Raw genomic sequence first — 72,089 nt, forward strand, 5'->3', positions numbered from 1 at the left:
CAAAGGCAGGAGGCACAAGCCAATCAAGCCACACCCCCGAGGGATGTAGAGGAAGAGGAACCTGCCTCAACATCCGGTAAAGTAACATCTACCACATTTTCTGTGAATATAGATATAGGCATACAATCTTTTAACACATGTTTTGGTTCCACATTTCAGGAGGAAATCGGGCTGGTCAGGGACTGGACACGTATAGTGCCCAGCTCCTCATCGGCGAGGTTCTCACCTGCAGGGCCCAAGTCGAGGACATACGTCTGGCCTGCCGTGAAATACGCCACAAAGCAAAGACGCTGGAACGGCAGCTTAAAAATTTTATTAACCTGCCTGGCGGTCTTCCCGTGTCTGACACGGGGTTAGATTTTCCTGCTGCGAGCGGTAACCCCGTGTCAGCCACGGGCTTGCCTCGCTAGATCCACAGGCACAAGTTACTTACCTTGTCCCTGGATCCAGCGATGCCACCGCGCTGTGTGAGCGAGCGGGACCTCGCTCGATTCACACAGTGCCTCCGTGTGACGCCGATCTCCGTTCCCTGCGACGTTACGACGCACGGGGACGGAGAACGGCGCCAAATTCAAAAAGGTAAACAAACACCTTACATACAGTATACTGTAATCTTATAGATTACAGTACTGTATGTAAAAAAAACACACCCCCCCTGTCCCTAGTGGTCTGTCCTGTGTCATGCATGTCATTTTATATAATAAAAACGTTTCTTTCTCCCTGCAAACTGTAGATTGTCCATAGCAACCAAAAGTGTCCCTTTATGTCAAAAATAGTTTTAGATCAGCTAAAAAACAGCGATAATAAATTATATTCACTTGCAGAATTGTGCGATAGCGATTTGCGGGGAAATTCGTCATAAAAAAAAAAAAATAATGACAGCAACAATTCTGCAACTGAGCAAATTTCAGTGATTTTGATTTGATTACATTATTGAATAATTTTTATTATAATTATATTATTATTTGTTATAATTATTTATAATTATTTATTATATTATAATTTATAATTTTGTTTTTAAAAAAATGTCATACCCGGGATGCCTATTAGAAGCTTGTTTGGTCAGATTTAAGTGAGTTATTTCTAAAAATTACAGACCTACAATATAAAACGCCAAATTTCCTTGCAAATAATGGTACCGCTTTTAGCATGTTTTTTCTGACAGAATCATACCGCCAGGGAGGTTAATGTTTTGGGGAGGGTTTAATTGTTTGTGTATTTTCTTTTTTCCTTGAATTTGAAAAAAAAAAAAAAAAAAATATAAAAATTGGTGTACTAATCAAAAAAGACCAAAAAAATCCAAAAAAATGATATTTTGTAATAATCAAAAAAGACCAAAAAAATCTAAAAAAATGATATTTTGTAATAATCAAAAAAGACCAAAAAAATCTAAAAAAATGATATTTTGTACTAATCAAAAAAGACCAAAAAAATCTAAAAAAATTATATTTTGTACTAATCAAAAAAGACCAAAAAAATATAAAAAAATGATATTTTGTACTAATCAAAAAAGACCAAAAAAATATAAAAAAATGATATTTTGTACTAATCAAAAAAGACCAAAAAAATATAAAAAAAATTTTTTGTTGTACTAATCAAAAAGAAAAAAGTAAGAAATAAATAACATTTTGGTCTCCAAACAATTTGTGTGTAGTTATTGGTATCAATGCAGACTCATTCAATTACTCAGGCATATTTGTAGAGTTATTAAGATTTAACACTCATGGGAATTTATGACATACCAAACACATGGCTGGATGAGAACCTAGGAAAAAGAAACATTACCCCCCAAAACTTACAAATAACTAAAATCAAAAAAAAAAACACTGTTTCATCAAACAAAAAGTAAATTTTAATCTTTAATCAAGATCAGGCATTTCAATGGCCCCCCTCCCCATAAAATAGTCCACATATGATTGACGCACTGCACGTGCGGTTTGGGGGGCCAAGCCTCTATGGCTAGCCTGATGTCCCGGCTCCGGAGCCACAAGATCAGCCTCATCAGGCAATACCGTCAGGTAAGTTTGTGAATTTCGTTTCAAGAAATTGTGCAAAATGCAACAAGATAGGATGATGTAATTCCACTTGTATTCCGCCATGTTTATTGCTGTTAAAAACAATCTGAATCGGCTGGCCATGATTCCAAAGGCATTCTCTACCACACGTCTTGCTCTGGCCAGCCGATAATTAAAAACCCTCCTCTCATGGCTGAGGGTGCGTACGGGAAATGGCCTCATGAGGTGGGGACCCAAACCAAAAGCCTCATCTGCTACAAACACGAAGGGCAGACCCTCTTCGTTCTCCTCCGCAGGTGGCAATCCTAGGTCCTCCAACCGAAGCCGTTGGGCGAACTCCGTCTCCGCAAAGACACCGCCGTCCGACATCCGGCCATTTTTCCCAACATCCACGTACAAGAACTCGTAATTTGCAGAGACCACCGCCATCAAAACAACGCTGTGGAACCCCTTGTAATTGAAGAAATGGGATCCACTATGGGGTGGGGGCACAATGCGGATGTGCTTGCCATCAATGGCTCCTCCGCAGTTCGGAAAGTTCCAACGCTGGGAGAAGTCCGCTGCCACAGTCTGCCATTCCTGTGGCGTGGTGGGGAACTGGATAGAAAGAAAATAAAAAATACATTAAAACAAAGATTTTGAACAGAATATAGCTAAAATTACAAGGGATCCCACCAACAATTCCACAAAAAAGGTTAGTATTAAAAAATAACATGTGAACACTTAAGCATATTAATCACCCCCCTCTGATGTTGAAAAAAAATATTTAGGGGGAGTGGGGCTCAAGATGAGTTTCTCACATGAGAAACAACCCCCCAAAAAATTTCAAACTCAGAAAAATAATTATTAGTATGTAGTTGAAAAATCGAGGGGGGGGGTTTGGACAATGGAGGCCACAAATAAACGGGGATATAGGGACACACAAAATGCAGCACTACAATGGAGGCCACAAATAAACGGGGATATAGGGACTATGCTAGGTGGGTTTGGCCACAACATAGAATGATGGACAGGTTGGCTAAATTAAATAAACATGTAGGGCTTTACAAATTGTGTAGAACAGCATACATAGAGACAAAGTGAGCATTCTGAGCATATTAGAAACATTTTTTTATTACTTTTTTTGGGACATAGTTTGACCATTGAAAGAACACCACTTACCTTAACATAGTCCTCCTGAAGGACCTGAATGATGGCCGAACAGGTCTCCGGGATTATGAGGCCCAGAGCCTGGGGGGAGATGCCCGTCGAGAACTTCAAGTCCTGCAGACTTCTCCCTGTTGCAAGGTAGCGCAACGTAGCAACTAGCCTCTGCTCAGCAGTGATGGCTTCCCGCATAACGGTGTCCTGCCTGGTGATATATGGCGACACCAAAGCCAAAAGCTGCTGAAATACGGGGTCAGACATCCTAAGAAAATTCCTGAAATCATCAGGGTTATTTTCTCGGATCTCCCGCAGCAGAGGCATATGAGAGAACTGGTCCCTGCGTAGCAACCAGTTCTTGGTCCACAACCTCCTCCTCACCCTGTTCATGGACCGTCGCTGGGATGCAGCACACATCCTAACAACAAGCACAGCACGATCTCGGCGACGAGTTCGTACCCGCAACATGGCTTGAAAACGGTCGTCAAATCAGATCAGACTAAAAATTACGCCCTGAAGTAAAGAATGGCCTTTGAAGAACGACCTGCTAAACAGCACCGTGCACACAAAACGTAATGCCTAAACAAATACGTCCTTAGTACAAGCACTGTATCACAGATCCGACAACAAATAGACAAACTGTACGACAGAAAACGAAATTTAAAGCACAGTCACTGAAAATCACGAATCGTATCTCACCAAACTTTTACTAACACGCAGCAACACGATATCAGCAAAAGAGGCCGTCTTCCGCATGGAAACGACCCTTTATAGTGACGTCGTGCGTGATTGACGGAACTGCGCTGTGCTAGAGCGTTGTGAAAATGCGATGGTGTGAATGCTACGTCGTTGTTCAAATTGAAGTTTGAAAAATGACGTTTTTTTAAAGCACATAAAGCGTCGCTTTTTTCCATCGCAGAAAGCGATGGTGTGTACGCGGCATTAGGCAGTTGTTTTGACGTGATTCTGAGCATGCGCACTGGGATGCGGCCACGGGTCACGATTCATTTAAATGGATCACGCCCACTTCCACCTACTTTGATTTAGGAAGACTTACGTCTACCAATTTACGTTACGCTGGCACAACATTGGGAGCAAGTGCTTTGTGAATACTGTGCTCGCCGCTCTGCGCTACATCGGCGTAGCGTATTTTCGATACGCTACGCCGGTATAACTATGCACCAAGGTATGTGAATCCAAGCCTATAAGACAGCTGGCTGCAAGTAGTATCTATCCTAGGAGGGTGTGGACTTGGCGTGATGGATCTGTTATATACAGTACAGACCAAAAGTTTGGACACACCTTTTCAATCAAAGAGTTTTCTTTATTTTCATGACTATGAAAATTGTAGATTCACACTGAAGGCATGAAAACTATGAAGTAACACATGTGGAATTATACAGAACAAAAAAATGGGAAACAACTGAAAATATATTTCATATTCTAGGTTCTTCCACCTTTTGCAGCAGACACATCTCTAGAACTGGTAAGAGGAGACTGTGTGAATCAGGCCTTCATGGTAGAATATCTGCTAGGAAACCACTGCTAAAGAAAGGCAACAAGCAGAAGAGACTTGTTTGGGATAAAGAACACAAGGGATGGACATTAGACCAGTGGAAATCTGTGCTTTGGTCTGATGAGTCCAAACTTGAGATCTTTGGTTCCAACCCCCGTGTCTTTGTGCGACGCAGAAAAGGTGAACGGATGGACTCTACATGCCTGGTTCCCACTGTGAAGCATGGAGGAGGAGGTGTGATGGTGTGGGGGGCTTTGCTGGTGACACTGTTGGGGATTTATTCAAAATTGAAGGCATACTGAACCAGCATGGCTACCACAACATCTTGCAGCGGCATGCTATTCCATCCGGTTTGCGTTTAGTTGGACCATCATTTATTTTTCATCAGGACAATGACCCCAAACACACCTCCAGGCGGGGGAAGGGCTATTTGACCAAGAAGGAGAGTGATGGGGTGCTGCACCAGGTGACTACCTCTTGAAGCTCATCAAGAGAATGCCAAGAGTGTGCCAAGCAGTAATCAAAGCAAAAGGTGGCGACTTTGAAGAACCTAGAATATGAAATATATTTTCAGTTGTTTCACACTTTTTTGTTCTGTATAATTCCACATGTGTTACTTCATAGTTTTGATGCCTTCAGTGTGACTCTACAATTTTCAGAGTCATGAAAATAAAGAAAACTCTTTGAATGAGAAGGTGTGTCCAAACTTTTGGTCTGTACTGTATATATATAATTTTTTATGTAATCTTTATGAATGTTAAACATTTCTACAGACAAAAGAGAAAAAACAAAACACCATTACAAATCCTCAAAATGACCAACTGTTCATTGAGACAAAGAGAAGGAACAGCAAAAAAAAACGAGAGAAAAAACGGGGTGCGCGGTGGGGGGGGGGGGGGCTTGGTTGGTGGTTCATAATTCTCTAGTACTACAAGGTAAAGTAAATATTCCCAAATACACAATGAGCAAAAGTTGGAAATTCTCTCCTCTTCATGCAGTAGGAGACTAATAACTCCTATTCGCTATGCTATGATAGATCCATGGTTCCCATTTGGTGTAGAACTCTTCATGTCTATTACTATAGGTACAGACCCGTTTCTCATCTTTCATCTTAGCATATTCCGTTTCTGTAGATCTGTAAAATGGCCGTTCAACTCTGTTTCCCACTCCCCAAAAAAATCTAAGGCCTGTAGATACATTACCTCTTATAAACTGATGAATAAACGCAGATAGCAAGCCTCTGTCCGTAAGCTGTTTATACCAAAGAGATTCAAAGTCGGTGAGAGAGTCGGCCATTTTACTACCCCGTAGGTGAGCAGTGCAGAAGTGTTGTATTTCTTGGTATCTCCAGGCATCCATTGTAAACTCACCATATACCTCTCTATGGTCCCTCAACGGGCGCAATCTCCCATTCCACATTAACTTAAGGCAGCTGGTGTCTCTGTCAATCACCCAAGATTTAAAAAAAGACAGCGACTGACCCGGAGGAAACCAACAGAAACCACCCAACGTTAGTAGAGGGGAAGTTAATCGAGAGATAGCTCCTTATTAATTAAGTCCCAAAGCTTTAAAGTGTGGGTAATGAGACAAGAAACAGATTTGGAGAGCCCCCATAATTAACACACAGGGCTTGAGCTAAATCACGACCCCCCCCCCCCCCCCCCGGTGTCCCCTCTAGTTTCACCCAGGCCTTTTTGAGTAGTGTGATGTCTTCAAATGAGGATTCTAGTTAAGGAATTACTATGGGGCAATTGCCTTAAGTCGGGGAGACCCAGTCCCCCATCCAGTTTAGACCTTGTAAGACTATATGCGCAGTCATGTAATACTGGTGCACAGTCATGTTGGAACAGGAAGGGGCCATCCTAAAAACTGTTCCCACAAAGTTGGGAACATGAAATTATCCAAAATGTCTTGGTATGCTGATGCCTTAAAAGTTCCCTTCACTGGAACTAAGGGGTCAAGCCCAACTCCTGAAAGACAACCCCCACACCATAATTCCCCCTCCACCAAATGATTTGGATCAGTGCACAAAGCAAGGTCCATAAAGACACGGATGAGCGAGTTTGGGGTGGAGGAACTTGACTGGCCTGGACAGAGTCCTGACCTCAACCCAATAGCATGAATTAGAGCAGAGACTGCAAGCCCGGCCTTATCTTCTGCAAGAATGGTCAAACAATTCCCATAGACACCCTCCTAAACCTTGTGGACGGCCTTCCCAGAAGAGTTGAAACTGTTATAGCTGCAAAGGGTGGGGCCAACTCAATATTGAACCCTACGGACTAAGACTCGAATGCCATTGAAGTTCATGTGTGTGTAAAGGCAGGTGTCCCGATACTTTCTAGCGCTTCTCTTGCGCTTGGCATTTTCGAGGGTATCTTACCCTTCATTCCCTTACTTAATTTAATGCCCGTAATGACTGGTTAGTCTTCTCTCTTCTTTGCTTGTGCCTATACCCCTTTGCCTCTAAACTACTATTACAACAGATGTGTGCTTCATATAACCTGTTACCAGCACTATTCTTCCCTTTCTTATCTATAACACTCCAATGGACAGTAGACAGTAACATATAACCTCCAATCTATACAGTTTGATTAAGAGGAGTAAAATAGGTACCCTTTGTCCCAAAAATGCCTTACCGATCAAGGAAGTCTCATAACTCAAATGTAAGCAACTTACCTCAGCCGACTGATTTTCAGAAATTCCCAGAACATCTCAAGCTCCTCGTTTTGGATTCTCAGGGTCCCCTGTAAATTCCCTCCTAGGCAAAGCTCGCCAACTGTTCCAGGAAATGTTATAGATAGGCAACTCCTATCCACATATTGATTAGTGGTTCCAAATGAATAACTACAGCAGTAGGGAACCGACACAAAAGATATGCTCAGCATCTTTCTAAATAACTGTTCTGCTTTATTATGACGCAAATTACGTTTTTTATACACATGATTACGTAGGCATCACATTAATATTACAATTGTACATCTATGGTAACAAGGGGCGTAACATAGGCAGGCCAATTCTAATCAGGACTCGAAAGAATGCAAACAGTATTAGTGCCGTGTGCACAATGAGTGCCGTGTGCAATGCATAGGCAAAGCTTACAAAATAGAATACAATTGTATACAGAATTTCCAATTTCCTTAACAATTGTTACAACATTCATACAAACATTGTTAAAAACATAAAATATATGCAATACATAAAGGACCTCTCTTAAATGCCTCCCATAGAGTAGATGACGCCAACCCAAAACCACATGCTGAATACTAAATTCAATTCCTAAATCCTATTGATAGGTAGGTGTTCTCTGTGGGCAGGCAATTCCTCAACATGTTTCATGGGAGTGACCTGCTTCTTCAGGAGGTGAGGGGGCTACAAAGATGAAATCATTTAACAATTCAAAGTACAAAGTAATTACTACACTTATTATACTTACAGTATGTAAAACACACAACAACATATCGCTCATCAAGTCAAGGAAGTCCAACACCAAAAAAAAGGAAGGCACAATAGTCTGGTCCAGTGTTTCTCAATCTTTCTTTATGCACCCTTTTAACCACTTAAGCCCCGAGCCTGTTTTTCAGACTCGGTGTTTACAAGTTTAAAACATTTTGTTTTGCTAGAAAATTACTTAGAACCTCCAAACATTATATATATTTTTTTTCTAACACCCTAGAGAATAAAATGGCGGTCATTGCAATACTTTTTGTCACATCGCATTTGCACAGCGGTCTTACAAGCGCCCATTTTTTGGAAAAATTACACTTTTTTTTTTTTTTAAATAAGACAACCGTAAAGTTAGCCCAATTTTTTTTTAAATTGTGAAAGATAATGTTACGCCGAGTAAAATGATACCCAACATGTCACGCTTCAAAATTGCGCCCTCCCGTGGAATGGCGTCAAACTTTTACCCTTAAAAAAAGGCGACGTTTAAATAAAATTCTACAGGTTGCATGTTTTGAGTTACAGAGGAGGTCTAGGGCTAGAATTATTGCTCTCGCTCTAACGATTGCGGTGATACTTCACTTTTGAACACAGTTTTCATATGCGGGCGCTATTCACGTATGCGCTCGCTTCTGCGCACAAGCTCGTGGGGAAGGGGCGCTTTAAAAAAAAAAAAGTTGTTTTCTTATTTATTTTAATTGATTTTATACATTTTTACAGTTTAAAAAAAAAAAAAATGGGTCACTTTTATTCCTATTACAAGGAGTGTAAACATCCCTTGTAATAGAAAAAAGCATGACAGGTCCTCTTATATATGAGATCCGGGGTCAAAGAGACGTCACATCTCATATTTACACTAAAATGCAAGAAAAAAATTGTCATTTGAAAAAATGACAACAGGAAAATGTGCCTTTAACTGCTTTCCGACCAGCCGCCGTCATTTTACGGCGGCAGGGCGGCTGCCCTGTGCGAGAGCATGTAGCTATACGTCGGCTCTCGCGCAGGCCACTAGGGGCCCCCGCTCGCCCCCGACTCCCGTGCGCGTGCCCGGCGGGCACAATCGCCGCCGGGCACCTGCGATCGCTCGTTACAGAGCGCGTACCGGGAGCTGTGGGTGTAAACACGCAGCTCCCGGTCCTGTCAGGGGGGGAAATGCCTGACCGTCTGTTCATACAATGTATGAACAGAAGAGCAGTCATTTCCCCAAGTCAGTCCCACCCCCCTACAGTTAGAACACGCCCAGGGACATACTTAGCCCCTTCCCCGCCCCCTAGTGTTAACCCCTTCCCTGCCAGTGGCATTTTTATAGTAATCCAATGCATTTTTATAGCACTGATCGCTATAAAAATGCCAATGGTTCCAAAAATGTGTCAAAAATGCCATGAAAATACCCCCTATTTTGTAAATGCTATAACTTTTGCGCAAACCAATCAATAAACGCTTATTGCGATTTTTTTTACGAAAAATATGTAGAAGAATACGTATCGACCTAAACTGAGGAAAAAAAAAGTTTTTTTATATCTTTTTGGGGGATATTTATTACAGCAAAAAGTAAAATATATTCATTTGTTTTCAAAATTGTCGCTCTATTTTTGTTTATAGTGCAAAAACTAAAATCTGCAGAGGTGAGCAAATACCACCAAAAGAAAGCTCTATTTGTGGGAAAAAAAGGACGCCAATTTTGTTTGGGAGCCACGTCGCACGGCCGCGCAATTGTCAGTTAAAGCGACGCAGTGCCATATAGCAAAAAGGGGCAAGGTCCTTAACCTGCATAATGGTCCGGGTCTTAAGTGGTTAATGGGGTTAACGCCATATTTCCGCGCATGCGCAGGGACCTGCTGGTCCTGCACGCATGCACGGGAGTGACGTCATTGCGCTCCCGCCAATCACAGCGCCGGAGCGTGCGATAACAGGAAGAAAAGATGAGGGGACTTGGCGGCGGCGGTGGACGGAACTGAGGAGGACTTCGGGGGCTTCGATTGCAGGGAAGTGACACATAATGAGCTAGTATGCTGTGCATACTAGCTCATTATGACTTACTCTTGCAGGGTCTTTTTTTTAAGTGAAGGGTTTACTTCTTCTTTAAGGTTAAAGTGGAGTTCCACCCATAAATATAACATTATATCAGTAGTTTTAAAAAAAATTCATTAGTCCTTTACGAAAAAAATATATATTTTTTAGATGCCTTCAAAGTGTTGTTGCTAGGCAGAATAGTTAATCTTCCCACTTCCTGCACCTAGGTGCTTAATGCTTCCTAACCTACACCGCACAGACTCCTGGGAATGTAGTGGGTGTAACTTTCCAGGAGTCTGTGCATTCCCCAGTCTCAAAGAATCATGTGACTTGGACAGTACAGGTGCTGAAACCTGATCTGACACTGCTTGTGCAGCACTGAGCATGTGCAAGGCTGAAATCCAGGAAGTCATACAGTCTGGCTTCATGATGCCCACACTTAAGATGGCCCCAGTCAATTTCTATTTTTATAAAGTGTCTAAATGCTGTAACAACCTAACAAAACGGACCTTAGTTTACAGACTAACTTTACTAGAATACATTAAGCTTGTGTATTACAGGGGTATTTATATTTAAAAAGTGAAATTGTGGCCGGAACTCCGCTTTAAGGTTTAACAGTTATTTAGAAGGCGCAGCGCTGACAGCTTTGACCACTGGACTAGATGGTGAGAAGGTGACAATGACACAAAACCAACTTTCTCTCCTCCCCCACATCCTGCAAGATATCAGCCACCATGACAGCGGCTTTTATTACCATTTTATTAATTCCGATCACAAATCGATCAAACCATCGTCTGTTATATCTCTGTTTAGAAGAACGGAGGAAACCCAAATTAACTTTAAATCAAAGCTAGAGATCTGCAACCTGCAAAGCTCCCATTCCCTGCTGATTGGAGAATTCTAGTTCTGATCCCTCTCAGCTATTTAGCTTCTTCCGATTATTCTCAATGTGGAGGGACAATTTAGTCTGTATAATGGCAATGAGGGGCCTTGGGCATAGTTTGGGGGTTCCAGTTACAGGTTACCCACGGCACTGCCTATAAAATGTGGTGTACAGGACTCAGGGCCGTCTTAAAAGCATCATGGGCCCCTGGGCAAAGTAATGCACTTGGGCCCCTACCAGCTTGCCCCAATTTATGCACCTACTTTTTAAGAAATAAAGTATAAATAGTTGATAGAATTAAACATATTATTCATTAGTACTTTCAATAAAATCTTTTTACAAAAGATAAACATTCCATAAATCAAAGACTAGTCAACACAAAGGGCACAGTACAGGGGGGTCAGGAGGGCACAATACTGGGATCAGGAGGACACAGTATAGGGAGGTCAGGAGGGCACAATACTGGGATCAGGAGGGCACAGTACAGGGGGGTCAGGAGGGCACAATACTGGGATCAGGAGGGCACAGAATAGGGGGGTCAGGAGGGCACAGTACAGGGGGGTCAGGAGGGCACAATACTGGGATCAGGAGGGCACAGAATAGGGGGGTCAGGAGGGCACAGTACAGGGGGGTCAGGAGGGCACAGTATAGGGGGGTCAAGAGGGCACAATCCTAGGATCAGGAGGGCACAGTGTAGGTTCTGGGATGCTTCCTGAGACACGACCATATCGGAACAGTTTAGTAAAAAGCCTGATTGTCCCAGCAAACCTGGGACAGTTGGCAAGTATGATGTAATGCAAGATTATTGTGGGGCCCCCAATGTACCTGGGGGGTCCTTGCATTAAGATGGCCCTGACAGGACTCAGGAGTCATCGTAGAATTGGAATTCAAATTCTGATTCCTCCCCAGAAATATGAAAATGTCTCTTCTGAACTCAGCAAAGCTGAGCCCCCTGACAACCTTTTGAACCTTTTGAAGAGTGAGGGTCACTTAGGCCACTTGGTCAGTGGCGGCGCATCTATAAGGGAGCACAGGTGCCACCCCCTCTAAGACCAATGTATGGATTCATGAATCTGTCAATTGGCCACCACTGCCACTCCCTATTCAGGCTCCCGGACCCTTTTCGGCGGTGTGGGGGGGGGGTTTGAACCACCTGATTAGAGCTATAGGCTTTAATAGGCTTCAAAATAGGTGAACTGCGAGAGCCATGCTTGGTGCTTGCAGTTCATCCAGGTGTGTTAGAACAGTGAATGAATATTCGCTTTCCTAGCACTGAACCGCCTCCACGCCAATCAGGTGCTCAGGTCTGTTACCCGTCACCTGATTGGCTGAAATGACAAGCGCTGTGATTGGACGCCTATCAGGAGGAGAGGACAAGAGGAGAGGACGGGAGGAGACGCATGGAGGACATCGCTTGCCGCCGTCACCCATTGCCCCATCGAGACAGGGTAGGTGGTGGGCAGACGGCAAGCGGGTGGGGGGTCACAGTGGTGACATCCGATGGGGCACAATGGTGGCATTTAATGGGCACAGTGGCTGCCTTTGATGGGCACAGTGGCAGCATTTAATGGGCAAAGTGGCTGCATTAGATGGCACAGTGGCTGCATTTGATGGGCACATTGGCTGCATTTGATGGCACAGTGGCTGCATTTGATGGGCACATTGGCTGCATTTGATGGCACAGTGGCTGCATTTGATGGGCACAGTGGCAGGATTTGATGGCACAGTGGTTGCAATTGATGGGTGCAGTGGCTGCAATTAATGGGCACAGTGAGGCTTCAATATATGTTTTTTCTTTCAGAATTTTTCAGTTTGTTTGCGCCCCCCCCCCTAAAAATTTGAGCACCGGCTACCACTGGACTTGTTAACCAGTCGTGGGCCACAATGAGCGAAATGGGTGGATGACAGGTCTGTGTCCACTCTGCATATTAACCACTTCCAGACCTTAGGTGTTTTTCAGATTCGGCATTTACAAGACTAAAACAGTTTTTTTTGCTAGAAATTTACTTAAAACCCCCAAAAATTATATATTTTTTTCTAACACCCTAGAGAATAAAATGGCGGTCATCGCAATACTTTTTGTCACACCGTATTTGCGCAGCGGTCTTACAAGCGCACTTTTTTTGGAAAAAAATCTCTTTTTTTAATTAAAAAATAAGACAACAATAAATTTGGCCCAATTTTTTTATATATTGTGAAAGATAATGTTACGCCGAGTAAAATGATACCCAACATGTCACGCTTTAAAATTGCGCCCGCTCGTGGCATGGCGTCAAACTTTTACCCTTAAAAATCTCGATATGCGACGTTTAAAAAATTCTATAGGTTGCATTTTTTGAGTTAGAGGAGGTCTAAGGCTAGAATTATTGCTCTCGCTCTAACGATCGCGGCGATACCTCACTTGTGTGATTTGAACACCGTTTTCATATGCGGGCGCTACTCGCGTATGCGTTCGCTTCTGCGCGCGAGCTCGTCGGGACGGGGCGCTTTAAAAAAATTATTTTTTTGTTTTCTTATTTATTTTTATTGATTTTATTATTTTTTACACTGAAATAAAAAAAAAAAAATGATCACTTTTATTCCTATTACAAGGAATGTAAACATCCCTTGTAATAGAAAAAAGCATGACAGGTCCTCTTAAATATGAGATCTGGGGTCAAAAAGACCTCACATCTCATATTTACACTAAAATGCAAAAAAAAGGAAAATTTGTCATTTAAAAATATGACAACAAAAAAATTGTCTCTTTAAGGCCTTGTACTCACGACCGGATCTGTGCGCTGGAAACTGTCTGCCCGACAGTTTCCGGCGTACAAGGCTGATTTGTGTTTTGTTCCGCTGGCGTGTACACACCAGCGGACCAAATTCCCGTCGTACCGGAACGCGTGCACGTAAACTACGTACGACGTCACTATAAAGGGGAAGACCAAAGTTAATGGCGCCGCCCTCTGTTCCTCTTTTGCTAGTTACGTGTTTGCTCGTGTTAGTGAAGGTTTGGTTAGAGCTGATTCGCGCTTCTCGGTCTCCAGGCTTTGACAGCGTGTATTCACGGGTTCAGTGCGTGTGCTTGCGGTAACGTAGTTGTCATTCGGCTATAGGCAAGCAGGTTGTTTCTGCTTTAGCAGTTGCATCCTGTGCGCTCGTATCTGTTTGTCGCGCGTTTGTCGCAGGTAGTGCTGGATTTGCGAGTGCTTTCTGTTTCAGTGTGTTCTTGACTGACCAGCCGGCCGGTTTGAAGCCATGATGGAGCAGCAGCGTCAATTTTCGCGAGTTGGTGCTGTTTATGGGATGGCTGCTGGATATGTTCATTTGTCCAGTACTTTGGCCAGAAACAGGGGGCGGAGGCGTTTCTGGACCAAGAATTGGTTGCGCCAGCGTGACCAGTTCTCACATATGCCTCTGCTTAGGGAACTCCAGGAGAATAATCCTAATGACTTTAGGAATTTTCTCCGCATGACGGACCCCGTATTCAACCGTCTGCTGGATCTTCTGTCCCCCTATATCACGAGGCAGGACACTGTGATGCGCCAAGCCATCACGGCCGAGCAGAGGCTTATTGCCACGTTGCGGTACCTGGCGACTGGGAGGAGCCTGCAGGACCTCAAGTTCTCGACAGGCATCTCTCCGCAGGCGCTTGGGGTCATCATACCGGACACGTGTGCTGCCATCATCAAAGTTATGCATGAGGAGTATATTAAGGTAAGTTTCCTGGCTCTAATAATGTGGCCAACTAACTTTATTTTTATTTTCCCAGATATGCTGTGTGTTTAACTAACGTTCCCTTTTCTCCCTATGCATGTTGATATCAGCTTTACATGTTTTATTCTTGGCCTACCTGCATATTTGTCCCTTACCCAATATTAACCTGTCCAGCATGCTATCCTAGGGACAAACCCACCTTGCCATTTTTTCAAACAGGACTTTTTGGGGTTTTTCCCCCCCCCCCCCCCCCTTCAAACTTTTATTGTCCCCATCAGAGGGCTGTGGAGTCTCTTAATGAAGTGGCCCTATATATTTCATTTTCCAAATTCTCCATGCACATTTTTCTAATGCAATTTTAATACTGTGAACTGTCACAAGGATGCTTGTAGGATGTATTTGTTACAAAGTACTAAATCTCTAATTTTGTTTGTCCCCACAGCTACCCTCCACACCACAGGAATGGCAGTCTGTGGCTTCCCAATTTGCCCAGCGGTGTGATTTTCCAAACTGCGGTGGAGCAATAGATGGGAAACACGTCCGCATTGTGCCCCCACCCCGCTCGGGGTCCTACTATTATAATTACAAGGGTTATCATAGTATTGTGTTGATGGCGGTGGTGTCGGCACAGTATGAGTTTCTATATGTGGACGTGGGGAAGAATGGCCGGATGTCTGATGGGGGAGTGTTCGCACGGACTGATTTCTATGATCGTCTCCAAGCTGGTGGTCTGGCATTGCCACCAGATGAAGATAATGTGGAAGGACTTCCGTTTGTGTTCCTAGCGGACGAGGCTTTCGGGCTTGGTCCTCACCTCATGCGGCCTTTTCCCCAGAGGACCCTCACCTCAGAGAGGAGTGTGTTTAATTTTCGGTTGGCCAGGGCTCGGAGGGTAGTCGAGAATGCCTTTGGGATACTCACCAACCGGTTCCGCCTGTTCAGGACATCGATACATCTGGCGGAATATAAATTGGACACCGTTGTATTTGCCTGCTGCATTTTGCACAACTTTTTACGCAGGCACTCCCAGACGTACCTACCCGACATCGGTTCTGAGGCAAGACTACCCTCAGATCCCCTTCCCGGGCTGGACACTGGTCGCGCTGGCTTGGCCCCCCAATCAGCTCGTGAGGTACGCGACAAATATGTTGAGTACTTCATGGGTCGGGGGGCCATTGCTATGCCAGATCATATTTCTTTCTAATTCGGCCCCCAAAGAAAGGAATATTCTAAAAAATAATAAATAATTAGACCATTGGACTTTATACAGTTGTTTGTCATTAATGCTTTTTCTCTTTTTCTGTCTTCCTGGTTCTCTAACTAACTTCTTCAATTGTAATGCATAATTGATTTCTCCACTTTTAGTAACTAACCACATTTTGCACAGTATTCACTCATCTACAAACAGGGTATTGAGTCTAGAAATAAGAAGCAACTCCATTTGTAAATGTTGAGGTCAATTTTTTTTTATTTTTGCTTGTTCATGACCCCAAAAAAATTTTTTGATTTTTTTCATTACTCCCTGCTTTTGTACTTAGGAGTCTTCAAAATTTTTTAAAAAATTTTTTTTTTTTTTCAGGTAATTCAACCAAAAATATTATGCAGATTATACATTTATTAACAAGTTCACTTTTTTTTTCCTCAAATATAGTTAGATTTATTGTTTACATATATATATATATATATAGATTATATTTGGTGGGGTGTTTACCGCCTTAAATTTATTTTTGGCCATATTTTTTAGGCACAAAAAACAATAATTTTGTAACCATTTTTCTTGTTTTTGGTGTGTTTTTCTAAAACAAAATTTTTGGGTGAGAATTTGGAGTCAAATCTCTACTTCACTAAATTCAGTGATTAGAGAGATTTATAATTCTATATATATATTGAAAATAATTTTTGGCGTTGTTTATTCTTTATGGTCTAAACTTTATAGTATCCCAAAATGTTCAACATGGTCAAAAAGTAACAAAATCAAATTAAAAAAATATAAAAACTCACAACAGCAGTCAGTCATGGTGTGCTTTCACACTGGAACACGCCAAAATTGGAAGATACACACATTCAGTGCAAACTCGCCAAATGTCATTGGTTCAACAGACAAATGGCCACATGTGCTATCTGACATCATGGGTGATCAATGTCTGTGTTTTGTGGGAGCAAACCCTTCCTCTCAACTACTTGAGGATGGAGGAGGGGGTTGGACCCACAAAGCACAGACATTAGATATTCTGTGATGGCAGATAGCACATGTTGGCACACTGTGTGTGTATCTTCAAATTTTGGCGTATTCATTATTCAAACTGTTAAAATGTTTGTGGGGGCGGGGGATGGGCGGGGGGTGTTTCAGTCTTTGACACGGCCCATCATGTCAATAATGTTCTTAAAATTTGCTTCGATTACCATCATTCTTTGCCGCATATTGTCCATTTCCGTGCTGCATTCCAAAAGGACATTTGTTACATTCTGTTCCATGAGAAACATCCTTTCACGCATATTGTGCATTTCAGTGCTGCACTCCATTACCTGCTGAATAATTATAGCAGCACTTGCACGTGAAAATCTTGGCACACCATCCTCCTCCCCTAAACCAACAAAAAAAAAATGGCATTTACAATATTATTTTTCAATGAGGCCTATCTACATATGTTTTTTGGAATCAAGCTAGGGTGACACTGACCTGATGGGCTTCTCCTTTCCACCTCTTCGACATCTTCTATCACTCCTCCTTCTTCCACCACCTCCCCATCATCTTCAATCACTCCTCCTTCTTCCACCACTTCCCCATCATCTTGGACTCCTCCTTCATCCATCAATCCACCTTCTTTCAATTCGCCAAATTGTTCTTCCGCCACTTGCCCTTCATCTGCTATGACTTCTAAGTCCAAAATTACTTCTTCCTCCTCTCTTCCTTCCTCCTTTCTTCCTTCCTCCTCTCCTTCCACATCCTCCTCTCCTTCCACATCCTCCTCTCCTTCCACATCCTCCTCTCCTTCCACATCCTCTTCTCCTTCCACATCCTCCTCCTCCTCCACATGTTGAGATGGCAGATTTTGGCCTTGTCTGGCCCTCTCTGCCTCCTCCAAATGCTGGCGACTTCTTTCCCCTGAAATAAACCAAAAAAAATGTAGACTCATCAGCACACAGATATTGGAGAGCATAAATCGCACACATTGCTTAGAAGATGCTTTCATTTAGTTACTTTTATCTTTCACCAAACCTACATTTTGCAATTACTTCTATATGGCAAGCTCTGATCCTGCCCCTTTTTAGCAAAGTGACACACATGGATGTCCCCCCTAAACTGTATTTCTGGGATACCCTACCAAAACCCATTTTTGATTTGGGGAGACACAGGTGCTCTGCATTGCAGATGTGAAAACATCTGCTTTATTACCACTGTTTTTAGAATGAATCCTGTTTGCCTTTCCCATTCTCCTTCTTTTTTTTTCTAGAACTAGCTTTTACACAATGTTTACAAACAAAGTTTTTTGCCAGTGAGCCATGTCCAGGTGTGTTGTTCCTGGAATAACCGAGCCTTTCTGATAAACTATGTGATGTTACGTTGTTTACTAAGAACACTGTTTGTAAATATGTAGTTATTTATGTTCTAAAAAATAAATAACAACATGTCTTTAAAATTACAAGCAGGCCAAGGAGGCAGATGGTGAAATATACATGGCAACACATTATTGCAGACAATCACCACCCCCCCCCCCCCCAAACCCAATATATATTTACTTACTTTTACGCAGAATTTTAAGTATTTTCTTCATCTGATGTGGCTCCCTCAATTTTAAGTCTGACCATCGTTTCCTCAGCTGTTCCTTGGACCTGGTGATCCCAAACATCCTCTGCATTCTCCTCGCCACCTTGTCCATAATATGTGCCTTTCGGCGGTTAGGGGTCTTGTATGGCCCTAATTCACCATCATAGTCCTTTTTTCGCATGATGTAAACTAACTCCACCATTTCCTGGAACCGCATATTAGTGGCTTTATATCTTCTTTTCCTTGATCGGGACGTCCCTGCCTCTGTCCCTTCACTTGTGGCATGAGAGCATCGTGCCCGCTCGTGTGACATCGCCATCTTTCCTTTCCCACAGAGATTATGGGCGTGGAAAAGATGAATTCTTACGCCATGGGCGGAGAAGAGGGCGGCGTTTAATACATACGCGGAGTGTAGAGAATGCAAACAACGTGTTTACGTCCGTTACGCGGAGAATCTTCGAGCGCATCCAGAACATACACAGTTAACGCCATATTTCCTAAAATCATTGATTAGGGGCCTCGCAAAGGTGACGAGGGCGGGGTTTCATAAATACGCGGAGTGTTAAAAAGGTTTACGCCGTGATTACGCATCTTACGCGGTAATTAGGCGAGCGTGAGAAACGAGGAGCGAGAGACAGGAAGGTAAGGAATTTAAAAATGTGATCAGCAGAGGCCTTGAAAATGTAGACACATGGGATGGGGGTTTGGGCTGTTGGTTGCACCCTTTTTAAGCTATTCTGTCTATGGGGTACCACAATGTTATTTTGGTATCCAAATGCTTTTGGACACCTCACAAAATAGAGATGTGAACAATGCTGTACCTCATTGACAAGTTTTTGAATGGTGTATTCAGATCAGGCAAAGTATTGTTCAAGTGTTGGTTGTACAGAGGTCATTAGGAAGTGTCTTTTATGTCATCCATTGTCAGGGGTATGAGATTTACACATGAAAGAGTGCCTAGATGAAAACTGTCATTTGTAAGCATTGTTTAATTTAATATATTTAAAATATTTACTGCAATGTGAACAATGGCTCTGCATCTAGCAAATCAATGTTTGGTACAAGCAATGCGGCCGAGCTGCCAATCATTGTTTAAACAAGAGAGACTGTGTTTGGAATTAGATATAGGTAATAAATTTGAAGACACATATTAGATCAAGGTCAACGCTGATCCTTTTGAATATTTATTTTTCTGTGGTTTATGTTTTTGTAATCTAGACTCAAAAAGAAATATAATTTTTCAAAAATTGCAATGGACCTCCTACAAAGCAAGGAATCTATAGAGGCCTTACTTCAAAAATACCAGGACACGCCCATCCTGTGGAATTCAAAACACTCGTTATATTGCAATAAAGAGGTACGAGCGGCAGCACTAGAAGAGCTAGCAAATTATATGCAAACTTGGGTGCCAGGATGCACTGCCAACATGGTGAAGGATAAACTTGCCAACCTCAGAAGCACATACAGGAGAGCATACAAAGCTAATAAAATCAAAAAATCGGGAGCAGCAGCAAGACAAGCAAAGGAACCCAAACTGTGGTATTATAAACAGATGGCTTTTTTGCGGGACGAAATGGAAGGCAGGAAAACGATGTCCAGTCTTTCTTCCAACCTTTCCTCCATGCTACCTTCCAGCGGACATTCCCCAGATGACCACAGCCCTGCAGAGTCGGAGGAAGAGGGCCTGGCTGACAGAGATGCAGATCTGCCACCCTTCGATGAGGAGGTATAGTAGTTTCCTCTATATTTATGGCCTAAATAATTCTTGGTGGATTAATGATTAGATATTGAAAAAAAAAAACCAAGCTGGAAAAAAACAAACAAAAAGGTGTACAGACAAATAGGTGTCAGGGATGACAACTGCAGGGGTCAGAAGTAGAGTGTATTCAAGTAATAATGAACAGAAAATACTGAACGAAAAACATGAAAATGAGTGTGGTTTTATTTAGCGAAATTGTAAAAAAATTCCTTTTTTTTACACACAGGAAGAAGAGATCAGCCAGGAGGTGGCAGATCCTCAGGTGTCTGTCAGCCAGGAGGAGGCCGGGGTCAGTGGCAGCCAGGAGGAGGCCGGGGTCAGTGGCAGCCAGGAGGAGGCTGGGCCCAGTGGCCTGCAGCAGGTCCACCCGGCCAGGAGAACCACCACCAGCCAGTCTTCTCCCCCCCAGGTGAGGCCATCAGGCCGAAGGAGGCAGTTGAGGCCTGTGGAGGAGGCAAGCCTCCGCATGATCCAGGAGGCAAGCGCCATCATGAGGGCCCCCCTCAACCCCACAGAGGCCTTCAGTGCCTCATTGGCCCATGATTTAAATGAAGGGGAGGAGGACCAGAGAAGACTGGCAAAGGCCCTGATGAACCAGGTACTTTGGTGGATGCAGAGGGGCCTGCTGACCCCAGACACTGGGCTATGTGACCCGGCCCGGCTTGCGGAACACCATCCTCCTGCTGCCACATCAACCCCACCTGCAAGACCCCGTGTTCGATCCGCTGGAAGGCTGCCTGGAGGGAAGGCTGGAAAGAGGAGGAAACGTTGATTTTCTGCCTTCCATTTCCTTCCACATAAAGGACATCTTGTTTGTACTACCACAGTTTGGGTTCCTTTGTTTGTGTGCTGCTGCTTAATATTTTTGTGTTTGGCTCCTGAGGCTTGGAAGTTTATCCTTCACCATGTTGGAAATGCAAGTTTGCATATAGTTTGCTATCTATTCTAGTGCTGCCGTTCTTTTTATTTTTTTGTGATGACATTTGCCAGAATAAAAGGCCTTTTGCTTTCATTTGAAAACATGTCTATTGTTTGATATACTGTGGGGATTATTAGGCAGCAAAGCTTTAATAAATATACAATGGGTAATTTACAAAGGACACACTCCTTGGGGGGGGGGGGGGACATTTGGTGTGCCAACATGGTTTAATATTCTCTAATGAAACACCAAAAAAAAAAAAAATAAATTAAAAATACATGTAAAAAAAAAATTGTTTAAATGGTGACATAACTAGAAACAAAAAAAGAAATTAAAAAAATGCACATTCCTTTACAAAAATGAATACTCTAAATTATGGAGGACCACCAACCAAAACACACGTCTGGCATAGAAAACATTATTAAAGGATTACATCACAAGCAAGAAATGTGACATTTCAGTATGGGACAACTCTATTGAAATTGCATCAGCAAGAGAACGGGGTTATTCTAGCAAGAGAAGAATTAATCAAACGAGGCTTTAAAATGTGGTTTAGTGCGCCTTTTTAAGACATTGTTCTCTTGCTAGAATAAAAGGTTTCTAATGACGAATGTGCCATATCCCAAAGAAACGCGAGTTTTACCTGAACGAGCGCTCCCGTCTCCTCATTTGGACTGAGCATGCGCGGGGTTTTTGTACGCTGCTTTTGTGTACAGACGACCGAACATGTCTGACGGACACGATTCCAGCAGACTGTTTTAAAGCAAGACCAGGAAACAGTTGTTCGTTGGAAAACGGTCTGGCCGACGATTGTTTGCTGGAATTCTGTACGTTACTGCCTACACACGAACGAACATGTCCGCTGAAACTGGTCCGCGGACCAGTTTCAGCAGACATGTTTGGTCGTGAGTACGAGGCCTAAGACGCTGGGCGGGACTGACGTTTTGACGTCACTTCCGCCCAGCAGAGCTATGAGGACGGGTGGGGGCCATTTTGCCTTCACTCAAGTCCTCACTCACCAGGCGGCAGCATCCGATCTCCTCCACCGCTACCGACGGCTACGCTAAGCGGCGGAGGGCGCGGAAAAGCGGCGGGAGGGGGGGGCCCTCTCCCGCCACCGATAACGGCGATCTTGCGGCGAATCCGCCGCGGAGACCGCCGTTATCGTTTACACGGCCGCCCACAGAAAATATGGATACCTCAGTTGTGGCAGCAGCTGCTGCCGTTACCGAGATATCCATCTTTAAAAAGAGGACGTACATTTACAATACGCGGGTCGGGAAGTGGTTAAGAGCAGACAGAGACACAGCCCGCTCTACTCTATGGGCCCTCTGATTCAATCCGCCCTGACAGAATGGGACGGATCCCTTTTGTTTTTTTTAGCAGATTGGCACAAACCCATTTACATCTGCCACTCCATAGAGGTGAATGAAGGGTCCAATTGAGTCCACCTGAAAAACAGACAGGCAGACCGGATCAGACCGATCATGTGAAAAGAGCCTTAAGGCTGCTTTCACACTGATGTGCTGCGGTTTACCCGCACCATGAATGCAGCACAGTGTACCTGAGCCTTTCCTTCGGGTTAGCTACACTTTGCCATAGACTTCTATTATATCCTGCAGGTGTGGTGCACTTTCTGAAAGCACATCGAACCTGCAGGTATGGATGAGCTTTATGTTCGGGTCGATCACGAGTTCGACTCGAACATTGGCTGTTCGCCCGTTTGTGGCAAATTCGAAAGCCGCGGAACACCCTTTAAAAGTGTATTGTAGAAATCAAAAGTGCTAATTTCAGAAGCTAATATGAAAGTTATTGTCATAAAAAGTGTTTGGGGACCCGGGTCCTGTCCCAGGGGACATGTATCAGTGCAAAAAAAGTTTTTAAAACAGCCGTTTTTTCAGGAGCAGTGATCTTAATAATGCTTAAAGTGAAACAATAAAAGTAAAATATTCCTTTAAATTTCGTACCTGGGGGGTGTCTATAGTATGGCCTGGACTCAAATACATATTTATGCCGCCGTAGCGTATCTCTTTTACGCTATGCCGGCGCAGCGCACAGAGGCAAGCACTCGCTCTTAAAGATACGCTGGGTTTCCTCGGCGTAAGCCAGCGTAGGTGGAAGTGGGCGTGAGCCATGCTAATGAGGCGTGACCCCATGCAAATGATGGGCCAAGCTCCATAGAAGTACTTAAAATGAACAGCACATGTGCCGTCCCGTGGCCGCATCCCAGTGCGCATGCTCAGAATCACGTCGAAACAACTGCCTAAGATACGTCGAATAACTGCCTACGACGTGAATATGACGCCTAGTCATATTCACGTACAACGTAAACGACAAAAGATACGACGGCTTGTGTTCCCTGGTCCATACCTTTGCATGAGTTGCGCCTCCTATATGGGGAATAACTTTACGCCGGACGTACGAATTACGCAAACCGCGTATATTATGCGCCTGGCGCAAGTACGTTCGTGAATCGACGTATCTCCCTCATTTGCATATGTGCATAGAAAATCAATGGGAGCGGAAAATGCGCCCACAGCGTAAATATGCGCCCAAGATACGACGGCGTAGGCAAGTTACGTCGGTCGTAGGAAGCCTATTTTTAGGCGTATCTCAGATTGTGGGCACAGCGCATAGATATGACGGCGCATAGTTACACTTACGTGGCGTATCTCGAGATTTCCTGTGTTTAGAACTGTCCCTGCACAAAATGAATTTTCTAAAGAAAAAAAAAAGTAATTTAAAACAACTCGTGGCTATAATGAATTGTGGGGTCCCCGGCAATACAGATAAAAGTCATTGAAAAAAACTTCAGAATTAAAAAAAAAATGCGTGGGGGTCCCCCCAAATTCCATATCAGGCCCTTCAGGTCTGGTATGGATATTAAGGGGAACCCTGCACCATTTTTAAATGGCGTAGGGGTCCCCCTCAAAATCCATACCAGACCCTTATCCAAACACGCAACCTGGCTGGCCGCAGGAAAACCATACCAGGCCACATGTTGATGGGGACAAGGGCCTCATCCCCACAACCCTTGCCCGGTGGTTGTGGGGGCCTGCGGACGGGGGCTTATTGGAATCTGGAAGCCCCCTTTAACAAAGGGGACCCCCAGATTCCACCCCCACATGTGAATTGGTAACGGGTACATTATACCCCTACCATTTCACACAAAAAAAAGTGTCAACATTTTTAAAAACCACAGTAGACAGCTTGGGACAAGTCCTTTATAAAAAAAAATAATAAAAAAAATCCAACGATGTAATCTATTCATATCGCTCGTGAATGGATTACATTGCTGGATATTTTTATTTTTAATAAAGAACTTGTCCCAAGCTGTCTACTGTGGTTTTTAACATTTTTGACACTTTTTTTGTGAAATGGTAGGAGTACAATGTACCCTGTTACCAATTCACATGGTGGGGCAGAATCTGGGGGTCCCCTTTGATAAAGGGGGCTTCCATATTCCGATAAGCCCCCACCCGCAGACCCCTCCAACCACCGGGCAAGGGTTGTGGGGATGAGGCCCTTGTCCCCATCAACATGGGGACATCCTCCCCATGTTGAGGGCATGTGACCTGGTACGGTTCAGGAGGGGGGCACTCTCTCGTCCCCCCCTCTCTTCCTGCGGCCTGCCAGGTTGCGTGCTCGGATAAGGGTCTGGTATGGATTTTTAGGGGAACCCCAGGCCATTTTTTTTATTTTGCCGCAGGGTTCCCTTTAAAATGTATACCAGACCTACAGGGTCTGGTATGGATTTAGAGGGAAACCCCTATGCAATTAAAAAAAAAAAATGCAGGGTTCCCCTTAATATCCATAACAGACCTGAAGGGCCCGATGTGTAATTTGGGGGGACCTCCACGCATTTTTTTTTTACATTTTGGTCCAGGGTTGCCCTGAATATTCATACCAGACCCGAAGGGCCTGGTAATGGACTGAGGGGAACCCATGCTGTTTTTTTAAATGACTTTTATCTGTATTGCCGGGACCGACAATTCATTAATAGGCAGGAGCAGTTTTAAATGACTTTTTTTCCTTTAGAAATGTCATTTTGTACAGGGACTGTTATAAACATGGGAAACATGCGCTACTTTACGGGCATACTATAGACACCCCCCAGTAGACATGTGCAATTCGTTTAGTTTCTAATTCGTTTTTTAACGAAAATTCGGAAATTCGTTAATTTCGAATTTTCGTTTTCACAAATTTTTTATTTCCGAATTTTCGGACTTCCGAAAATTTCGAATTTCCGAATTCACGAATTTTCGGATTTCCGAAAAATTTTAATTTCCGAATTTCCAAATTTTCGTATTTCCGAAAAAAAAAATCCGAATTTTCGTATTTCCGAAAAAAAAAATTCCGAATTTTCGTATTTCCGAATTTCGAATTTATCATTTTTCGAAATTTCGAATTTTCCATTTTTCGAATTTTTCAATTTCGAATTTTCAAATTTTTCAATTTCTAATTTTTCGAATTTTTCTATTTCGAATTTTCGAATTTTTCGAATTTTCGAATTTTTCGAATTTTCGAATTTTCGAATTTTTCGAATTTTCGAATTTTTCATTTTCGATTTTCAAAATTTTGAATTTTCGAATTTTTCATTTTCAAATTTCGAATTTTTCAATTTTCGAAATTCGAATTTTCAAATTTGTCATTTTCAAATTTCCAATTTTTCAAATTTCCAATTTTTCAAATTTCAAGTATTCATACTCATACTTGAATTTTTCCACATTTTCTCATGTTACAACCAAAAACGTAAATGTGTTTTAGTGGGATTTTATGTGATAGACCAACACAAAGTGTTGAAGGAAACACTTGAAGGAAAATGATAAATGATACAAATAAATATGTGAAAAGTGTGTGGGGGAGGGGCACTTGTATGGCGCCCCCCGGAGTCAATACTTTGTAGAACCCCCTTTCTCTACAAGTCTTTTTGGGGGTGTCTCTACCAGCTTTGCACATCTAGAGAGGGACATTTCTGCCCATTCTTCTTTGTAAAATATCTCAAGCTCTGTCAGATTGGATGACAGATCAGCAATTTTCAAGTCTTGCCACAGATTCTCAATGGGATTTAGGTCTGGACTGTGACTGGGCCATTCTAACACATGAATAGGCTTTGATCTAAACCATTCCATTGTAGCTCTGGCTGTACTTTAGGGTCGTTGTCCTGCTGGAAGGTGAACCCCCCGGTCTCAAGTCTTTTGCAGGTTTTCTTCTAAGATTGTCCTGTATTTGTCTCCATCCATCTTCCCATCAACTCTGACCAGCTTCCCTGTCCCTGCTGAAGAAAAGCATCTGACTTTACAACCCAGACATTGGGGGCCCCTAATACAACTGGGCGGTCTTTTCTCCCACAAGATCACCTCCCCTATACTCTGCTCCATACTTTTGGCTTCCTGGTGGGTTTTCTAACAATTGTCTTTATTAAAACTGCAAATTCCATAATGAGGAGGTCAGACCATGGTCCATATATCACTGAAAGGTCCCATCAACTGATCTATCCAGTGCCGGGACAAGGTCATCTAGAGCCCAGGGCAAACATGCCAAATTGCGCCCCACCCCTGAAGATGTATGAGCATTATGTGTCAGCAAAAATCCCCCCCCAAAAAAACAGAACACTGATCTGCATGCTCTGCCCCTTACCCCAGTAAAGATCCACCCCCCTGCTGAAATCCCCCCTCCCAGGACAAATCTTTACCCCCATCTCCAAAATCCCCCCCCCCAACACAAATGCCCCTCTCCTAAAAAAGTCATCCTTCCTAGCACAAATCCTCTCCCCCTCAAACTTCCCCTCTGAGTACAAATCCCCCCCCCACTCCACATCCCCTTCCTAGCACACATCCCCCCACTCCACATCCCCTTCCTAGCACACATCCCCCCACTCCACACCCCCTTCCTAGCACACAACCCCCCCAAACAAAAAATTTCTCTCCTAGCAATTCTCCTCCCCCTTCACCATGTCACCTCATCTAGCACACACCCCTCAAATCCCCCCTCCTAGCACAAATCCCCTTCCCCTATCCCCCCTCCCAACACAGATCCCCCTAAATAACCATTCCTGGAAAATTCTTACCCCCTGCTGCTCCCCCAAATTGCCCCTCCCAACACAAATCCCCTCAATCTCCTCACAGCAGCCCTCACCGCACCTGAAACCAGCCGTCCCTTTTGCCCACCCCTTGTCCCAGCCCTGATCCTATCACACACAATCACTTAACTCCTCACACTGTATATAATGTATAACGATCTGATTTTATCTTCTTATTCCACAGCTTGGTGTACAAAGCCCATCATAGAGAATGTGTACAATATCTCTGAAAACAAGGATTATTATAATAATGGAGAAGAGGTGGAAGTGCGATGTAATCCTGGATATTATCCATCATCTGACACAATGAGATGTGACAACCCCCAAACCTCCCGGGAGTGGACTCCTCCCATTATTACCTGTATAGGTGAGAAAAATAATCCGTGATATCTTCATCATAAACACATCAATGTAAAGTCAATACAAATCTATACTTTTATAGACATATTAATACATCAGAAAATATTTGAGTGCCCATTTTTATTTATGTTTTTCCTATTGTTTACTAGTATACACACAGGTTTTGCACAATTTAGACCTGCAAATATTTTCTAATAATATGTACATGTTACCTACAAGCGGCAAATGTTATGTGTAAACCCTAAAGTGGACCCCCCCCTCCGGTGTCACATTTGGCACCTTTCAGGAGGGGGGGGGGTGCAGATACAGGTAAACCTACTTCCGGCCACACAGTCTGCGGGTAGACTGCGGGCAGAACGTCAGATCCCATCCCTCCTGTTGTGTTCTGGGAAACACACGGCTCCCAGAACACAGCGGGGACCAGTGAGCAACGCAACGTATCACTTCCTGGTTCCCTCACCGAGGATGGCGGGGCTGGCAGCAGAGTAACCAGCGATCGCTCGTGCTCTGCTGCGGTCGGCGCTGGACTCCAGGACAGGTAAGTGTCCTAATATTAAAAGTCAGCAGCTGCAGTATTTGTATCTGCTGGCTTTTATTTTATTTTATTTTCAGCAGAGATCCGCTTTAAATGGGACTCCAGAGAGTAATCAAATTGAAAAATTATAACCATCTTCCGAAATTTTAATTTTAAATAGAACAAATTTGAATAGACTAGAAAAGAAAAGAATATAAAAAACAATAGAATAAAATGGAATAGAAATGATATAACCACTTAACCCCCGGACCATATTACTTTTTGCTATAATAAATATCCCCCCAAAATATATAAAAAACACTTTTTTTCCCCTCAGTTTAGACCGATATGTATTCTTCTACTGTACATATTTTTTGTAAAAAAATCGCAATAAGCGTTTATTGATAGGTTTGCGCAAAAGTTATAGCGTTTACAAAATAGGGGATAGTTTTATGGCATTTTTATTAATATTTTTTTTTTACTAGTAATGGCGGCGATCAGCGATTTTTTTTTTAGTACTGCGACATTATGACGGACACTTCGGACACTTTTGACACATTTTTGGGACCATTGGCATTTTTATAGTGATCAGTGCTAAAAAAATGCATTGATTACAATAAAAATGACACTGGCAGGGAAGGGGTTAACACCAGGGAAGGGGTTAAGTATGTTCCCTGGGTGCGTTCTAACTGCAGGGTGGGTGGGGACTCACTAGGGGAAATGACTGATCGCTGTTCATACATTGTATGAACAGAAGATCAGCATTTCTCCCCTGACAGGACCGAGAGCTGTGAGTTTACACACACACAGCTCCTGATCCTCGCTCTGTAATGAGCGATTGTGGGTGCCCGGCGGTGATCGCACCCGCCGGCACACGCCTCGGGATCAGGGATGAGCGGGGGGCCTGCGCGCGCCCCTAGTGCCCGATTCGCGAGGTGACGTAGAGCTACGCTCTCTCGTGCAGGGGAGCCGACCTGCCGCCGTCGGCAAGTAGTCAGCAAGTAGTTAACCATCTTTCTAAATTCGAATTTCAAATAGAATAAATTGGATTTTGAATGGAATTTGATTAAAATTCAATTCAATTCAAATGGAATTTAAATTTGAGTTGATTCAAATTTTCAGACTTCGGTCTAAATTGAGTTGAATGTCACACGGTATTTGCACAGCGATCTTGCATTTTGTTTAGTCTCAATAGCATAAAATCATCACGGCCCCCATAACTATTGCCCTGATTGCTAGTGACATCTAGTGGCAGAAGCAGGAAACAGAAGCAATCTCAACCTAAGGGAGACACCAAGTGAAGAAAACTTCAGATTGGCTTTAGTCAAACTACTACCCAGGAGAACTGAATGTACTAGTCGCCTCTGATGACAGGGTGGCTACACTCCTATGACAAGGAATCGACACCAAGGCCCATTTAAAAAGCAGAGGTATTGTTGTATTACAGCCAACCCACTCCTTTGAAAACAACTAGCTCTGTACATTTATAGAGCACAGCGGTGTGGTTTACAGATGCGCATTGCGCTCCGCTGGCTTTGGGAGACCTAACAAATGAACGGGGTGGTAAAAGAAAAAAAGCTAGAAGAGTCCAGTCATGTGACTTTGGTGGGATCTCCTCCAATCACAGAGCTCTCTGCTGTGATAATCAGGGAGAACTGTGTGAACTTCTGCAGGATACATTTTAACCACTTCCATACCGGGCACTTACGTAGCTTCCCGCCCAAGCCAATTTTCAGCTTTCAGCACTGTCGCACTTTGAATGGCAATTGCGCGGTCATGCTACACTGTACCCAAACAAAATCGGCGTCCTTTTTTACCCACAAATAGAGCTTTCTTTTGGTGGTATTTGATCACCTCTGCGTTTTTTTTTTTTTGCGCAACAACTAAAAAAAGTTTTTATTTTTTTCTGTAATTGTTTTGTAAATAAGTATGTTTTCTCTTTCAATTACGGGCACTGATATGGTGGCACTGATGGGCACTGTGGGGTGGCACTGATGGACACTGTGGGGCGGCACTGATTTACTTGACCATTTGTGGGCACTGATTGGCAGTTTTTTTTTTCCCCCAGACTTTTTTATTTTTTTTCAGACTTTTTTTTTTTTGGACTTTTTTTTGCCCCATTTTTTTTGTTTTGCCCTTCCCTGGTGGTCCATGTGGCGATCCGAGGGGGGGCTGCGCTGATAAACAATCAGCGCGAACCCCCCCTGTCAGGAGAGCCGCCGATCGGCTCTCCTCTACTCGCGTCTGTCAGACGCGAGTGAGGAAGAGCCATCAACGGCTCTTCCTGTTTACATCGTGATCAGCTGTGATTGGACACGGCTGATCACGTGGTAAAGAGTCTCCGTGAGAGACTCTTTACCGAGATCGGTGTTGCGGGGTGTCAGACTGACACCCTGCAACAACGATCGCCGCGATGCGTGCCCCCGGGGGCGCGCAGCGGCTCAGAATCCTGAGGACGTCATACGACGTCCAGTCAGGATTCTACAACCACTTTGCCGACGTCAATCTGTCATTGGTGGGCGGCAAGTGGTTAAAAATGGTCATTTATGAATGGTCTGCACAATACAGATCCCGGTATTGAGAAATACTGCTGAATATAATGGAGAGCGGAGATCTTCTCTTTATTATAAATCATCTCTGAGAGTTTCATCTCTCCATCTTGTCTTTGTCAGGAGTCACAATGACGGATTGGAGAGTCACCTCATCCAGTATCAGCGTCCGGATCTCCTGCACTCCTCAATGTCCCGATACCTGGAGATTTGCTGTGGAATGTTGTGCTGAGCCGGATAATAATGGACCATGTACAACTTCACAGGATAAAAATGTGACCTTCACCGATCTACAGCCGTCCTCTCAGTATAGAATAGAGACCGAGATTTCTACAGACCAGAAAACATACAATCTGGAGCCCATAGATATCCGGACGGTGGACTCAGGTGAGAGAATATTTCTTATACAAGTATTGTCTGATATCAGTAAACATTGCACAGAATACTCAGCCCGTCATTTATTATTTGTATTACAGGAAACCTGTACTGAGGGGAATACAGAGGCTGCCATTTCCTTCTGAAAATACAAATTTCCTGGCTGTCTCTGGGTTTATTTTCTGAAATGGCTGATTAGGAGCAAGCATTCATATAAGATATTTTGATTCTGGGTACATGCTCAGTCTGGATCTGGATTTGATTTCAATTATACAGTGGAACCTCGGATTGCAAGAAACGTGGTTAACGAGCGTCTCGCAATACAAGCACTGTATTTCTAAAAATCGGAACTCGGTTTGCGAGTGTTGTCTTGCGAAACGAGCACGATTCAGGCCAAAGCGGTGTGCAGTAATGCATTTGGCCTGAGGTGGAGGGGCGCCGGAGCCGAGCAGAGCCGAACGTTGCCAATCGGCGCCATTCGGAAATGCACAGAAAGGCCAGAGGACAGCTCGACTGACCTCGGCAAATCTCGGGAACAAAGTCTTTCTGAGGTTTGCCGAGGTCAGTCGAGGTGTCCTCTGGCCTTTCCGTGCATTTCCGAGGCTCTCTCCGGCGCCCCCCGCCTCTGGCCACATGCAGTATTGCATGCCATTGAAGTCCATGCAGAACAAATTATTTTAGTTTCCATTGACTTCTATGGGGAAACTCACTTTGATATGCGAGTACTTTGGATTACGAGCATTCTCCTGGAACGGATTATACTCGTAATCCGAGGTTCCACTGTATATGACAGTTTAAAACAGTTTATAGATATTATTTATTTTTACTCTGTATTACAAAGGCTGTTGTTTTTATTATTTTGAACATGTGACCGCAGCAGAGGATTGGAGATATACTCCCAATAGGAACAAATCTAAAAGCAATGCAGGCCCAGCAGAGTTCCTCATTAGTGCTCTGCTGCTGCACACCTGGCAGTTATTTATGAAACCACTCCCATTAGACCCACTCAGAACAGAGGCACAGACTAACACATATATTTCTTCAGAATAACAAAATGTAGGAATCTGTAACAAAGGTTGTTATGATCATTGTGTATAGATAATGACCAGTGTAATTTGGATAGCCCAACTACCCCCCCAAACCATCAAACCCCCCTTTTGTTAGCATTACCTTACCCCCCTTCTAAGATTAAAGAGAGACACAAATGTTGGAGTAAAAATGGCCACGACAGCCAATTTTTATTTTTAACCACATAAATATTTTTAAATTAAATAATTAAATCACACCAAACTTTATTCCTTAACAATTTTAATAAACAACTTTAATAACCCAGCTTCTTGGTCTTACACGGCAACCCGGCTTAACCTTCCTTTTTAACACTACACTGCGGAGCCATTAACCATAACCGGCCCCCAGCCGACCTAGCTCGGAGACAAACCTTTTTCCACCGTAGTGCAACCATAACCGTATTCCAGCGGACACCGTTCCACTGGAATAATCCCCCATAAGGGTCCCATCCCACCAATGGGTCCACCACCATTTCCATCACATCTGTAACTGCCACCATCAAAAACCAACGAACACCGCCAATAGCTCCGCCACGGCTGTCATGACGACCTTTTCCACAGACCTGTAATAAAAGAAAACAAACGAACGACACCAAACGCACAACAAATAGGGAGGGTGGGTGGGAAAAACCTGCCTCCTTGTAAGATTTCTTCCCGCACTTTGCCTCCTGTGTCCACGCCCCCCCATTAAATAACACTCCTCCCCTCCTTGCTCACCACTCATATTTCCTTCCAACCAACCAGCTTCCTTTCCCTTTTAACTCCTTGTTGCCCTACCTCCACACAGTCATGCCCGGCCCTACGTTATTCTGCTTTTGCTGCTTTCCACTCCGGGCCTCCCTCTAGCTTTCTTTTGGTGGTATTTAATCACCACTGGGTTTTTTACTTTTTGCAACATAATAAAAAAAATTGCAAAAATGTTACTTTTTCCCTTGTAGCGCTACCCCCGCAGGAGACGCTGGTTGTTGTTGGGATCGGCCTATTAAGTTACCTCTCAGTGTTGTCTAGGGGTGTAGTTGATGAGTAGAGTAGTGAGCGAATGTCCAGTCAATCAAAGAAGGTTTTCAAATGCTTTATTTCCAGCCCAACATCAACATGAGGTAGGAAGGAAAGGTTGATGAAGCGATAGAGAACTTTGCAGTATCAGGCCTGGATATGAACCGAGCAATCCTGCTCTCAGTAACACAGTAGTAATAAACACAGTTCGTCGACCACTCTAGCCAGAGTGGGTAAAGTGCCCCCGGACAGACTCCTGTCACAAGCCTGGCAGCCGAAGTGTCACTTTAGATTGCTGGGAGGAACAGGTTTCTCTCACAGGCTTAGTAATTGAATGAACTGAATAGATTTGAGCAAATCCTCCCAGTGAATTTAGTTAGGGTCACCGGATGACAGTTGAAGTGTACCTGTCAATGTCCCGGTCACCAGATCCCCGATGGTTCGTTCAAGCCCTGTTGGACAACCTGCCTCCGGGTTCCCCTCAAGCCGACCCCCCCACCGAACGACACCCAGCCTGGGATCTTCTTAGTAAAGCGGGGGACCCAGAAAGTCACTGGGGCCCCTCTCAGCAACATGGAGCTCCGCGTAGCGTGCGACCCCGGCCTGGTAGGCCATCGCCGGGGTCTGTTGGATGCGCACATCCTAATGGTGGGTGCCGCACCTGGAACCCGCGAAGAACCACATAAAATGGCGTCTGTCACAGATATACTCTCCCCCAGCATGCCCCGCGAGGGAAAACTCCTCCAATTGGCTGCTGGGGAAAAGCAGCTCTGTCAGAATCCCTCTAGCGCCACCTGTCGCCCAGGGGTGGAAACAACACCCCTGGAGCGCAGACAAGGGGGCACTATTTACGTCTAGAGGAAAAGAGATTGCATCTCCAAATACGGAAAGGTTTCTTCACAGTAAGAGCTGTGAAAATGTGGAACAGACTCCCTCCAGAGGTGGTTCTAGCCAGCTCAGTAGATTGCTTTAAGAAAGGTCTGGATACTTTCCTAAATGTACATAAAATAACTGAGTACTAAGATTTGTAGGTAAAGTTGATCCGATTGCCTCTCAGGGGATCAGGAAGGATTTTTTTTCCCCTGCTGTAGCAAATTGGATCTCATGCTCTGCTGGGGTTTTTGTTTGCCTTCCTCTGGATCAACTGTGGGTATGAAGTTGGGTGTATGGGATTGTATTGTGTTTTTTATTTTGTTTGTTTATTTTTTTATGTGGTTGAACTGGATGGACTTGTGTCTTTTTTCAACCTGACTAACTATGTAACGATGTAACTGACCTACAGGACGGTTCAGGAATGACAGCAGCCTAAATTTAGCAAATTGTGAATGGGAGCAAAATAACTCTCCCACTCCCCACTAACTTTAGCGTAGTGCCCATACTGAAAGTAAGGGGGCGCTACACTTATAACAATTTTTCAAATACAGTTGAACCTCGGATTAAGAGTATAATCCATTCCAGGAGAATTCTCGTTAATCCAAAGTACTCTCATATCAAAGCGAGTTTTCCCATTGAAGTCAATGGGAATGAAAAAATTTGTTCCGCATTGACTTCAATGGGATGCAATACCGCATGCGGACAGATGTGGAGGGCGCCAGAGAGCGCCGAAAAGGCCAGAGGACACGTCGGTTGACCTCGGAAAAAATCTGAAAGACCGTGTATTTCCGTGTCTTTCCGAGCATTGCCAAACGGCGGCAATTGTCACCGTTCGGCTCTGCTTGGCTCCTGCGCCCCCGTACCTCCCGTACCTCCCCCGTACCTCAGGCCAAATGCGGTACTGCAGGCCTATTTAGCTTAAATTCTGCTCGTCTTGCAAGTCGACACTCGCAAACCGAATCTGTTTTTTTTTTTTTAATTGCTCGGAAATCAAATTGCTCTCAAACCAAGTTACTCTTAAACCGAGGTCTTTTTTGTTCACAAATTTGGGCCAAAATGTATACTGCTACATATCTGTAGAAAAAATAACCCAAATTAGTGGATATTATTTAGTCTGTGTGAAAGTTATGGTATTTTTTTTACTAAAGGCAAATCCACTCCAAGTGCACACTACAAGTGCAAAGTGCAGTGCAAGTGCACTTGGAAGCGCAGTCTCTGTAGATCCGAGGGGGACATGCAAGGAAAAATAAAAAACAGAATTTTAGCTTAAAATCTGCAGAGCTTCCCCTCATTTCAGATCTTCCCCTCAGATTTACAGTGACTGCACATCCAAGTGCACTTTCAAGTGCACTTCGCACTTGTAGTACACAGTGGATTTGCCGTTCGTAAATAATAGAGTCTACAAGTCAAGTCTGATGTTCTGGTGACAGGTACTCAGGTACTCTGATGTTCTGGTGACAGGTACTCGGGTACTTCTAGTGCAGAGTATATTTACTTTTAGTAAATAAACGCCAATGTCCCCCGATGTAGATCCATCGTCAGTCACGTACTGCTGCTGCCACCGCCGGACCCGCAAAAAAAACACTCTGCCCGCAATGAAGGCTAACCGCTGCATGCCTGCTTCTTAAATAGGTAAGGGGTGGAGCTACCTGGTGACGTCACCTGGTGGCACCGCCCCTACGTGACCTCACCGATCGTGCATGCTGAGTCGGTGATGTCACACGGGGGCAGGCACATGGGGGTTAGCTTTTGCTGCGGGTGGAGCGTGCATCCCGCCGAGCGCCCCACAATTTTGGGTGTTTGCCGAACGGGCGATGTTCGGGCCAAACTTATGCTCGGTCTGAACTGCTCACCCAACACTACACAGGAACATCCCATAATGAAGAGGTCAGACCATGGTCCATATCAGGGCCGTCTTTAATATGGTTTGGGCCCTGGGCAAACATTTTTTTTGGGCCCCCCTCCAGCTTATTTTGGGCCTGGCTGGTTCACATGTATGTGTTTTGGCGGTCCTCATTTGTGCAGGTACAGCAGCCCATTGATTTGAATGGGCTGCCATGCCTTTGTTTCCTGCAGAAAAAAGGTGCATTCAGCATTTTAAAAATACAGTTGCCTTGAAATCCATTCTGCTTTTGCACCATGCTACTTACCTGCAGTTCTTGCACACACAAACGCACTGTGTTTTTAAAAGCGTGACCTAAACGTCTAAAAATGCAGCAAGTTTGACAGTGCGGGAACTGCAGATAAGTCACAGCAGACAGCAGAATGGACAGACAGTGCTGTATTTCAGTGCTTGATGGGCATAGACGTGCCGTGTGTGCAGCCTATTACATGAGGCATGCGCTTTTCTTTGCAGGAAACGCAGGCATGGCGGCCCATTCAAATGAATGGGCTGCTGTGCCTGCGCAAATAACAGTAATGCCATGTGCTCTGAGGCCTTACTCAGCCTGGACTGCAGGTCTGGTCTGTGATTTAAAGAGTTCCTCTATTTTACACATGGCATGGCATGGGGTCCCATGGTGCTAAAGCAGAATGGACAGACGGTGCTGTGACCCCATGCCATGCCATGTGTAAAATAGAGGAACTTTTTAAAACACTGACCAGACCTGCAGTGAATCATCAAATATTATGAAGACTTTGGGCACACTCTACAGAAAACTTCTATTTACAATATAGATTAGCAAACAGTGACATACCTTGAGGAGCAGGACATGAAGAAGTCAGCCTCGGGAAGAGCAAACTGGGGATGTTATAAAATCACATTCTAATTCACTTTTATATACAAGCAGCACCCAGTGGCAGGAAGGGAGAAGTGCACGTCTAAAGGGAAGCCAGGGGTGCTGTACATTTTAAAACACTGGAAAGGGAAGCAGTACTGTCACTGGCTGCGTGCCGCTGATGATTTTCAGCCTGATTTGTGGGCAGCACAGGGGCTTAACGGGCGGCAGGGCCGCCATCAGGAATTATGGGGCCACTTACACAGCTTAAGTCATGGGCCCCCTGGAGCAGAGAACCGGGGGGGGTGCTGCCGCCTGAAATTGAGAAGCAGGGGGGGGCTGCCGCGAATTTAGAAGCGGGGGGCCCTTTAAAAAAAAAAATAAAGAAAGAAATAAAGAAAAATATATTTATAAAAAGGGGTGTAGCCATCCGGGGGCCCTGGGGACCTCTGGGCCCTTTAATAAAAAGAAAAAAAAGAAATAAAAAATATATATAAAAAATATATATATTTTTTTTAAAAAAGGGGGTTGCCATCTGGGGCCCTGGGGACCTCTGGGCCCTTTAATATTTTTTTTTTATAAAAATAAATTACAAAAAAAAGGGGGTTGCCATCCGGGACCTCTGGGCCCTTTAATAAAAAATAAAATATATATATATAAAAAAGAAACATTTATATAAAAAAAGGGGGGGGTTGCCATCCAGGGCCCTGGGGACCTCTGGGCCGTTTAATAAAAAAAAAAAATAAAAAAAATATATAAACAAAAAATAAACATTTATAAAAAAAGGGTGTTTGCCACATGGGTCCCTGGGGACCTCTGAGCCATTTAATAATATATATATATATATATATATATATATATATATATATATATATATATATATATATATATATATATATATATAAAAAGAAATAAAAAGAAAAAAAGAAATAAAATATAAAAAAAAAATTATACAAAAAAAGGGGGGTTGCCATCCGGGGCCCTGGGGACCTTTAATAAAAAATAAAAAAATATTAAAAATTTTTTTTTAAAAGGGGGCCCCTGGGGACCTCCGGACCCCTAAAAAAATTTTTTTTTTTTTCAAAGGGGGTTGCTTTGGGCCCCCAACAGTGACAGGGCCCTGGGCAGCTGTCCCATTTGCCCTGTGGTAAAGATGGCCCTGGTCCATATACCACTGAAAGGTCCCATTAACTGATTCATCCCATCCCCCACAATGACTTTACTCCTCACACTGTATATAATGTATAATCATCTGATTTTATCTTCTTATTCCACAGCTCAGTGTGAGAAGCCGACCATAGAGAATGTGTCCAGTCTATATATAGACAAGGAGTATTATAATAATGGAGATTCGGTGACAGTATGGTGTAAATCTGGATATCGTCCATCATATTACACAATGAGATGTGACAACCCCCCAGAGTGGACTCCTCCCCCTGTTACCTGTACAGGTGAGAACAACAACACAGGACACTCCCATCATATACACAGTATGAGAACTGAACTACAGTATGTATAGTCCGTACAAGATTACACTTTTCGGAGCTCATTAATTAAATATGATACGTTTGATTCATCTCTATGTTTTGTAGTTATTGTTTAGTAATATTTAGACGTCGTACACAACAAACGTATAGTACACATTGTCTGCAGACACTGATGATTATATATAAAGGGTTGAAGAGATGTATATCTTTCACAAAGACCAAATAATATACATTGATTTTGGTTATTTTTACCAAAGAAATGTAGAAGTATAAATTTTGGCCCAAATTTATGAAGACAAATCACTCATTTGAAAAATGTTATAACAGAAACTAAGAAAAATTCATTTTCTTTCCAAATTTTCTGTCTTTTTTTATTTATAGCGTGAAAAAATAAAAAACCCAGAGGTGATTAACTACTTCAGCCCCGGACCATTTGCTTGGCAAAAGACCACAGCACTTTTTGCGATTCGGCACTGCGTCGCTTTAACTGACAATTGCGCGGTCGTGCGACGTGGCTCCCAAACATAATTGACGTCCTTTTTTCCCCACAAATAGAGCTTTCTTTTGGTGGTATTTGATCACAATTTAAAAAAAAAAGCAATATTTTTTACTTTTTGCTATAATAAATATCCCCAAAAAACTATATAAAAAAACATTTCCTCAGTTTAGTCCGATACGTATTCTTCTACAAATTTTTGGTAAAAAAATCGCAATAAACGTATATTGATTGGTTTGCGCAAAAGTAATAGCGTCTACAAAATAGGGGATAGTTTTGTGGAATTTTTATTATTATTATTTTTTTACTAGTAATGGCGGCGATCTGCGATTTGTATTGTAATTGCGACATTATGGCGGACACATCGGACACTTTTGACACATTTTTGGGACCATTGTCATTTTTACAGCGATCAGTGCTATAAAAATTTACTGATTACTGTATAAAAGACACTGGCAGGGAAGGGGCTAACCACTAGGTTGCGCTGAAGGGGTTAAGTGTTTCCTTGGGAGTGATTCTAACTGTTAGGGGCGTGGCTTGCCATGACATGTCACTGATCGCTGTTCCCGATGAGAGGGAGCAGACAATCAGTGACATGTCACTAGGAAGAACAGGGAGAAGTTGTGTTTACACTTGCCTCTCCCCGTTCTTCAGCTCTGTGACCTGATCGCGGGACACCAGCGGACATCGAGTCCGCGGGTCCCGCAGTCACGGAGCTCGCAGCAGGGGCGTGCGCGTGTCCCTGGCGGTGCGTGCGCACAGCGGGAATTTCAAAGTAACGTAAATATATGTTACTTTGCCCAGCCGTGCCATTCTGCCGACGTATATGTACAGGAGCCGGTCCCTAACCGGTTAAATACCACCAAAAGAAATCTCTATTTGTGTAAAAAAAAGGACAAAACATTTCATATGGGTACAATGTTGCATGACTGAGTAATTGTCATTCAAAATATGACAGCAATGAAAGCTGAAAATCGGCCTGGGCAGGAAGGGGGTATAAGTGCCCAGTAGACAAGTGGTTAAGGGATATCTTTCATTGGTTAATTAGAGCTGGTAAAGAGACCCTGTCACCAAATAAAAAAATGCAGGTAAAAGTGTTTTTTCTTTCCATAAATTATTTTTTATTGACTTGGAAGCTGACTACTCCTGGCCCTCAATATGGGGGGGGGGTCCTCTGCCCCACCCCAAAGCACCTTGTCCCCACCTGGTCTGCGGGTGGGGGGGGGGGGTTTATCGGAATCTGGAAGCTCCCATTAACAAGGGCCCCCAGATGCCGCCCCCTTATGTGAATGAGTATTATACCCCTACCCATTCACCAAAAAAGTGTCAAAAATAAATAAAAAACATGCACACAGTTTTTAACAATTCCTTTATTAAAAATAAAAAAACAATGAGGTTGATTTACTAAAGGCAAATATACTGTGCTGTAGATCTGAGGGGAAGCTCTGCTGATTTCTATCATCCAATCATGTGCAAGCAAATATGCAGTTTTTTATTTTCCTTGCATGTTCCCCCCATATCTAGAGAAACTGCACTTGCGGGGTACTTCTAGTGCAGAGTATATTTACTTTTAGTAAATAAACGCCAATGTCCCGGATGTAGATCCATCGTCAGTCACACTGCTGCTGCCACCGCCGGACCCGCAAAAAAACACTCTGCCCGCAATGAAGGCTAACCGCTGCATGCCTGCTTCTTAAATAGGTAAGGGGTGGAGCTACCTGGCGACGTCACCTGGTGGCACCGCCCATACGTGACCTCACTGATCGTGCATGCTGAGTCGGTGATGTCACATGGGGGCAGGCACATGGGGGTTAGCTTTTGCTGCGGGTGGAGCGTACATCCTGCTGAGCGCCCCACAATTTTGGGTGTTCACCCAACACTACCCAGGAACATCCCATAATGAGGAGGTCAGACCATGGTCCATATACCACTAAAAGGTCCAATCAACTGATCCATCCCATCCCCCACAATCACTTTACTCCTCACACTGTGAAAATGTGGAACAGACTCCCTCCAGAGGTGGTTCTGGCCAGCTCAGTAGATTGCTTTAAGAAAGGCCTGGATACTTTCCTAAATGTACAGAATATAACTGAGTACTAAGATTTGTAGGTAAAGTTGTTCCGGGGAAAAACCGATTGCCTCTCGGGGGATCAGGAAGGAATTTTTTCCCCTGCTGTAGCAAATTGGATCTCATGCTCTGCTGTTTTTTTTTTTGCCTTCCTCTGGATCAACTGTGGGTATAGAAATGGGTATATGTGATTGTACTGTGTTTTTTATTTTGTTTTTTTATTTTTTTTGTGGTTGAACTGGATGGACTTGTGTCTTTTTTCAACCTGACTAACTATGGGCCAGATTCACAAATGAAATACGACGGCGTATCTCCTGATACGCCGTCGTATCTCTGTTTCTATCTATGCGACTGATAGAATCAGTTACGCATAGATATCCCTAAGATCCGACAGGTGTAATTGTTTTACACTGTCGGATCTTAGGATGCAGTACCGCGGCCGCCGCTGGGGGGAGTTTGCGTCGTAAACCAGCGTCGGGTATGCAAATTAGGAGTTACGGCGATCCCCGACAGTTTTTCGCGTTCGCTACGTCGCCGCTAGTCTAGTTTCCCGTCGCAAGGTTAGTCGTTTTTTTTTGGTGCCTTAACTTTACACAGCAATCGTATTGCTGTGTAAAGTATGGCCGTCGTTCCTGCGTCAAAATTTAAAAAATAACGTTGTTTGCGTAAGCACCCCAAGATAATCCGGAATTACGCTACGCGCGTCGCCGTTCATAAAAATGACGTCACTTCGCGCAAAGCACGGCGGGAGTTCGGAAACGGAGCATGCGCGGTAGGTCCGGCGCGGGAGCGCGCCTAATTTAAATGGCACACGCCCATTTGAATTGGCCCGCCTTGCGCCGGAGGCCGCCGGCGTAGGTTTTCATCGCAAGTGCTTGGTGGATCAGGCACTTGCGATGAAAAATTGCGGCGGTGTAACGCTTCTAGGATACGTTATGCCGCCGCGATTCTACGTGAATCTGGCCCTATGTAACTATGTAACTGTATATAATGTATAATCATCTGATTGTATCTTCATATTCCACAGCTCAGTGTGAGAAGCCGACCCTAGACAATGTGAACAGACTCTCCATAGACAAGGGGTATTATAATAAGGGAGATTCGGTGACAGTATGGTGTAAATCTGCATATTATCCATCAGCTTACACAATGACATGTGACAACCCTCCAGAGTGGACTCCTCCCCCTGTTACCTGTACAGGTGAGAACAACAACACAGGACACTCCCATCATATATACAGTATGAGAACTCAACTACAGTATGTATAGTCCGTACAAGATTACACTTTTAGGAGCTCATTAATTAAATACGATGGCCCGGATTCAGAAAGAAATGCCTATCTTTAGGCGGGCATAGCGTATCTCATATACGCTACGCCGCTGTAACTTTGAGAGGCAAGTCCCGTATTCAGAAAGAACTTGCGCCCGAAGTTACGGCGGCGTATCGTATATGGGCCGGCGTAAGCCTGCCTAATTCAAAATAGGCTGGTAGGGGGCGTGTTGTATATTAATTATTCGTGACACCACGTAATTGACGCTCCTTACGAACAGCGTATGCGCCGTCCATGAAAGTATCCCAGTGCGCATGCTCCAAATCACGCCGCAAATAGTCAATGCTTTAGACGTGAACGTAATTTATGCACAGCCCTATTCGCATACGACTTACGTAAACGACGTAAAATTCGACGTTGTCCTGACGTCCATACTTAACATTGGCTACGCCTCATATAGCAGGGGTAACTTTACGCCGAAAAAAGCCTTACGTAAACGACGTAAATCAATGCGCCGGGCGCACGTACGTTTCTGAATCGGCGTATCTAGCTCATTTACATATTCTACGCGGAAATCAACGGAAGCGCCACCTAGCGACCAGCGTAAATATGCACCCCAAGATACGACGGCGTAGAAGACTTATGCCGCTTGTATCTAGGCAACAGTGAGGCGTATCTGATTCTATGAATCAGACGCAGAGATGCGACGCCTCACACTCAGAGTTCGATGGCGTATCTGGAGATACGCCGTCGTAACTCCTTTCTGAATCCAGGCCGATATGTTTGATTCATCTCTATGTTTTGTACTTAGGGGGTAATCCACAAAGATCGTGCGTAACTTAATTTTTTCCATTTAAGTTACACTGCCTTAAAATTTCTACCTAAGTGCCCGATCCACAAAGCACTTACCTAGAAATTTTGGGCTGTGTAACTTAAATTCCGCCGGCGCAAGGCGTTCCTCTTTTCATGGGGGCGATTCCCATTTAAATGAGGCGCGCTCCCGCGCCGGCTGTACTGCGCATGCTCGTGACATCATTTTCCCGACGTGCATAGCGCGAAATTACGTTACGCCGAGCTTTGTGGATCGCGTCGGGTCAATAAAGTTGCGTCGGGGAAAAAAAAAGATACGGCGGAAAAAAAAAAATTCAAAAAAAAAAATAAATCGCGTCGCTGGACAGAAAGGTCTGCTTTTACATGGTGTACTAACTTTACACCTTGTAAAAGCAGCCCTAATTTTGCGCTGAAAAGCTTCGTGGATCTCCGTAAGTGCTAATTTGCATACCCGAGGCAGCATTTCGACACAAAATGCCCCCAGCGGCGGATGCGGTACTGCATCCTAAGATCCGGCAGTGTAATTCAATTACACATGTCGGATCTTCGTCCTATCTATGGAAAACTGATTCTGTGGATCAGTTCCATAGTTAGGACCAGGGATACGACGGAGTAACAGCAGTTACTCCGTCGTATCTCTTTTGTGGATTTGGCCCTTATTGTTTAGTAATATGTAGACATTTTACAAGGTGGGGTTTATTTACTAAAATTGGAGAGTACAAAATCTGGAGCAGCTCTGCATAGGAACCAATCAGCTTCCAGGTTTTATTGTCAAAGTTTCATTGAACAAGTTGAAGTTAGAAGCTGATTGGCTACCATGCACAACTGCACCAGATACAGAGTGCTGCAGTTTTAGTAAATCAACTCCAATGTAGATCCAAAAAAAAAAAAAAAAACATCAAATGTGTTGAAAACATCTCTGTTTCTACATAGTATAATTATTCTAGTATTGAGTACTGAAAATATGTATGGACCAGATCTACAGAAGAGACAGGATCATTATTACTAGTGATTGGCCAAACACCCCCCGGGTTCGGTTGGCATCAGAACACCTATAACTGGGAAAAAGTTCTAGAGAACATGCAAATCCTTTTAAAGTCTATAGGACACGAACAGGAAAAATCAAAAGTGTTCATTTTAACCTCCCTGGCGGTATGATTCTTTCAGATTTTAGGTGCTGAAAGCGGTACAATTATTTTGCATGGAAATTTGGCGTTTTATACTGTAGGCCTGCAATTCTTAGGAATAACTCACTTAAATCTGTTCGAACAAGAGTCTAGTAGACATCTCTGGTATGAAAAAGTTTGAAAAACAAAATCATAAATTATAATATAATAAATAATTATAAATAATTATAACAAATAATAATATAATTATAATAAAAATTATTCAATAATGTAATCAACTCAAAATCACTGAAATTTGCTCAGTTGCAGAATTGTCGCTGTCATTACCTTTATTGTTTGATGACAAATTTCCCCACAAATCGCTATCGCACAATTCTGCAAGTGATTATAATTTATTATCGCTGTTTTCTAGCTGATCTAAAACCATTTTTGACAGAAAGGGACACTTTTGGTTGCGATGGACAATCTACAGTTTGCAGGCAGAAAGAACAGTTTTTATTATACAAAAGTGCATGCAGGACACTGGACAGACCACTAGGGGGACAAGGGGGGTGTGTAATTTTTACATACAGTACTGTAATCTATAAGATTACAGTAAACTTTAAGTGTAATGGAACCCCAAATAGGTCAGGGGTGAACGCCATTTAAGATATTCCATTCCGAACTCAAGACAGCTATCGACACTCCACAATCCAGCGAACACGACCCATACGGATTCCCCCAGAAACGAGACACACAGCTCTGTTCTCTGGTTCAAAACGAATAGAAAATCTTTATTGAGAAGGCAGGCTCTTATATACACACAAAAAGAATACAGCAGTAATCAAATGAACATTGACACACTCCACCCACAACATTATACAATGGTTCCTAACGAGCCCTACTCAATACACATCTTTTAGTCAGACATCTGACCTTTAGACTGTGCTAACTCACAACACACATTTATCATCAATAGAACTTTCACACAATACAGTGTCAATTAGCATAACACAATGAAAGGTTCTTAGGAGCCAGACTAAGGTTCATTTACATCACAGTAGCAGACGACATTAACCTCCTAACAGTCTATGTTCCCACATTGAATGAGTCACTCTTTCAATTGACCTGTAGAGTTCAGAATCAACAACCGGTACATAGTTCTTACAGACATTTTTGAATATATTGTGGATTACAGACCCATGTTAAAGCATTCCAACATATGTCCATTATTTTCTGGCTCAATCTGTGCCCAAAAGTCACTCCTGTTACATGGCTCCCTCCTTGTGGGACACTCCGGCAGACCCGGCTTGATCCTTCTCGGGTCAACTTGGGGATGTCCGGAACTAGGAGGCCAGGATGACGTCTGTTTGCCGGGATAACCCCTCCGCATTGTCATTTTGCTTACCAGTTCGGTAGCTGATGGTGAAGGTGAATAATGCAATTCAGTTCTGGAACAGTCACTTGCTTTGCTCTCTCAATGGCTCCCAGGGCTTGTTGCTGATGCTCTTGGGAGAGGTAAGGCACCACCTGGATGCAAATCCCATTTAATCTTTTGACAATTTCCGCCTGTTTGTGCATTTCAATGTTCAAGCCACGGGACATCTCATAATACATGACGTAGTGTCGTTGCATCTCCGATTTCTCACTGGCCAACTTGTCACATTCCCATTTTAGACTGTGATATTGTGCCTGATCTAAGGTACATGTCGGGGAAGATAGTCTTACCCGGGTCTCAGCAGCAAGCGGGTTGGTTCCGGCAGCACAGGTCTGGGCACAGGTAGTCACTGGGTTGGCTTCAGCGGGGCACATTGGGGGGTAAGCAGAAACAAGGGAGGCCAAATCATTCCCCAGTAGTACATCCGCTGGCAAATCCTTCATCACGTGTCCCGAACCAACCCCCAAATCCAGGTGAACACGTGCAACGGGTATCCAGAAGACGGTGCCTCCCGCTACGGCTACAGTGTCTCCGGTGTGCTGGCTCTCTGGGATGAGTTTCTTCTGTAGTAGGGTCATGGTGGCCCCAGTATCACGTAGCCCATTGGCTACCTTTCCATTGACCCAGACAGTCTGCCTGTGTTGCTGCCTGTTGTCCTGGTTAGCTGCTTGTATTGGATCTGCCTTGTGCAGGAATCCCCAATGTTCTTCCTCCTCAACGCAGCGGGCTGCAGGCATGGATGTGTGGGGGTTCCCCCTTTCTGGCTGTCTCCATGACTGTGACTGCCTGGGTGGATTCAACGGACAGTCTAGCTTTTTGTGCCCTAGCTGTTTATACCCAAAACACTTGATGGGCTGTGAGTAGTCCTGGGAGTTGAACCTGGGCTGCTGAGAATAAGTGGTCGCTGGAGGTGGTGTTGTAGGACGGTCCGACTGGGGTTTGTAGGCAATAGCCGGCGGAGGTGCCACTGATCGATGATCCACCCGAGCTGTTGTCTTGACCACAGAGTTATCCAGTTTGTGGGCGTCTGTGTATTCATCCGCCAGGCGAGCTGCTTCAGACAAGAAGAAAGGTTTTCGGTCCCTGGACCCACTCTCTGACTTCCCGGGACAGTTTGTCAAAGAAGTGCTCCCGCAGGAACACCTGCAGCACCTCTTCCCCGGATTCTGCTTGGCATCCATCGACCCAGTGGGATGCAGTGCGGTGTAGGCGGCATGCCCACTCGGTATATGAGTCTCCAGTCTGCTTGCTCATCTCTCGGAACCGCCTCAGGTATGCCTCCGGTGTGACGGCATACCTGGCCAAAAGTGCTTCTTTTACCAGTCCATAGTTCATAATATCCTCATCTGGGATGGCCCTGAACGCTTCACTGGCCCGGCATGACAATTTCCCAGACAAAATGGTAACCCATTCCTCTGTGGGCACCCGGTGTAGGGCACATTGCTGTTCAAAATCAGCAAGCTACTCAATAATCTCCCCTTAGTTTCAATGAAATTCTTAAAAGCAGCAAAATGTATCTTTCTCCTTTCAGTTGACTTCTGCTGCTGCAGAACCTATTTGCTGTAGCCAATTTGCGTCCACAGCCACTATAACTCGGTCTATGATCTTCGGTGGAGGGTTAGGACCATAGTGTGCCAGTCTTAGTTTAACAGCCCGATCAAAACTTTCCTCCTCGGGTGTCCTGTCTGTTACGCTGGGCCTTTGCATTAAGTTGAGTCTTTCAGCTCCATCCATTTGGACAAGTTCTGTGATCACGTCCATCTTCTTACGGTTGTTGGCCGGTCTGCCACGGTTCTCCAGTAAGTCCTTGAGGGAAGAGAGCTTCAGCCGTTCATACTGTGTCTCCATTGTCCTGTGTCCTCTTGTAGCTGTTCTTCTGGCGGTGGGAATCATACCACTGCTTGCAAACAATTGTTACGAAACCCCAAATGGGACAGGGGTAACGCCATTTAAGATATTCCATTCCCGAACCCAAGACAGCTATCGACACCCCACAATCCAGCGAACACGACCCATACGGATTTCCCCCAGAAACGAGACACACAGCTCTGTTCTCTGGTTCAAAACGAATAGACAAGCTTTATTGAGGAGGCCGGCTCTTATATACACACAAAAAGAATACTGCAGTAATCAAATGGACAATGACACACTCCACCCACAACATCATACAATGGTTCCTAACGAGCCCTCCTCAGTACACATCTTTTAGTCAGACATCTGACCTTTAGACTGTGCTAACTCACAACACACATCTATCATCAATAGAACTTTCACACAATACAGTGTCAGTTAGCATAACACAATGAAAGGTTCTTAGGAGCCATACTAAGGTTCATTTACATCACAGTAGCAGATGACATTAACCCCTAACAGTCTATGTTCCCACATTGAATGAGTCACTCTTTCAATTGACCTGTTGGGTTCAGAATCAACAACTGGTACATAAAGAAAACAAAATAATAATATACACACCCTTAAGTTAAACTACATCATTTTTTTTACTATAAATTAGCAAAGTACAAAAAGGCAATAACAGTATCCCCTAATCTCCTATAAAAAGACCAGAAGGGAAGTCCCAGATAACAAGAATAGTTCCCAAGTGGTCTCTAACCTCCCCAAAGAAACCTATTAAAACAGATGTTCCATGTACTTAGTCTCCTCTCACAATAAGACCCTTTCACACTGAAGCGTATTGCAGGCACTATATCGTTAAAAATAGCGTCTGCAATCCGCCCTTAAGCAGCTGTTACATTCACTCCAGTGTGATACCCCCGAGGGCTTTCACACTGGAGTGGTGCGCTAGCAGGACGGTAAAAAAAGTCATCTTTGGAGCGGAGAAGGAGCTGAGTGTTTACCGCTCCTACCGATCAACAGGAAATTATCTTTGTTACATTGTCACCTAAATCTCTCAGATGTAATTCATTATTCTAATCATTTTACAGAGTTGTGTAGGAATCCGAAGGAGAAAATACTGACAATGGATCCAAATAACATATTTTATAATATTGGAGAAACAGGGACAGTAAAATGCCTGGCTGGATATCAGCCAAATCCAAAATTTGGTTGAAGAAGAGTTGTAAATAGTTCAGATACCGAACCTCCATTGTGATCAATGGGAGCCGAATCTGTAAAATGAAAAATACTCGTTTTCTGGGCTAATAGGAAAGGGGGTGTAAAAAATAAGATGGGGGGAGGACACTGCCCTGGGAAACATGGGGAAATACTTTTTTTTCTCAGATATTGCATTATGTTTCTTTACCGATAGATACTATCTAAGATATTAATTTATGAACTTTTACATTTTACATTTTTCTCCCTTGATGTATGATTAGGGACAGTATCTTGAGGGTCCACTTTCCGAGTGTTTTTTTTTACACCCATGGAACCAATGCCAAAAAAAAAAAAATTCCATTCAGCCAGGAGCAGTGATTTTTAAATGCCTACTGCCGCGTACGCACGATCAGAATTTCCGACAAGAAAACCGTGTTTTTTTGTGCGTCAGAATTGCCTACAGACGATCGGAACTTCCGACAAGAACTTTTTTTGTCAGAAAAAATGAGAAACAGCTCTCTAATTTTTGTTGTCGGAAATTCTGACAGAAAAAGTCAGATGGAGCCTACGCACAGTCGGAATTTCCGACAAAAAGCTCACATCGAACTTTTCTTGTTGGATATTCCGATCGTGTGTACACAGCATAAGGTGTGTCACGTGTAGTGAAGTCATATATAGTGGAGTCCAGTTAGATAATTGATATTTAGGTGTTAGTCAGTTAAATTTACAGGGGTAGATTCAGATAGGTTAGCGGATCTTTAGATCCGCGTAACCTATCTGATTTACGATCTGCCGGCGCAGGTTTTTGAGGCTAGTGCCTAATTCAGAAAGCACTTACCTCAAAACTAGCGGCGGCGTATCGTAAATCCCCCGGCGGAATTCAAATTCCGTGGCTAGGGGGCGGCTACAATTTAAATCAGGTGCGTCCCCACGCAGATCCAACAGCGCATGCGCCGTCTGCGATTTTTCCCAGCGTGCATTGCTCCAAATGACGTCGCTAGGACGTCATTGGTTTCGGCGTGAGCGTAAATTGCGTCCAGCCGTATTCTGAATCGACTTACGCAAACAACGTAAAAATTCAAAACTCGGCGCGGGAACGACGGCCATACTTAACATAAGATACCCCTCACATTGCAGGGGTAACTATACGCTGGAAAAAGCCGAACGCAAGCGACGTAAAAAAAAGCGACGGGCGGGCGTTCGTTTCTGAATCAGCGGATCTACTCATTTGCACATTCGTCGCGTATACAAACGAAAGCGCCACCTAGCGGCCAGCGGGAGATTGCAGCCTAAGATCCGACGGTGTAAGTCACTTACACCTGTCGGATCTTAGGGAGATCTATGCGGAACCTGATTCTATGAATCAGGCGCATAGATACGACGGACGGAACTCAGAGATACGACGGCGTATCAGGAGATACGCCGTCGTATCTCTTTGTGAATCTGGCCCACAGTGTGTAGAGGATATATACATCCCAGGAGTTGTACATATATTTAAACACTGTATAGTTTAATTAGATTGGTTGTTCCTAATCTGTCAGGCAGTTGATTGTGCTAGCTGTAGTATTCTCACGTGTTGTATTGCCCGTGTGCTCAGTGCAACTAAACCCACTTGGTGGATAGTGCAAGTGTGCTAATTACTTTCCACCTAAACCCACTTGGTTTATAGTGCAAGTGTGCTCATTACTTCGCACCTAAACCCATTTGGTTTTTAGTGACAGTATTCTGAATCGGCTGCAAAGGCTATGAATGTGGTTTTCAGTAGCACATGGAGCTCATTGCCCTGAAGAGATTGTTCATCCCAAATCACCTTTCCAGATAGCTTACTCAGTCACAACTCACATGAAAGAAGATCTGGCGATGTTTATTCGTCGTATGATCCGTAGAATGCAAGTTACAACAGGTAAAAGAACGATTCTTCCATCCAGGTAGAAGATACATACAGGTCACATGAATTACAGCATTAAAATGACTGATACAGAAAAGAGGGGGAGGAGACTGAGCAGCATGGAAACTACGGAATGCCACAAGAGACAAACTAGATAGACATTAAAGAGACAGTACATAATAAAATAATATCATGTAACATGACACTCCCCGCCTGAAATCTTTAGATTTCAAAGTCTATTACAAATATAAAGATAAGTCCATCTTGAACCTGTAGGGGAAGAAACGTTAAAGGTAAAACTGGTGTGTAAACCATAGATACGAGATACCCGCAAACACAAGAAGGTATGCAGTAAATGAACAATGAAACATGACGTCCAAAAAGAGATGGCTTGAGTCCTGTAGTCTATCGTTTATAATCGTGGGACTTCAACAGTAGCACAGTCAATAGTGATAGTGATATTCTCCCCGCCATAGCAGGTATAGCCGGTACTCCTGCCTAAGTCACTCACTTGGGAGAAGAAGCACCAATTCCGTGATTGGTCGTGAGAAAGTCCGAGCAGAACCTCCTTTAGTTATCTTAATCTCAACCTTCCGAACCTTTCCGTCATCGCTGGGCATTACGCTTGTTACAAGACCCATAGGCCACTCATTGCGACAGACTTCTCTATCTTTCAGAAGAACAAGGTCTCCTACTTTGAGGTTAGGCTTGGGTGTTTGCCATTTGGAACGGCTTTGAAGGGTATGCAGATACTCTTTTCTCCAGCGGTGCCAAAACACATTGGCTAGGTGTTGCACCCGTTTCCATTGACGCCTATAGATATCCTTCGGGTCAATCTCAGCAGAAGATATCACGGTAGTTCCAACCTTCTGAGTAAGGAGTGTGGCTGGGGTAAGGATCATTGGAGCATCAGGATCGGAAGATACTGGTACTAGAGGCCTTGCATTAATGATGGCGGATACTTCTGAGAGAAAGGTACTCAAAGTCTCATGAGTCAATAGTGAAGACTTGTGGTCCTGCAACATGGAATCGAGAATTCTTCGAGCGATTCCAATCATTCGCTCCCAGGATCCTCCCATATGCGAAGAATGTGGTGAATTAAACAGCCAAGTACATCCATTGTTTGCTAAAAAATTGTCTAGTTGAAGTTCTTTACAGGCTCCAACGAAGTTGGTACCACAGTCGGATCTTAGCTGTTTGACAGGTCCTCGGATGGAGAAGAATCTTCGTAAAGCGTTGATGAAACAAGACGAATCCATTGACTCGATCACCTCGATATGTACAGCTCGTATGCTGAGACAGGTAAACAACACAGCCCACCTCTTGCTATTGGCTGCTCCACCGCGAGTCCTACGAGTTACCACAGTCCACGGACCAAATACATCAACTCCAACGTAGGTGAAGGGTGGATCTGTACTTAGGCGATCAAATGGCAGGCTTGCCATTTGTTGTAGTTGGTGTCTACCTCTTAACTTGCGACACTTGACACATTTAAAAAGCAGGGAAGAAACACATCTCTTCATTCCAACAATCCACAAGCCAGCTGACCTGATAGCGCCTTCTGTAAATTGTCGGCCTTGGTGTTGTATTAGTTCGTGATGGTGCCGTATTAGAAGAGTGGCAATGTGGTGCTGACCTGGTATGATGACGGGGTTTTGTTCCTTGCTGCACAGGTCAGATTTCTCTATTCGACCTCCAACTCGTAGCAACTGATTGTCATCGACTACAGGGTTCAGATTAAATAGTGAACTACCCTTTGATAGAGGTATTCCACCTTTGAATCTGTGCAACTCTTCCATGTACACTTCTTGTTGTACACAGCGAATGATAACCCTTTCCGTCTGCTCAATTTCCGTTGCAGTAGGGAGGTTGGTACAGATATGCCAGCCATGACATTCTGAAGTTGAGCTCCTTTTAAAACAATGGGCAATGTGTATCAAATAAGCAACGGCCCTAACAGCTGATGACCAGGTTGAGAAACGTTCAAAACGATGCGACTTTAGTTTTTGTTCTGAACTCGCAGAGGTACGCAGTGTGGTGTACATAGACCTGATTTCTTTATCATCGTCAGGATGTACCAGTTCATAGGTAGTGTCCGTGGAAATTGAGTAGGAGTTTTCAGAAAGAAATCTTGGAGGCGACAGCCACAAGCAGTCGAGGAGAGCTACTGAAGATATAGCTCTTGTCCCACAATCGGCAGGATTAAGGTCAGTGGGAATATGATGCCATTGCTTTGGCAAGGAGAACCTTCTGATACGTTCTACTCTATTGCTGACGTACACGTAAAATTGTTTAGTTTGGTTGTAAATGTAACCAAGCACTATCTTGCTGTCTGTGTAAAATGTGAAGGAATCAATGTTAATGTCCATTTCACTCTTTATGACTTCAGCTATTTCCACTGCTAGCACAGCTGCACAAAGTTCAAGTCTGGGTATGGTATGTGCGGGTTTTGGTGTTAGCTTTGACTTGCCTAGAACAAAGTTGCAGTGTATGTCTCCATTAACTCCTGAGGTCTTCAAATAGGCCACTGCAGCTATAGCTTCAACTGATGCATCTGAGAAAATATAGATTTCCCTCTGGACAGCGGCTGAGATGGAGACTGGGGCATAGCAACGTGCAATTTGGAGCTGTTCTAATGTCTTTAGAGAACCTCTCCATTTCTCCCATCTTTGTTGTTTCTCAATAGGTAACGGAGTGTCCCAATCTATGTTATCAGTAGTAAGCTGTCTTAATAACATCTTACCTTGGATGGTGACTGGGGCTATAAATCCCAGTGGGTCGTAGATGCTGTTCACTACGGACAAGACTCCTCTCTTGGTGAAGGGTTTGTCACAGGTTGACACCTGGAAGGTGAATGTGTCTACTTTGATGTTCCACAGCAGACCTAGACTTCTCTGCATAGGGGGTGTGTCTGACCCAAGGTCAAGGTCTTTCACACTGGCAGCATAGTCCTCAGGGTGAAATGCATTCATTAGCTCTTGGCTGTTAGATATAATTTTGTGAAGTCTCAAGTTTGCTACAGCTAGCATCTCCTTTGTTCTGGTAAGAAGATTAATTGCTTCTTTAGCAGTAGGAAAGGATTTGAGCCCGTCATCTACGTAAAAGTTCCTTTCAACAAATTGACGAGCATCGGATCCATACTCAGCTTCTCCAAGCTGAGCTGTCTTTTTTAGTCCATAGATTGCTACAGCTGGGGAAGGGCTGTTCCCAAAGACATGCACCCTCATTCGGTAATCAATTACCTCTTTGTTGATGTCGTTGTCCTTGTGCCATAGAAACCTGAGGTAATTCCTGTTATCTTCCTTGACGATGAAGCAGTGGAACATTTGTTGAATGTCGGCCATCACCGCTACAGGTTCTTGACGAAAGTGAATTAGGACTCCAATGAGGTTGTTGTTCAAGTTGGGCCCTGTGAGGAGCATGTTGTTAAGTGAGAAGCCTTCATGTTGGGCACTGGAGTCAAAGACAACTCTGATTTGGTCTGGCTTTCGTGGGTGATACACACCGAAGGAAGGGAGGTACCAGCATTCTTCTCCTTCTTTCAATGGGGGTGCGGGTTCGGCATGACCCCTGTCAATGATATTCTGTATGAAGTCCACAAAATGTCTTTCCATCTCTGGCTTCCTGCTTATGCCGCGTACACACCATCACTTTATGTGATGGAAAAAAATGACGTTTTCAAAAACGTCACTTTAATTGACTGTGTGTGGGGGAAAACGTCGTTTTATGTCTTGTAAAAAAACAACCCAAAAAAATTGAAGCATGCTTCAATTTTATGTGTCGTTTTTCAAAAGTGCACTTTTTACTTCACAGAAATTGACCGTGTGTAGCAAAAAACGTCGTTTTCTAAGACGTTTTTTCATCCACGCATGCCCAGAAGCTACTTATGAAGCAAGCTTCAATGGTAAAACGTGGTGGAACGTAACCTCACTTTGCAAGATCATTGTGAGAAAACGATGGTGTGTAGGCAACTTCGTCTTTGAAAGTTGAAGTTTCAAAAACGTCATTTTTTACTTCACAGAAAGTGTCGTTTTTTTTTCATCACATAAAGTGATGGTGTGTACGGGGCATTAAGGTACGCTTTAAGGAGGAGAATCTTTTGACTGCTTGATGTAGATTGTTTGGTAGCTTCTCTCTCGGGAGGCGAAAGGGTAGGGGTGCTACCCAGCTATTGGAATCTTCCTGAAAGAACTCATTGTCCATTACTTTAAGGAATTCTTTGTCTTCTGCCGAAGGAGCCAACTTGTCGTCTTCACTGCTTACATTGAAAACTGTAGAACCAAAGCTGTCATCGTAGGTGCGGGAAAGGTTTGTGTTGCAATGTTGCAACTTGCAGCTAGTTACCTTCTCCTTTACCCAGTAGTGATGTGGGCATGGCTCAAAGTGAGTATTACGACCATTTGGCAATACATTTGTCTTGAATGAAGAAATGTTAGTAGGCCTTTTCATTTTGCCTATACAGACGTTGCCTATGATGACCCAGCCTAAGTCCAGGTACTGGGCGAATGGGGCCTCTGGAGGTCCGCTGACCTGCCTGTGTACCTTGTGGATCCTTAGAATATCTCTTCCCAGCAGAAGAAGGATTTTAGCATCTTTGTCAAGTGGTGGGATTTCACTGGCTATTGACCTTAGATGAGGGTGGTAGAAGGCAACTTCTGGTGTAGGTATTTCTTCTTTGTTGGCTGGTATCTGGTTACACTCTACAAGTGTAGGTAAGGGTAATTGTAGGTTATTTTCTATGGAGGACACAATAAATCCATGAGCCCTTCTTCCAAAAACCTCTGTAGTTCCACTACAAGTGCCTAAGGTGTAAGGGTGAACCTCTCCTTTTGTGCAAAATAGATCGAACAGTTTGGATCGTGCAAGCGATCGATTGCTTTGATCGTCTAAGATAGCATACACCCTTAAAGTCTTTTCTGGCTGATCCTTGTGATGAATATTCACTAGGCATATTTTAGCGCAAGATTTGTCACAGTGGTCTTCCCCACAGACTTCAGTGCACGAAGAAAATACCATGGTGGAATTAGGTACGTTATCTGTACTCTTCCCGCTGTGGTTCTGCCCAGGAGGAAGGTCTGCATGTTGTGAAGGATTGGACTCAAGGGGATGGAGTGCTTGCACATGGTCCTCGGAACCGCACTCTATGCACTTTATAGGAGTTTTACATTCCTTGGCAAAGTGATCGGTGGAAGCACAGCATCTATAACATACCCCAAAAGTCTTTAGGAGTTCCTTTCGTTCTTGTAGGGGCTTCTTTCTGAAACCGATAAATTTTTTGAGGGGATGAGGCTTCTTGTGGATGGGACATAATCGGTTTGGGTTTTCGATCTTGCCGCTCTTGTTTGAGGCGGGAGTGGGAATAATGTCTGTCTTCCTAACAGACACGGGACCTCTGCGGTTCCTGTAGCTAGTATGTAGGTTGTCACCTTTAGGTGAGGGAGTATTGAACTCGCTGAATGCAAAACTAGGATCGTTCTTGGTGTCAGCAATGTTCCTGACGAAATTGCAGAAGTAGGAGAACGGGGGAAAGGAAACCTTGTTTTCCCGTTTGTATGATGACCCAACTTGGATCCACTTTTCTTGTAGGCCATGCGGGAGGCTTGCAAACGATAGGGTTAACTCCTCGAGCAGTGTCCAGGTAACTGAGGCCAGGTAGCTTAGGGTCAGTTTTGGCAAGCTGGACTTCGAGAAGAAGGTCACTGAGTCTCTGGAACTCTTTATTGTCCTTACCAGATATCCTTGGGAAATTTTCCAATCGTTTGAGCAATGCATTCTCTATGGCTTCAGGACTACCGTAAGTCTGTTCTAGACGCTCCCATGCTGCGGTGAGACCTGCAGTTGGATTGTCGATGTAAACTGACCTGAGGCTCTTGACACGTTCTGTAGACTGTGGGCCAAGCAACCCGATCAGCAGATCCAGCTCACGATCGGCAGTAATACCGATACCGCCTAATGTAGTTTTGAAAACGGCTTTCCAGCTTCTATAATTTTCAGGATGGTCGTCGAAGTTTACTAGGCCTGACTTGGTGAGCTCATGTCGAAGTAAGTACATTACTACCTCTGTTGTATCGGTTGCCTCTGACTTTACATAGGAGGTTGCTGGTTGATTGTTGTGGATTGCATTGTTTATGGTATTGTTGCAAAGAGACGTGGGAAGATATGGTGCAGCAAGGGCATTCAGCTGAATTGTTGGGTGAAGGTCTGGAACAGTACTGTTAGCAGGAGGCTGGCGACTTGCTTGCGGATTAGTGTGCCGTTTTGTGACATATGCGGGATCAGCATGACAGTCGGGAGCTGCACTGGGGTGGGTTTGCATGTAGGAAGTGGCTGGAACAGCTTTTACCTGATGATGTGGTGAAGTCCTTGCGTTGCCGTGAAACGTGGAGGTAATTGAGTGTTCACTGCTGTGGTTTAGAACATAGTTCTTAGTGCGTTCAAAAGGATCTTCTACATCTGCCTCGACGCTGACCCTTTCGCTAGCGTTTTCATCTGCACCGATAGCTTGTTCCAAAACCTTTAGTTTTGCTGCAGCTGCCTCGTAGTTGCTCTGTTCCTTTAAAGCTTCAATTGCTGCCCTTTGACGCGCTGCCTCGGTTTCCATTTCTGCTCTCTTTTTTGCATATGCGGCCCGTACCTTGATAGCCTCTGCTTCGGCGCGGGCATTTATTAGCTGTTCACTAAGCGTTGAGTGCCTTGAACTTCGGGATCTAGAGGAACCTTTAGAACGTCTGGTGGATACAGATTTGTGAGATACAGTGTCCCGTGGCAGCATTAATTTTGCTTCTGCCTTTGCTTTAGTTCGCTGGATAAAGCTTTCTCTTTCCTCATTAAGAAGCTGGGCATTGTTAAAGGGGTGGTTCCCCCTAAAACAAATTTCTAACAATACATTCGTAAGACCCGTTACACTGCGGGTAGGCTGGCTTTTGTTTTGTTTTTTTAGTACATACCTCGATATCGCCGTTTCGTCCCTTGGCGGTGGGCGTTCCTAGTTGATTGACGTTCCTCCGACGGGCGCATACTGCGCGTCACAACTTTCCGACAGAAGCCGAACGTCATTGCGCAGGCGCCGTATAGAGTCGGCTCTATACGGCGCCTGCGCAGCGACGTTCGGCTTCTTTCGGAAAGTCGTGACGTCACGTATGTGCCCGTCGGATGAACGTCAATCAACTAGGAACGCCCACCGCCAAGGGACGAAATGGCGATATCGAGGTATGTACTAAAAAAACAAAACAAAAGCCAGCCTACCCGCAGTGTAACGGGTCTTACGAATGTATTGTTAGAAATTTGTTTTAGGGGGAACCACCCCTTTAAGTTGCTCTAAGGACTCCTCAGTGTTGATGCTTTGCAGAATAGTTTTATATTTATTGCTTGTAGTCTGGTACAGTTCATATGAAGCGGAGAGATGCTTTATGGCGCCCTCTAGTTGCAGTACCTCATGGCTGGGACATGAAATCACATCAATGTGGGTGAGGATTTTATCCCAAATCTGCTTCAAACTGGTTGCTAGTTCAGTTCTCATGGATTCATAGTTCTCTTTAACCTTCCAAGTGGGTTTCACAGAGCGTTTGGTCAATGCAGTGGACTCTGGGTCCTCATCCTGGCTTTCTCTGTGTGGTGCATGCTGTGGTGTTTCATCACACACTGAGCCCTTTCCACTCATGATGGCCTGCAGTACACAGGCTTGACTGTAGCAGTGAAGAGTGTCTGTATACTGTGAGGAGCTGTAACAAGCTGTGCTGGGGTTGTATGCAGAATTCTCATGCAATACACACAGTTACACTTCACTATGATCTGTCCTGTGACGCAGTTATCTCTGTGCAGGCTGCTGGATACGTTCTTTTACTATTCTGAATCGGCTGCAAAGGCTATGAATGTGGTTTTCAGTAGCACATGGAGCTCATTGCCCTGAAGAGATTATCCATACCAAATCACCTTTCCAGATAGCTTACTCAGTCACAACTCACATGAAAGAAGATCTGGCGATGTTTATTCGTCGTATGATCCGTAGAATGCAAGTTACAACAGCTAAAAGAACAATTCTTCCATGCAGGTAGAAGATACACACAGGTCACATGAATTACAGCATTAAAATGAATGATACAGAAAAAGAGGGGGAGGAGACTGAGCAGCATGGAAACTACGGAATGCCACAAGAGACAAACTAGATAGACATTAAAGAGACAGTACATAATAAAAATAATATCATGTAACATGACATTAGTCATGATGATGAAGTTCCTCCTGAAGCATTAATAGTGGAAGAGTTTATTTTTATCTCTCCATGTAGCACAGTAATGAAATCATATTCTGTGAGGACAAGGACTGTGCCTGTGATGGACTTTTTACCTATATGCTTCAGTTTAATCCTCCCTGCTTGTTTAAGGCTGTTAATTGTATTTACTCTTCTGCAGCTAGCCCTGTTTCAAATGTTAATTGTTCTAGCCCTGTGTTTACTGGTTACTGTGATTAGATAAGTGGCTCATGTTAATTATGCTGATTGCTTCATTGTGATAATTATCTCTCTATATGCGGTGCCGAACCGGCTAGATACTGACTAGTTCAAAGAAATATCTTTATTTCAAATGAGCTGTATTGAAGACCCCCCACTGTGTAAGGGGGGGCGGAGATTTGTCATTGTAACAGTTGTAACCACATATAAGCTCTGGTTTTCTTACGATTAAAACTCTGTGTTATACCAGCATTAAGCCTTGGCTCATGTATGGATGCTGCTGTGATTTCTTTTATGGGAAGAAGGGACTGTTTGACGGGGATATCATACCGATACCGTTACAATTGGATGGCAGCAGCGGGATCTTCCCGTCTACTCTCCCTTACACCAGGACTCCAAGCAGACACTGGGAACAGTGAATGGAAGGCTGCTACACCCTGCTTAAAAGAAATACACTGAAAGAACTACTGGAAGTTCGTGGAAGGATTGCTAGCAACAAAACCAAGCGGGTCATCATAGCAGAATTAATGGAGCGAGACCAGGAGAACGTGATTGCAGCAACGCCAGCAGTACAAGAGATGGAGACACCAGTGATTCAGGAAGAGGAATCACCAGCCAACAAGCTAATGAGAGAGAAGCTAGCGTGGTTCGGCCCGAGCCCAACGCCGGATGTGGTGCTGAAAGTGATGGACATGTTAGTAAACGCAGAACTACAGTTAAAACTGGCAGCAGTCCAACAAGCAGCCGCACCTTCTCCGAACAGTGAGTACAGCACAGCAGACACAAGGAAGATTCCGTTTAGCGCTTTTAAAGCTTTTGATGAAAAGGACTGTGAAATTGATAACTACCTGGCGGATTTTGAGCGACAATGTAACCTGCACCGAATAGCTAGAAGAGAGTGGGTTGCAATATTGTCAGGCAAACTGTCAGGCAAAGCTTCTGATGCTTTCCGGACTGTGCCAGATCAGGATATCCATAGCTACGCCCGGGTTAAAGAAGTGCTCCTGGCTCGTTATGCAGTAACCCCAGAGTCCCACCGACAGAAGTTCAGGGACTCACGCAAAACCACGAAAGACTCTTACGCAGAATGGGCATGCCAGTTGTCCCTGTCGGCCTCTAACTGGGTTAACAGCAGCCAGGCCACCACCGCAGAGGACATTTTGCAACTAATGCTCCTGGAGCAATTTTACAATCACATCCAGACGGACGTCAAAGATTGGGTGAGAGATCGCAGGCCCATGACTCTACCAGAGGCCGCTAAGTTGGCGGATGAATATGCGGATACTCGCAAGACAAACCAGGTCACACCACGGGTACAACCTCCACGACCAACGGCGCCCTCACACCCACCAGCCGCTAGATACCAACCGCCTAACAGACCGATGACATCTAGCCCTCGCTACCCACGCCAGGAGGACAACGAACAACGCTGCTTCCTGTGCAAACAGTTGGGTCACTTCAAGCAGAATTGCCCCATGAATGACAACACCAGGTCAAATTGGTCTCAACCTGGGTACCGCCCACCAGCAGCAGCCCATTGTGTAGACTCGGCTTGGGATCCCCAGGAGCTGGGTCAGGAAGAACCATTGGGCACCCCTTACGAAGCCCTCATGGTACAATCTGTTATTACGGACAACAGGGAACACCATTGTCAGCTGGTCATGGGCGACAGCCATGAGCCGGAGGGGCCTTGGAGGGAGCTGGGCAGAAAGAGGCACCGCCAGCTACCCTCCAAGAAGAAGAGGTCCTGGAAGTCATATAACCAGCGGACCTGGGAGGAGAAGAAGCGACTGGAGGAGATGGAATCGCAGCGGGCGCCCCAGATGCGGGCCGAGATGTTCGCCAAGGGCCCACCGGTGGCCCCTTACACCACCACCCAGTTCCTGATGATGAAGGACCACGTGGAGAGCCTGCAGGACATGAGCAAGCAGGATCTGATCCGTGAGTACATAGAGCTGGAGGAGTGCATAAGCCGCATGGAGGAGGAGAACAACCACCTGAGGTCACAGCGGGCTGACCCCCCAGGCTCCATGAACTGGAGATGGAGCTGGAGAAGCTCAAAGAGGAGAACCGGCGGCTGCGGAGGGAGCAGGGGGTGGCTGACCTTATGGGGCTCTGAGTCCCCCCCCCCCGGACTCTGAGCACCAGTGCTACAGCATTTCAACAAATATAACTTTTTCTTTTTATGAATCTCCTGTGACTGTCACTTCAGAGCCATAACCTGCCCCTCCCATAGCGGGACACCTAGATGGCGGCGCACAGACCCATTCGCCGTCTTCACACTGACTTCTGGTGACTTTGCAGATCGCACAAAGACTTGGGGACTGACTGGCGTGTGATCTGACGACCCGGTGGCATACCTGAGTCTGAAGCAGTTGCCAAGGGAGGTCAGTCATGCCAAACGGAGTTAACCTCGGACTAAAAGCTCTGAACCCGTCAACCCTACTGGACCAGGAAAGGTCCAACCGGGTTTTCCGGAGCCGAGAGAAGAAGGGGGGCTATTGTGATGGACTTTTTACCTATATGCTTCAGTTTAATCCTCCCTGCTTGTTTAAGGCTGTTAATTGTATTTACTCTTCTGCAGCTAGCCCTGTTTCAAATGTTAATTGTTCTAGCCCTGTGTTTACTGGTTACTGTGATTAGATAAGTGGCTCATGTTAATTATGCTGATTGCTTCATTGTGATAATTATCTCTCTATATGCGGTGCCGAACCGGCTAGATACTGACTAGTTCAAAGAAATATCTTTATTTCAAAGGAGCTGTATTGAAGACCCCCCACTGTGTAAGGGGGGGGGCGGAGATTTGTCATTGTAACAGTTGTAACCACATATAAGCTCTGGTTTTCTTACGATTAAAACTCTGTGTTATACCAGCATTAAGCCTTGGCTCATGTATGGATGCTGCTGTGATTTCTTTTATGGGAAGAAGGGACTGTTTGACGGGGATATCATACCGATACCGTTACAGTGCCCTATAGTGCTGAGTACACAGTGAGCATGCTCAAGTTTTAGCCCCTCCCACTCTTAGCACAATTTTGCCACACCCATAATTTGTCGCTGTGCACCCCATCTAACTATTTTCTGGGGGCCCGAGGCTGAACCCCCCAGGAGAAGATAATGATATGAGGTCCTCTGTATTGTGCCACCTCCTCCATCCCCCCCCCACCTACATCATCTTATATGAAGCATCGGGGAGAATAAAGGGGAATATTATAATTACTTTGAGTAGAAGAACATCCAGGATAGAGAAAATTATCCTCAGGAAATTGTTTTTGTTACATTGTTACCCAAATCTCTCAGATGTAATTCATTCTTCTGATCACTTTACAGCTCTGTGTAGGAAGCCGGAGGAGAAAATAATGAAGATGTATCCAGAGGAGATATTTTATAATATTGATGAGAGAGTGACAGTAACATGTCCACCTGGATATCAGCCAAATCCATCCTCTGTACAATGTGTGATGAGGGGATCCTCCATTGGGTGGAATAATCCTCCACAATGTATAGGTGAGTAGTAATCCTCCACAATGTATAGGTGAGTAGTAATCCTCCACAGTGTATAGGTGAGTAGTAATCCTCCACAATGTATAGGTGAGTAGTAATCCTCCACAGTGTATAGGGGAGTAGTAATCCTCCACAGTGTATAGGTGAGTAGTAATCCTCCACAGTGTATAGGTGAGTAGTAATCCTCCACAATGTATAGGTGAGTAGTAATCCTCCACAATGTATAGGTGAGTAGTAATCCTCCACAATGTATAGGTGAGTAGTAATCCTCCACAGTGTATAGGGGAGTAGTAATCCTCCACAGTGTATAGGTGAGTAGTAATCCTCCACAGTGTATAGGTGAGTAGTAATCCTCCACAATGTATAGGTGAGTAGTAATCCTCCACAGTGTATAGGTGAGTAGTAATCCTCCACAATGTATAGGTGAGTAGTAATCCTCCACAGTGTATAGGTGAGTAGTAATTCTCAATATACAGACTGCAGGAACCCGGAGCAACCAATCAGCAGTCACCTCTCTATTTATTGGTCCCACCAGTCTAAATTGATGTAAAATAAAACCTGATTGGTGAATTGCTCTACACATATCACTGATGAGCCAAACTGTCCCGGATTTGGTTCAAGAAGAGTTCTAAATTCTGTATTTTTCGCTCTATAAGACGCACCTAGGTTTTAGAGGAGGAAAACAAGAAAAAAAAATATTCTGAACCAAATGGTGTACTAAAATATTTACCAGTGCTCATGAAATGCAGCCAGACCTGTGCCAAAGAAATTCCTCACAGCATAAATCCTCACTCTCAGAAAAAAATCCTCCCCATCTCAAACCTGTGCCATCTTCTCCCCTCCGGGTACAAACTCCCCTAGCTGCTTCTCCTGTTCTGTAAGTGCAGCCCGCTCGGCTGGGACTTGTAGTGCCCTAGACTGTGGGGAAACTGAGGAGTCCTCCGTCCCCCCACAGAGGCACTACAAGTCCCAGCAGAGCGGGTTGACATATCTCAGCCCCCCACAGAGGCACTAAAAGTCCCAGCAGAGTGGGCTGTCACCTGTCCTCCGAACACAGCATTAAGAGACTACACAGCTTCCATCCAATCACTCCTTGGCAGCCATACACTCCTCTCCACTCTCCCCTTAAAATAGTGTCCGACCTGAGTCTGGGCGGCATGTCAAGCTGCATAGTGGGGCAGTGGGCATGATTTCCCCTTCTCTCAAGACACGTCCCGGCTCCCAGACCCCGGTGTTCTGTAAAATTCTCCTACCCGCAGCATACAAGGCTGCAGATCACTTTGCCACTGGCCAGGAACCTCCGTGGCTGCGGCGGCAGCTGGAGCAATAAGCTGGGCAGCGCGAGTGTGTACTGATTGGCATATTTTAACTGTGCGGGAGGAGGCCCCGGGAACTGGGAGGAGGGAGTACAGGTCTGGGGGGGGGGGTTTTGTGTGGGGGGGGGCGGCTTTTTTGCCAGCAGCGGACGAGGGGGTGTTGACAGCGGCGGCGGGGGCAGTGCCTGATGTACATTCGGACCATAAGACGCAGAGACATTTTCCCCCACATTTTTGGGGGGAAAAAGTGCGTCTTATGGTCTGAAAATTACGGTAGTTCAGATGCCGAACCCCATTGTGATCAATGGGAGCCGAATCTGTAACATTTAAAATACCCGTTTTCTGGGCTAATAGGAAAGGGAATGTCGAAAAATAGTCTGGGGGGTGGGCACTGCCCTGGGGAACATGTGGTATACATTTGTTTATATTTTTTTTTATCAGTTATTGCATTTTGTTTCTTTACCGATAAATATTATATAAGATCTTAATTTATGATCTTTTACATTTTTATTTTTTTTATTTTGATGTATGATCAGGGTCACTATGTTGAGGGTGTTTTTATACCTGGGAACAACATGTACCAATGCAAAAATAAATAAAAAATTCCATTTAGCCAGGAGCAGTGATTTTGAAATGCTTATGGTGAAACATTATAAATGTCCAGTTCCTTTAAATACCATGTCTGGGGGGGGAGGGGTCCTGTGAAGGGACATCTCTGGGATGTACAGAAAGTGCAGCAGAACTGACATTTACAAAGGAAAAAGTTTAAAATTGCCGGCAAATTACATTTCATTGACATCTTATTTGGTGACGTCTTCCTGTCCACCTTTAAGGCCCCTTTCACACCGAAGACTGTTTTGCCGCAGCTAAAAGCATGTTTATGTTTTGCTGGAATTCAAGACTCCAGGCACAGCGATTAGCTGCATTTGTACAGTGCTTTTAGCTGCAGTTGCGTTTAGCCGCGGCACGATATTGAATGGGGATCCGACTTGGATCTCTGCCAATACCAAGCACTGCGTTTGGTATGAATCTTGAGGGGGAACTCCACGCCAAATTTCAACTAAAAACCGGCATGGGTCCCCCCTACAGGAGCATACCAGGCCCTTGGATCTGCTATGGATTTTAAGGAGATTTTAAGCCAAAAAAACGGCGTGGGGTTCCCCCAAAATCCATACCACACTCGTATCCGAGCAGCAGCCCGGCCGGTCAGGAAAGGGGTGGGGACGAGCGAGCGGCCCCTCCCCCCCTTAACTGTGCCAGGCCGCCTGCCCTCAACATGGGGGGGTAGGTGCTTTGGGGCAGGGGGGATGCCCTGTGCCCCCCCTACCCCAAAGCACCTGTCCCTATGTTGATGAGGACAGGGCCTCTTCCCGACAACCCTGGCCGTTGGTTGTCGGGGTCTGCGGGAGGGGAGCTTATCGGAATCCGGGAGCCTCCTTTAATAAGGGGGTCCCCAGATGCCAGCCCCCCACCCTAGGTGAATGAGTATGGGGTACATCGTACCCCTAGCCATTCACCTGGCGGAAAAAAAATGTAAAAAAACACTACACAGGGTTTTTAAAGTAATTTATTAGTCAGCTCCGGGGCCCCCTCTCTATTCTTTAGCTCTTTTACGAGGGGGGGCCTTCTTCTTTGATGTCTTCTGCGGGGGGGGGGGATGTGTCGGTCTTCACCGCCGTCTGGTTCTCTTCTCCCGGGGGGGGGTTCTTCTTTAGCACCGATTTATATAGGCCTCTTATGACGTCACAGTCCCATCATGCTCCGTGCACCCGGAGCATAATAATTATTATCACAGGAAATAATGTTACACTTTATATCACTGACTCTGATGGAGGATCCCCTGTGATGATTTTATTGGTCAGACCGATTCTAGATATTTCATGTTCACATTTATTATATACAGATAAAGGTTTTATTTCTTCCACAGCACAATGTTCTCCTCCAACGATACCAAACATGGCGTATATCTCTGTACATAAGAAGTATTTTAATACAAATGAAGAGATAACAGTACAGTGTCAGTCTGGATATTATCCGTCACCAACCATAATGAAATGCACCAACCCCCGCTCCTCTCAGGAGTGGACTCCTCCCACTATTACCTGTATAGGTGAGTACAACTTATTACTTTAATGTTAATTCAAGTCAATTTTAATTGATTTGCTAAAGGAAAACAGGTTGTGCACTTTGCTAGGAAATTTTTACTTTGCCTAATGAGCCGCTGGCTGCTATCATCCAATCAAGTTCAAGCAAAAAAATACTGCATTTTTCTTGCACCTGATTGGTTCATCTTTGCAAACTGAATTGTCATCACATTCACCAAACTAAGAGAAAATTATCTTGCAAAGTTAACAACTTATTTTCCTTTAGTAAATCAACGCGATCGTCTGCAGACAGCCTGTTTATTATAAGACCAAATATCTGTACATTCCTCTGTGTTGGTGAACATTATTTTCCATTACACCTTGTATATAGACTATGAGAACAAAATATTGAAATAAGGAATACACCAAAATACCCGTCATCCAGGCTCCGCCCCTTCCCAAGATATACAGGTCTGTTCTCATTTTTATCTAAAACTAGCTGAATACCCGGCGTTGCCCGGTCTTTCTATCTTAACCTTTTGAGGAGGAAAATCATAGTAATATAAATATACCCATCTTTTATATAAGGGTGTAGGTAAGGGTTAATCTGTCATATATTTTTATTTGGCATATAAGTAATATGTGTAGCAGGTATTATTGAAATATCTCCAGGCGTACAGAAGTTATGTGGGAACATACATTTCCCATTGATTTGCATGGGACTTTAAACAAAAACCCCGACCCTCACAAATGGGGGTAGTTAAGGGATAAATTAACTATCCTATAGTTTAAGGGGACATATAAGTAACATGTGACCAAGTGTTATCGAAATATCTACAGCCGTTTGGAAGTTATGAAGTAACATGTATTTCCCATAGAGTTGAATGGGACTTTAAAGAAAAACCCCGACCATGGCAAATGGGGGTGGGTAAGGGTTAAACCACCTATCCTATGTTTGTTGCTGACATATAAGTAACATGTGTGCCAAGTTTCATGTTAATATCTTTAGCCGTTTGGACGCGATGCTGGAACATACATACATACACACACGTTGGGCCAGATTCACAGAGAGATACTCCGGTGTATTATCTCCCGGTATCTACAGATACACCATCGTATCTCTGACTTACACTGGTCCTATCTATGCGCCTGGTTCATAGAATCAGTTACGCATAGATAGGGCTGAGATCTGACAGTGTTACACTGTGTTACACTGTCGGATCTATTTTTAAATTTAAAAATGGCGCCGGGGGCGTTCCCGCTGATTTACGAGAAATAATATGTAAATCAGCGAGATACGCAAATTCACAAACGTACGCGGACCCGACGCAGTCTTCTTACGACGTTTCCGTAGCGGCTTTCCCGGCGTATACTTACCCCTTCTTTTATCAGGCGCAGCCAATGTTAAGTATAGCCGGCGTTCCTGCTTCGAATTTGAATTTTTTAACGTCGTTTGCGTAAGTCGTTCTCGAATACGGACGGACGTCGTTTACGTAAGCGTCGCAACCACTGACGTCCTAGCGACGTCAGTGGGAGCAATGCACGCCGGGAAATTTCGCGGACGGCGCCTGCGCATTTAAATCGGCGCGGGAACGCGCCTGATTTAAATATGACACTCCCCTAGCCGCGGAATTTGAATTCCGCTGGGGGATTTAGGATCCGCCGTCGCAAGTTTGGAGGTAAGTGGTTTGTGAATTAGCCACTTGCCTCCTAAACTTGCGGGAGCGGATCTTAATTCACGTAGATATGGAGCGGATCTATAGATCCGCTGAGCTACGTGAATCTGGCCCGTTGAGTTTTATATATATAGATAAAGCACTTTTCCTAAAAATAATCTATGAAGACCAGGTAAAGTGGAACAAATCCCAAGAACACAAATGTCATATATTGTTGTTCACCAGTCCTTAGACGTGGAGGTTGCATTTGTTTTCTTATTTTAGAATAAGAACATTTTCTCCAAGTACAGAACAAAACAAACCTGTAACAGAACGTCCCACACTCCAATTAAGTGCTTCCGTCATATACCGCTTCCTATCAGTCTGGATATAGATATCAGATATTCCAGCTGCCCTCAACACACAACGAGACGAGACTTGTTTGTGTGCTAAACATGGAGGCCCGGATTCACAAAGCACTTACGCCGACGTATCTCGAGATACGCGCGTAAGTGTAACTATGCGCCATCGTATCTGTGCGCCGTGCCCACAAAACTAGATACGCCTGAAAATAGGCTTCCTACGACCGACGTAACTTGCCTACGCCATCGTATCGTGGGCGCATATTTACGCCGGGTGCATTTGCCGCTCCCATTGATTTTCTATGCACATATGCAAATGAGGGAGATACGCCGATTCACAAACGTACTTGCGCCCGGCGCATAATATACGCGGTTTGCGTAAGTCGTACGTCCGGCGTAAAGTTATTTCCCATATATGAGGCGCAACCCATGCAAAAGGTATGGACCAGGGAACACAGGCGTTGTATTTTACGTAGTTTACGTAGTATGTGAATAGGGCTGGGCGTAGGTTACATTCACATCGTAGGCAGTGATTCGTCGTATCTTAGGCAGTTGTTTCGACGTGATTCTGAGCATGCGCACTGGGATGCGGCCACGGGATGGCGCATGCGCTGTTCGTTTTAAGTACTTCTTTTGCATGGGGTCATTAGCATGGCTCACGCCCACTTCCACCTACGTCGGAATATGCCGAGGAAACCCAGCGTAGATTTGAGAGCGAGTGGGAGCGAGTGCTTTGTGAATACTGTGCTTGCCTCTCTGCGCTGCGTCGGCGTAGCGTATATTCGATACGCTACGCCGGCATAAATATGCACCAATGTATGTGAATCCGGGCCGGAGTGTTTATTAGAACCAAGAATAGTTGTATATACAGTTAAAGAGGAGGTAACCAGAAGATAAAATAACATGAGCTAATTAACTAATCATTTACCCAGACTAGGCGAGTAGACGTCACGTCTCCTCATTCACCTGCTATACAATACACATTATCATAAGTGTAAACACATGACATCTTCACACAATAGCAGGGTCAATTAGCACAGAGAACAGACAGATGGCTGGAGGTAATGACATTAGCATCTAGCAGTATGAATGAGTCACTCTTACAATTAACCCATTGAGTTCAGAATCAACAACCAGTAAATAGTTCTGGGATATATTGTGGATAATAATTACAGAATAATCCCATCTCAGGTAGTCCAAGATATCATTTCTCAGTCATCCTATGCCCCTAGTGGACATAGGATGATTTTAGACATAAGAGGGTACGGGGATGTCCTGGGTGAGTCTGTCACAAAACCCATTGATCCTGTCAGAAATCCAATGTCCTTGTAACTTCCTGTAAGGCAAAGGAAGCAAAAAAACAATCTTGGGGAACAACACTGTCACTATTTCAGATTATTCATAAAGCAGTCCATGAAATAAATCCGGACCACTTCATTCATCACTTCTCTTCCTATCACACCCCCTGTGTAACTTGTGTATTACCTATGTACTATACAGTACTGGTTCTAAATTTATGTGTAGATCAGAGTGTAGTTTAACTCTGATCCTGATTGTTAGTCCAAATTGCGGTCTCTGTCTCAACTTGGCTGTGCTATAAGCCCATTCTGCTGTACTGGGGTGTTCTTCCAGCCCCGGTGCAGTAGGTGGCAGCAGTGGAGTCAAGGTTTGGGTGCTCTTTCCCAGTAGCCAATCACGAGGGTTTGTCCTCGTGCATGCGGGGGAGGGTATTTATGGGGCAGACGCCATTGGATCTGGATCTTCTTCGTCTAGTGTGGCACCCACCTTTAGGGTGGCCAGATCACGGCACCCCGGCGTTATGACCTACCTGGCCGGGGCGTGCTTGCCACGCGGTGTTCAATGTTTTTTTTAATCTGAATTATATGTGATGGATCAGAACACAATAGTCTAAGTTGGTGAAGTAAAATTAGGACAATATATACATAAAACTATTTTTCAGAAATAAAAAACGGATAATTGTCATGTGCGTATTCACCCCCTTTGTTATGAAGCCCATAAAAAGCTCTGGTGCCACCAATTACCTTCAGAAGTCACATAATTAGTGAAATGACGTCCACCTGTGTGCAATCTAAGTGTCACATGACCTGTCATTACATAGACACACCTTTCTGAATGGCCCCAGAGGTGGCAAGACCTAAGCAAGAGGCACCACTAACCAAACACGGCCAAGAAGACCAAGAAACTTTCCAAACAAGGAAGGGACAATCTACTAGAGGAAACACCAAACACTTCCACCCCAAGGAAGGGACAATGTTGTTGAGAAGTACAAGTCAGGGAGGTCATAAAAAAAATATCCAAATCTTTGATGATCCCTCGGAGCGCCATCAAATCTATCATCACCAAATGGAAAGAACACGGCACAACAGCAAACCTGCCAAGAGACGACCGCACACCACAACTCATGGACCGGGCAAGGAGGGCATTAATCAGAGAGGAGCACAGAGACCTAAGGGGACCCTGGAGGAGCTGCAGAGTTCCACAGCAGAGACTGGAGTATCTGTACATAGGGGGACAATAAGCCGTACGCTCCATAGAGTTGGGCTTTATGGCAGCGTAACCAGAAGAAAGACATTGCTTTCAGCAAAAAACAAAATGGCGTGTTTTGAGTTTGGGAAAAGGCATGTGGGAGACTCCCAAAATGTATGGAGGAAGGGGCTCTGGTCTGATGAGACTAACATTTTACTTTTTGGCCATCAAAGAAAACGCTATGTCTGGCGCAAACCCAACACATCACATCACCCAAAGAACACCATCCCCACTGTGAAACATGGTGGTGGCAGCATCATGCTGTGGGACTGGGAAACTGGTCAGAGTTGAGGGAAATTTGGATGGTGCAAAATACAGGGATATTCTTGAGCAAAACCTGTAGCACTCTGTGTGTGATTTGAGGCTAGGACGGAGGTTCACCTTCCAGCAGGACAATGACCCCAAACACACTGCTAAAGCAACACTTGAGGGGTTTAAGGGGAAACATGTAAATGTGTTGGAATGGCCTGGTCAAAGCCAAGACCTCAATCCAATAGAAAATCTGTGGTCAGACTTAAAGATTGCTGTTCAAACCATCCAACTTGAAGGAGCTGGAGCAGTTTTGCGAGGAGGAGGAATGGGGGAAAACCTCCCAGTGGTAAGATGTGGCAAGAAGATCATAGAGACTTATCCAAAGAGACTTGGAGCTGTGATAGCCGCAAAAGGTGTCTCTACAAAGTATTGACTTCAGGGGGCTGAATAGTTATGCACATTGGCCCAGATTCAGGTAGATTTGCCCATTACTTACACCTGAGCCGCTCAGCTGAATTTCTCTGCGCTGGAGCAAATTTGCCAAATTGCCACCTGATTCAGGAATCGTTTGTTCATTTAATTTGCTCCTGTTTAAGGCAAAGCTGAGAGCGCAAGGCCGTGCAAGTCAAAGTGGGTGTGCCCCTATGTAAATGAGGAATTTTCGGCTCAGCAGAGGTTTGCGCCGGGCGCGCGCATGCGCAGTTAGAGCGCTACCGTCTGCGCATGCGTCAAACTGCGCCTAGCATAATTTCAGGGCAAATCCTGCTCAGCTGCTTGCACTGAGCAAATAAATAGGAGCAGACTTGCGCAGGTTCTTTGCTGAATTTCATCCTGCTTTTTCCTACCCCCCCTGAGCAAGGAAATTCAGCCCTTTTGCAAGACATGGCACCTCCCAAAGGGACCAAAAAAAGGAAGGCCAACTTTGTGGCTGCGGAGATGGACATCCTGATTGCTGCACTCCAGCAACATAAAGAACTTCTATATGGTGCCCAGCGGGCAAACACCACCATTGCCCAAAGGAGGGCTATATATGAAGCCATAGCCCTGGACATCAATGCCCTGGGTAATGAAGTCCGTACCTGGGATGACATCCAGAAAAAGCTCAACGACATGAGGCGCAGGGTACGGGATAAGCTGGCCCTTATCAGGAAGCATACCGGTGGCACGGGAGGTGGGCCGCGATGTATGATCCGGCTCAATCAGGAGGAGCAGCTTATTGCACAAATGTTTGTGCAGGAGCAGGTGGAGGGACTTGAAGAGTTCGACTCCACTGTTGGGAACTTGGGGACTGGTAAGTTATTTTCCTTTCATATCTGCTGTGCATCATGGGAGGGGGTACAAGTGAACATATTTGTGGGTAGAAGTGAAGATGTAAGTATTATTTTCCTTTCATATCTGCTGTGCATCATGGGAGGGGGTACAAGTGAACATATTTGTGGGTAGAAGTGAAGATGTAAGTATTATTTTCCTTTCATATCTGCTGTGCATCATGGGAGGGGGTACAAGTGAACATATTTGTGGGTAGAAGTGAAGATGTAAGTATTATTTTCCTTTCATATCTGCTGTGCATCATGGGAGGGGGTACAAGTGAACA

At 44.4% G+C, this 72,089-nt stretch overlaps 1 protein-coding gene across 1 annotated transcript; it reads left to right on the forward strand.

Moving 5' to 3' along the window:
• The first annotated feature begins 27,386 nt into the window (after positions 1-27,386).
• On the forward strand, positions 27,387-42,054 carry LOC120945864 (coagulation factor XIII B chain-like). The gene is made up of 4 exons (XM_040360391.1): positions 27,387-27,606; positions 30,786-31,049; positions 37,968-38,141; positions 41,769-42,054. The coding sequence occupies exons 1-4, from the start codon at positions 27,387-27,389 to the stop codon at positions 42,008-42,010; spliced, it is 900 nt and encodes a 299-aa protein (XP_040216325.1). The 3' UTR covers positions 42,011-42,054.
• The last annotated feature ends 30,035 nt before the right edge of the window (positions 42,055-72,089 follow it).

Source organism: Rana temporaria, chromosome 1 (genome assembly GCF_905171775.1).
Source record: "Rana temporaria chromosome 1, aRanTem1.1, whole genome shotgun sequence".
Classification (NCBI taxonomy): Eukaryota; Metazoa; Chordata; class Amphibia; order Anura; family Ranidae; genus Rana; species Rana temporaria.

Bases quoted from the DNA above. Each gene is read 5' to 3' on its own strand.
- LOC120945864 (XM_040360391.1), top strand. From the start codon at position 27,387: ATGTATAACGATCTGATTTTATCTTCTTATTCCACAGCTTGGTGTACA. The intron at 31,050-37,967 runs GTGAGAGAATAT...CTTATTCCACAG, and splicing joins TATCCGGACGGTGGACTCAG to CTCAGTGTGAGAAGCCGACC. The intron at 38,142-41,768 runs GTGAGAACAACA...CATATTCCACAG, and splicing joins TCCCCCTGTTACCTGTACAG to CTCAGTGTGAGAAGCCGACC.